This window comes from Xyrauchen texanus, chromosome 29, assembly GCF_025860055.1.
Source record: "Xyrauchen texanus isolate HMW12.3.18 chromosome 29, RBS_HiC_50CHRs, whole genome shotgun sequence".
Classification (NCBI taxonomy): domain Eukaryota; kingdom Metazoa; phylum Chordata; class Actinopteri; order Cypriniformes; family Catostomidae; genus Xyrauchen; species Xyrauchen texanus.
In genome coordinates this window covers 24,133,936-24,206,024 of record NC_068304.1, presented here as the reverse complement: position 1 = coordinate 24,206,024, position 72,089 = coordinate 24,133,936, and the positions used below count along the sequence as shown (strand labels likewise).

Here is a 72,089-nt window from a genome sequence, read left to right as displayed (position 1 = left end):
ATTTTACACTACAGAAAAACAAAGGAGTACACTAATGCAAACAACAAATTTCACATTTCACTATGTTCTCACAGTTTAAAAAGGTAAGTTGCTCTGACTTAAATGGCATAAGTTGACTTAGTTGATTGTTTTAAGTAAACTCACTTTTTTCTAAATTATATTGTTAAATCAACTTTTAAAATGTTTGGATTTATAGGCAGAATATTCCTTTAAGAGTCAGTATACTTTTGCAAGTATACAAGAGAAATGGGTTTAACCAATTAGTTCAAGTGTGTCTCATATAATATACACGGTTGTCAGAGAAATTAGTGGTATCTTTAGCTTTCAGAGACCTCTAAGCATCACCGACATTAATGGAGTGAGTTTTTATTTTAAAGTTAGCATGAAGACTGATTATGTAGACTAAGAGCCAGCACAGTTTTCTTTGGCAGATCTTTCTTGCAGCCTCCAAGGCGGGCAGTGCTGAGTGCTTGTAGAGCAAATATTTAAGGGGCACTGCCACGGTTGAGAAGTTTAGATTTTCCTCATATTCTATAAAGCCGGAGCCAGGGGAGTTGACTGAGGAGACGTGGAATGGCAGAAGTGTGTGTGTGCGTGAAAGAAAGACAGTGGGAAAGGGTGATTTAAAAAAAGCAGGACACACTGTGCTGGGTTCAACACGTGTCTGCAAAAGCCTAGAGGTTCTACAACAATCTGTTCCGCTTGGTTCACTGCAATGCTGTGACCTCGATTTCTGGACTGCTGTTGAGAGGCTCCTTGCACTCAGTCTTGACACAAGCACAAGACTGCCCTTCTCACTGCCACACCACCTTTGAAAGGTTGTGTGTGTGTATGGACAGGGAGCTGCCTGTAAAGCACTGCAGTTGGTGCAGGATAGGGGTGCTCTCTCTGCCCCCCTGTCTAGTGCGGGATGAACATCTCTAATGTTTGCCTGTGCTGAAAAATGACACTTTGAATTGGGGTCAATTGGACCCCTGGCTTTGGATTTGCGATGGCAGCCATGATGAGAGGTAATCTCAGAATGAGGAAATAATTGGCTTTTTGGAGGAACAGTCAGACTAGGCAGTGGAGGTAGGAGAAAGTGCTGTGAAACACTAGGGGTCAGTGGAAGTCCACAAAACCAATCCAAGTATCAACCAAAAAAAACAACTCATACAGTAGAACTGCAAGCTGATACAATGGTCTACTGATGCATTATGGATGACAGTAGACAGATTTGTGTGAGAATTGTAAGAACATTATGAAATATGTTAAAGGGATAGTTCACCCAAAAATGAAAATTCTCTCATAATTTACTCACCTTAGTGCCATCCAAGATGTGTATGTCTTTCATTATTCTGCAGAACACAAATTATAATTTTTAGAAAGATATCTCAGCTGTAGGTCCAAACAATGCAAGTGAATGGTGCCAAAATGTTTCTGCTCCAAAAAGCACATAAATGCATCATAAAAGTAATCCATATGACTCCATTGTTTTAATCCATGTTTTCAAAAGTGTTATGCGTGGGTGAGAAACAGATCAATGTTTAAGTCCCCTTTTGCTTGAAATACTTCTCCCTGCCCAGTAGAGGGTGATATGCATGAAGAATGTGAATCACCAAAAAAAAAAACAGAAGAACAATGTAAAAGTGATCTGTTTCTCTCCCACACCTATCATATCATTTCTGAAGATACTGGTTTAACCACTGGAGTCTTATGGATTACTTATTGCTGACTTATGTGATTTATGGAGCTTCAAAAAGTTCACTAACATTGTATGGACCATGATCTGAGAAATTTTCTAAAAATCTTAATTTGAGTTCAGCAGATAAAAGAAAGTCATACACATCTGGTATAGTATGTTAATAATAAGATAATTTTTATTTTGGGGTGAACTATCCCTTTAAATAAGGTTTAACTTCTGCACCATGTCCATTCCTGCAACATCATATTTAGTCAATATTACAATAAGTGTGACAAGATTTACATCCTATAGACTGGAAAGAGGGACCAAAGCCATATCTATGGACCTGAATATCATAAAGATTTGCGTAATCAACAAGCGAGCAACCACCCAAAACACACTAGCAACTGCATACAGTAGCAACGGTAGTCAGAAACTTTAGCATTTGCAAGCATCGCTATACTTCATACCACTATATTTGCAAGCATACTTCAGAACCACATTACTATTATTATCATTATTATCAGTCATCCTTGTCATAGTTTTTACTTCAATCACCATAATCTTTAACATTATTATTGTAGACATTCTTCTGTTTCATTATGTCTGAAGACATTACTGTCTATAATACAGTACTATTGTTCTAAATGTCAATGTAAAGCACTAAGCAACATCATTTCTTTCGCATGCCTGTTGCAAAGCAATAGGCATTTCCCTTGTTACTCTTCTCTCACCTCCCTTTATCCTTGCCTCTCTCTCCAATTTCCTCCAGACTAATTACGGTGGAGTTTATGGAGCATTTTTACTGCCCGCAATCCTGTACCTCCAAAGTGGTTCACTAAAACAGTAGTGACATGGGGCAGTGGTAATTATCTAATTGTTTGAGCCATGTCTGTCTTTGATTTATGGTGTTGCATCAGAGCCTGACCTGATTTATAATGAGACCCCCCACTTGTGAAAATCTGAACCAGAATTATGTGGCACAAGTCCAATTATTTCTCTGTGAGGTTTTGGTGGATGTTGACATTGATGGCATGCATTCTCAAATAGCTGCCTACCAGCTTTTGCCTAACCACAATAAAAAGATCAATCATTTTAGAATAGAACCACCTCTCCTCTCTCACATACAACAGTGCAGAGCACACAGACTCCTTCATTGCTCACTCCAAACAGGACAGTATTTCTTCATCACTGCTGTTTTAAAGATGTTTTGTGCATTCACTCTCATCTCTGGCATGGGGTGCACAGGTTCGCCCTCCTCATTGGTTCCACCTGCCAGACGGAGACTGCTCGTCTTACTAATCTGTCTTCGGGGAGAATGGCAACAGGAGCCGGCAAAGGACGCGACACCCCCGGGCCCCATAAATCCCGCCAGCTCGCGATTACCCAGTTCAGGCCACAAAGTCAAAGAACTGGGCATTAAGTGGAGCAAGTTGCTTGGCACCAAGGACAAAACTGACAGGAAACATAAGGCCCCCACATGCAGCCCAGAGAGCGGGAGGGAACGGGCAGCTCCGCGTGAAGAATAGGCCTGCTCATGAGGACATACACTACACAGATGAGACGGCCCCTCTCAAATTAGCACTGAGCAGAGTGACTGCCGCAACACTGGCTGATGAAGAGACACGCGGCTGCCACTATTTGCGCCGCTAAGGCATTCATCAAATTAATTACTGCTGCGCCCAACAACCTCTCTGATACCTCTTTATTTTGAGTCCTGTAAATGGGGCCTCAGACGAGTCCTGACAGGGAACCCTAATACACACACTGCCTCTACCCCAGCAACATAATTAATTGAAAACTTCGCCAGCTTGACAAATTGGAATGATGAATCTATCTTCTATGAATAGCTTAAGGAGAGAGAGAGAGAGAGAGAAAGGGGAAGAAAAAAAATGCATAATCAGTCAAAAATGTAGACGCAACATCTCTCTCTCTCTGGCTTTGCAGTGTATTGAGAGCCATTAGGGCCGAGAGAAGCCATGGTGCTCTGATAAGACTGACTTTCCTTCCATCCACATCTCGATTGATAACTTTGGCTCTTCAATTTAATAGAGCGGTCAAGGTGGAGCTGTTACTATGTATGGTTCAAGAGAAATAAAGAGAGGTAAGATCATTAATCATGCACTTGTTCTCTCTCTTTCTCTCTTTCTATTGTGGAATACAGATGGGTTGGATTCTCTGGTGTCTTTCCAATTCTAACAATGTTTATGGTTTGTGTTGAAATTATTTCTTTGTAAAACTTTTTCCATATGACCAGTCAAGATTATAAAGTTTACACAAACATGCACTCAACATACATGGATTTTGGTCATGCGGTGTGGTCATCTGGTGTGGCTTTTTATTTAAAGTACAAATATTCTATTAAGTCTCTCAATTAATATAAAGTTATGAAAATGGCATATAATATATGGTAACAAGGCATGATGGATCCATGTTCTCATTCTGTTTACGCCAAATTCTGACTCTACCATCTGAATGTCTCAACAGAAATCGAGACTCATCAGACCAGGCAACATTTTTCCAGTCTTCAGCTGTCCAATTTTGGTGAGCTCTTGCTAATTGTAGCCTCTTTTTCCTATTTGTAGTGGAGATGAGTGGTACCCGGTGGGGTCTTCTGCTGTTGTAGCCCATCCGCCTCAAGGTTGTGCGTGTTGTGGCTTCACAAATGCTTTGCTGCATACCTCGGTTGTAACGAGTGGTTATTTCAGGCAAAGTTGCTCTTCTATCAGCTTGAATCAGTCGGCCCATTCTCCTCTGACCTCTTGCATCAACAAGGCATTTTTGCCCACAGGACTGCCGCATACTGGATGTTTTTCCCTTTTCACACCATTCTTTGTAAACCCTAGAAATGGTTGTGCGTGAAAATCCCAGTAACTGAGCAGATTGTGAAATACTCAGACCAGCCCGTCTGGCACTCTCAAAATTGCTTAAATCACCTTTCTTTCCCATTCTGACATTCAGTTTGGAGTTCAGGAGATTGTCTTGACCAGGACCACACCCCTAAATGCATTGAAGCAACTGCCATGTGATTGGTTGATTAGATAATTGCATTAATGAGAAATTGAACAGGTGTTCCTAATAATCCTTTAGGTGAGTGTATATATATATATATATATATATATATATATATATATATATATATATATATATATATATATAGCCATGTTATAGCTTTAAATCTAACAATTAGCATTTGACCTTTAAATCTCTTCTGTAATTTGTATTATCTACATACATTTAAAGCACTAATGAAAACAACTGTTAGAATCCATAAATTAAGAGTCTCACCACAGGACATAAAAAATGACCCCCTCAAATTTAAATTTGACAAGTCAGATTTGGTAGTTGTGCTCCAAAAAGGAAACTTTGGAGACATATTTTAATGAGCTACCATTTTTTTTTATTTATGTTGAATTATATTTAGACACGCCTTCTTTTATGACAATAAATCTCTATAATGTCAAAATTGCAACACACAGATAAAGCTGATAATTGATCATTACACCAACACATGCTTATTAATCATGAAATTCCTGATTTTTAAAAATTTTAATATTTTTTATGAAGTGATAGTAAAAAAATTATCACATCAACTGCTCACATATATATGATATATGAAAAGCTTTTGTGTAGTATCATGTTAAATTTTAAGTCTTTAAAGCTTAAGTGTGTAACTTTTACTCTCTCCGCTTCCAGCTTAATATGCAGAGATTTACTGTATAAGAAAGCCATTTTAGGTTAATTTTCTCAAAAATTGTAAACACTGTCTCTGTGGTGCTTTAAAATGTTATTTTGAGTGACCTGTCCAGGCTGACTCAACAACATTGACACAACCAATGGCATGAGTTGGGGGTGGGACTATCTGTTTGTTTGCTCAATGGCAGATGGGGGTGTATTCATAAGGCTGTTTGAAATTCTTTTTATTTTTGTAATTCCATTCAAAGCCGCTAGTGGTACAAATATTACACATTTCAGCTTTAAAACATATGTTTTAAATTCATGAAAGTGTACCCTTAAAAGGGAAATGAGGGTGGCATGCCACCTGAAAAAACAATTAAGAAATAACATTACACATTGATTATTTGATCATTTTTTTAGTCTTTACATACTGTATAAAAGCAATGGTGTTTCTCAGAGTTACATCCAGCCTAGTCTCATGACATTTATGTGAGTGTTGCAAAGTTTTGGCAAAATTGAAATTTGCACTTCATTACATTTTTGTCTACAGTTTTCAAGTGAAATGTCCAGCGGTGGATGCCAAAACCGAGCAAAATGAGGTGTAATGTAAAGTTTTTAAGGTGATTTTAAGGTTTTGTTGGTTTTAGTAAATTAAATGTACCTCCCAAATCCAAAAAAAAAACTTTACCCTAAACCTAACCAAGAGTGTCCGAAAAGATAAATGAGAGTTTAACAACAGAAAACCTTATTCTTAACCAACACCTAAATCCTAACCTATAGTGTTTTAAAATGCAAATTTGAAATAATTAAAAAAAAAAGAACTCGGACCTCTCTGGAATTGAACTGTGGCTGTCTCAATGGAATAAGTGAGTATATGTAGGTGTATAAAAATTTTTTGTTTTTTCAAATAATTTAATTATGGAAGTAAAAGTGTTTTAATATCAAAATATCATGGGGGATCAGTAATGAATAAGTGAAAATATGTTTTATATGATCAATATCAGCTATTGTACTTGTGATTTGTGTAGGGTGGCCAGATGTCCCGTTTTCTCAGGACAGTCCCGTATTTAAGCACTTTTTCAAAGTTTTGTCCCTGTAACAAGTTTGAGCAAGAAGGGAGTGGGACAACCGTCCAGGTACTACAGCTTTTATTCAAGCGTTCAGCTTCACAAATAAGGCATGGGCTGTCCAGCCACACAAATAAAGACCAAGCTTTTCAGCTTCACTAGAGGCTTCACCAATGTAGGTGTTGTTCAGCTTCACAAATAAAACATTTACCAAGACACGGCAGTCACGGGTTTCTCGTGTCGCTCTCTCTCTGCCTCACTGGCATTCTCGGCGGCCTTTTCAAGCCCATCTCCTTCATCACTGTAACGAGACACAGGGGTTATGTATTATTAAATGACCAGGTGATGACCCTTACCACTTCCTCTCTCCCCAGCGACAGACACATGACAACGTCCCGCTTCACAGTCCCATATTTCCCCTCTCCAAAAATGTCTCTATCGCCTATATTTCTCAGTCACATGAGTATTCTAATCAACGGTAGCCAAGGATACAGCTTGTTTAACCAATACAATCACACCATGTTATTTGAAGTATATGATTAGATTAAACTATCCAATCACAATCCCCTTTCAATAGACATCCAGTTAGTGAACTGATTGAAGAGTCAGTTTGAAAGAGCGGCTGGAAAAATGTCAAGGAAGCAGGCATGTACATTTAATGAGGATCTTCAAAAAGATTTTACGGTGGTGGCGTAGTGGCTAAAGCACAGGGCTGTTAATCAGAAGGTCACAGGTTCTAACCCCATGGCCACCACCATTGTGTCCTTGAGCAAGGCACTTAACTCCAGGTTGCTCCGGGGGGATTGTCCCTGTAATAAGTGCACTGTAAGTCGCTTTGGATAAAAGCGTCTGCCAAATGCATAAATGTAAATGTAAATGTAAAGTGAGGTGTGAAATTTGTGGAGCTTGCTTATCCATTGCTATGGAAGCCGCATCAACATTGTGCAGCATGTTCATACAAATAATCATGTGGATGCTGCTAAAAGTGTTAGTGTTTTTTTTTTTAAGCAAAGTTCGGAATCGGACAAGGTGCATGCAAGTGAAGGGCTTTTTGCTTATCGTTTTGTTGTGCACAACCATAGCTTTGCACTTTCATGACCTGAGAAAATTCTTGCAGGCCAGGATGGAGGAATCATTCATACCCTCTGACATTAAAAAGCAGTTGGATGACCTGGTTGAAGCTGGTGACATGCGAGCAGATTATTTCTTTTGTGCAGTGGGAAACTTTTATTCAGCATCGATGGATTACCTACAAAATTGGAGCCGCTCATTGGAGAACACAGAAAAACTTGAGTGGGCCCTACTGACAAACTGACCAGTTTGGAAAGATTTTCAGAGCAGCCTGGAACACTTCTACTCCAGAATCACAGCTCTCAGTTTGATTGACGAAACCACACTCTTTGATGAGTGGGCTTGCGTGAAAAATATTGTCACTCGTCACATCACTGAGTGGAACATGAACAAGATGGCCTTGTCTGAGAGATGGATAGATGAACACAGCATGGACACCAAATAAATCTCGACTCAGTGTAACAGTTATGAAATCAATGCTTTTCATACGTCTTCATTTTGGACTGGACTGCTTTACATTTTACGATAAACTCTTGAAAGACAAGTGCACGCTGAGAAAAATAGCTGCCAGCGAAAAGTACAAGGTGAAAACAGTTTCAGTTGCGGATGCGTCCTCTACTTCACATTGATCTGCCCCTAGGTTAGGATACGTCAATTTATTTTTTGCTGGGAGGGGGCTGTTTCGTTTTCCACAAGCAGGAATCTGGTCACGCTAGATTTGTGTGACAATGATTAAACCACACAGTTGTTGTAGCGCCTCTAGTGTTCATTTTACCAGGAAACTGCAGCAAAACACATTTATTCTATGAGACCAGGTTGGTTACATCAGATCCTCCAATTATCTTCACATACGAAAGTGCTGCAGATTCATAGCAGAAAATGCAAAAATAAATGGTCCATTCATCCATCAAATCAGATTCCACAAACTTGTTTCAGAAACAAACAAACAAGAACATATGAATATTGCATATTTAGAGAAAATCGTACATTTTGGCTGGTGAGAGAGTTCAGAGAGAGTAATAGGATGCATGACCAGAGTGGACATAATTTGAAGGATGAGCAGGTCGGTGGAGGTGAATTATTAAAGTGGCAGGGAGGCAGATAAACTCCTGTGCTGGAAAGTCAAAATCACTGCTGTCCCTAGGTATGGGTTTATTATCAAGAGATTTATTTTGCTTTTAAATATTTTTTTAATTGCTGCTCTCAATATAAATACATCTTGCAAAATAGAAGATTGACATTGTATACTACAGCATAAACATGAGTACCGCAATTGCAGGCCTCAATGTCACAACTGGACAATACTGTATACAGTCTTGGAAGATATAACGTATATAAAGTGCAAATAACTAAGTACATCACCACTGTATCATTTTCTGTATCATGTTTATGCACAAAGGGTATGGGTATTTCTTCCAGGTGTGTGTGTGTGTGTGTGTGTGTGTTGTGTGTGTGTGTGTGTGTGTGTGTGTGTGTGTGTACGGGTTTGAGTGCTTCAGGTACTTTTTTAGGTTACAAACTGGTAATTACAAAGCAGAGGTAGGTAGTAATGCGTTACATTTACTCCCTTACATTTACTTGAGTAACTTTTTGTGGAAAAATTTACTTTTAGAGTAGGTTTAAAAGTGGGTACTATTTACTCTCACTCAAGTAATTTTATTTTTTTTTTTTTTTCAATTTTTTTTTTACTTTTACTAATTTGCAATGTGTGGCATTACATTACTGGGTTTAATTTTAATTAATGTGTAATTTATTGAGAGATTATTGAATGGGACTTTTATGAGAGTGGAAGTTCACAGCTGCGTGAGATGAGACGCTCCCACTTGAGTGATGAGACTGTCACTCAAGTCATCAGTGCAGCAGCATCAAACTCTTCAAAGTGAAACACTATCTTTGCTCCACACTATCACTTTATATATATATATATATATATATATATATATATATATATATATATATATATAGTAAACATTCACTGAAAGTAAATAGTGATTCAGTCAAACATTCTGTCTAATATCTCCTTATTGTGTTGCATGGTAGAAAGAAAGTCATACGGGTTTGGAACAACATGATGGTGAATGATGACAGAATTTACATTAATAATAATAATTCTGTAATACATGTTCATTGTGAATTATGTAATGGAATATTGGGGAGTAAACGTCTATTATGACATTTGTGAAAGTAACAAGTTACTCACTACTTGAGTACTTTTTTAATTGGATACTTTCTTACTCTTACTCAAGTAATTATTTATGTTAGTACTTTTACTTCTACTTGAGTAATTATTTTTTTGAAGTAATTGTACTTTTACTTGAGTACAGTTTTTGGCTACTCTACCCACCTCTGTTACAAGGGTATTATGATATAAATGTGGTCTATGAGGACATTTCTAGTGTCCCCATAATTAAAATCACTTAAAAAAATATTCTAAATTATGTTTTGTTTTTGAAAACATAAAAATGCAGAAAGTTTTTTTATGAGGGTTAGGTTTAAGGGTAGGGGATATAATCTATAGTTTGTACAGTATAAAAATCATTATGTCTTTGGTGAGTCCTCATAAGGATAGCTGCACCATCATGTGTGTGTGTGTGTGTGTGATTGTAATCATAAATGTCTATGCAGGAAAATATGAGAAGGTTGCAGGTGTGAAGGACACATATTTTCCATGGTAAGTAGTCATCCTTAATAGGTAGAAGCCTGTTTGTGAAATATGAGAGGCAAACTGGTATGTGACATTACTGTCATCCCCAGGGAGGGAGGCAGACTGATTTCAGTTCAGAGAGAATCTAGACAGGACAAGAGGACTAAATAACATTTCAGATAGATGGAACTGAACTCCCAATAGAAAACCTGCAAGACAATGAGATTCCCAGTGCCATCTGAGAAATCTTGACACGTGTAAACTACACTACCCATTTGTGACTGCGCAATATTAGATATACAGTATAAATATATGAATTGAAATTATTTTAATGATATTCACAACGTACTTCAATATTTCAATATTGTTTGCAGAGGCTTTGTTGTTGTAGGGTCATTTCTTCTGTAGTGATTCTATTAATGCACCATAATCACATTGCCATTGCATACATAAGTAAAATGTAAAAATTAAGTTGTTGACATACTCAGCAAGATGGAAAATGTATTTTATGGAATATAATTTGAATAGGTTATAATATGAGTATGATCAATTAATGATTATACTAAGTTTTTTTAATGTGACATTGTGATATTTAGTTCTTTTTGGGACAAAATCTTTTCATGGACTAAATCTTCTGGTTAAATCTCTGCATTATTTTTAAACAATTCAATGGACTGGAGTCAATTATTCCACTTATACCATGGTTACCACACCTTAAGACATTGTTTATCTCTGGTTTTTGTCCCTATAACGCTCTTGTAAGTGGAACCGCTTACGCCACAGATTCAGCATGTAAGGAATAACTGACAACTGACCGTTGAATTGTTGAAAAATAATGCACACCAGAGGTGGTAATGTGGTCACGACATACAGTGGAGCGTGAACGAGTGAGTGAATAGCTATGTGAAGCTGATTAGGCCGAAATACATTGAAACATTGTTATTTCAGATAATAGTTATTTCAGATAATAGAAATCGATGTATTATTGATGGGGTGTGGCTCTATTTGTTGGTCATGTCTAGGGTTGCCACTAGTGCCACTATATGTAAAGAATCCATCATTTATATGTTAAAATTATTATTTGTCTTCTTTATCTTATTTATGTGTACATTTTGGATGGTTTATACTTTTTTTTTCCTTTGCTACTTGTCTTTATGATTGTATTCATACATTGTTTGATCTTATTGAACATTTATATAGAAAAACTACACAGATTTACTACCATTTGTGGACTATTTAGACGTTCTCTTACACACACTCTCCACAGTATTAGCACGTTTTAGCACAATATGTGGACATTTCAGACAGTCCCTTACCCACGATAGGCACGTTTTTCAATTTATATCAATGTTTTTTTGGTGATCTGGAACGATTTCACCGTGATGCCACCGACTCGAGTCTCAGGGTGTGTGTGAATGTGTTAATGTGTGTTAGCGTGTGTGTGTGTGTGTGCCTGTGTGTGCGTGTGTAAGTGCAGGGGAGACAAGGGAGCACGAGGGTTCTATATAACCAAAATTGAAATAAATGTAGTATATTTTAGACATAGTGTGATGTTCTTAACCAATTTATTTTAACCAATGTCTTTGTTTTAACTGGTAATTTTGATATGGTAGCCTATAGGGCTCTTTGATAAAACTGAAACAATTTGGTGAAGTGATATGGAACGTTATGCAGTTAAGACCTGGAACTACTTCATAGTTCACATTAATATTATGGAATTACTTATTTTTAAACACGATAAGCAATCATATTTTATCTAATTACACAATGATGATTCATCGACATTATAGACATTACAGGTTTATTGTCTGTTAATGCCTGATCTTCTGTAAAGCTGCTTTGAAACGATGTGTGTTGTGAAAGGCATTATACAAATAAAATTGACTTGACTTGACTTCATAACCGTGCATTTACTTGAAAAATAATTGCACATCTTAGAACGTCTGTGAACCAATCAGAATCAAGCATTTTTGTTTCAAAAATATATCCACAAGGGTCCTGGGTAGCTCAGTGAGTATTGACGCTGACTACCACCCCTGAAGTCACCAGTTCGAATCCAGGGCATGCTGATTAACTCCAGCCAGGTCTCCTAAGTGACCAAATTGGCCCAGTTGCTAGGGAGGGTAGAGTCACATGGGGTAACCTCTTTGTGGTTGCTATAATGTATGGTTCTCGTTGTCGGTGGGGTATATGTTGAGTTATGCATGGATGCCATGGAGAATAGCTTGGGCCTCCACACACGCTATGTCTCCTCAGTAAAGCGCTCAACAAGCCACGTGATAAGATGCGCGGATTGACGTCTCAGACGCGGAGTCAACTGAGATTCGTCACTATGCCACCATGAGGACTCCAGTTCGAATCCAGGGCATGGATTCGGGCACATTGGGAATTGGGCATTCCAAATTGGGGAGAAAAAAAATTACACATATATATATATATATATATATCAGTGGCGAATTCTCAGGGCCAGCAAAGCCTTCTCTGCTGGCCTAACATGCCAAATAAATAAATATTTTTCATTCTCAATCACCTTTTAGCCTATGCATTTTAATCGCTTTCCACTCTTAATTAATCTACACACAAATACGAACGTTTATCTAGTCAGAATTTATTCCTTGATGCTTACAAGCAAAGTGTCACAGCTGTTTCACAAATCGCATGCCCAAAGCCAAGCTTGTTTGAAGAAGCAGCGTGTGAGTTTGAGCTTCAGGCCTTCAGAATATCCACAGAATCCCTCAACAGTGCAAATTAATGGGCAACTAAAGTCAGATTGTCAGATTCATCCGCCAATCAGATTGATATTTGTTCTTGGTGGGTTTGATCTTTAGGATATGTCCCAGTCGAGGACTTCTAGCCAGCCTGAAGTGACGCAATCACGCTATAAATGTGCACGTAATTTGAAAGCGAAGAGCGCGAGATCATCACTGCTGCTATCGCCGTTGAGAAAGCGATCCTTATGGATTTTTAAAACGTGAGATGTTCAGGAAAGGAGGGCTGATTTTAATTTCAAGTAAATTGGTAAGTGCTTTTTGCATTTTTATAGCAACATCAGGAGTTTTCGAAGATTAGGCTGCTGGTGTAACGTTGCTGAACGAAGAGACGATAACGTGAAGAACCCAAGTGCAGTTTATTAAACAAAATGTGAATTCCAAAAACCCTAACAATAAATTAGAACTAAACATGAACTTGACTAGAACTTAACTTGACTATGACTAGAACAAAACAACCATGTTACATTACATTACACTCCACAAAGTACAATGGCAAACATGAGGGCTTAAATACATTGACATGGGTAATAAATTAACAAGACCACCAATGAAAATACAAGACTGATAACAATATAACAAGACAATGAAACATGAACCAATAACAAGACAAGACTAATAAACAAGGGAACCAATGAGAACAAAACACATTAAACATGGTGGGAACAGGATAAACACAAAGAAGTGAATAATTTCAAAATGAAGGACCTGAAGACATGAACAGGACTAACTTGTCAAAATAAAAGACACGAAAAACAGGAACCAACAGAATAAACATGACAGCTGGAGTATTCAGTGTTAGATCAAGCTTTGAAAAGTGCAATGGAATGCATCTTGAAGTCAGAATTATAACTTGTAGGCTCATGCAGAAATTCTCAACTCCGATTTCGCCAAGATGCAGCGGCATGATGTCAAACAAATATGTCGACATTCAGTGAGATATACAAAGTAATTGATAAACATTCACTTTATTAATTAATATCGATATATGAGTTTTTTTTCCACATTACATGATATTAAAGCTTGTTTAACATACACCTGCAGAAATAGGTGTAAATTAAAATCTCTTTTGATAATCATACACCTAAGCACAAATGCTAGTGCTGCAGCATTGTTTATCAGATGTGTTGCTAGGAGACATCTCTAATGAGAGTCAAACCCCTGCTAAGCTAACGGGAGTGTTGCAGTTCCGAATATTGGGGAATGGAATGCATTAATGGTCGGCGATATGAAGTAGTAATATCCCTCATCCAACTTGAATGGAACACAGCATAACCGTGTACCCTGACAAAACTAAATTTATTGCAAGCAACATTTAAATCACATATATTACTAGATATATTTTTCCAGGTATTATAAACTTCCTTGGTAGATTCATATGAAGAATTTTCGTTTGGGAGACAAACTCAGCAAAAAAAGAAATGTCCTCTCACTTTCAACTACTTTTATTTTCAGAAAACTTAACATGTGTAAATATATTTGTATGACCATAGATTGAACAACTAAGACATAAACTAAAGTTTTGAAACAAAAAAAGTTTCACAGACATGTGACTAACAGAAATGGAATAATGTGTCCCTGAAAATCAACAGTCAATATCTGGTGTGGCCACCAGCTGCATTAAGTACTGCAGTGCATCTCCTCCTCATGGACTGCACCAGATTTGCCAGTTCTTGCTGTGAGACGTTACCCCACTCTTCCACCAAGGCACTTGCAAGTTCCCAGACATTTCTGGGGGGAATGGCCCTAGCCCTCACCCTCCGATCCAATAGGTCCCAGACGTGCTCAATGGGATTAAGGGCTCTTCGGTGGCCATTGCAGAACACTGACATTCCTGTCTTGCAGGATATCACGCAGAGAACAAGCATTATGGCTGGTGGCATTGTCATGCTGGAGGGTCATGTAAGGATGAGCCTGCAGGTAGGACCACATGAGGGAGGAGGATGTGTTCTGTGTAACGTACAGCGTTGAGATTGCCTGCAATGACAACAAGCTCAGTCCGATGATGCAGTGACACACAACCCCAGACCATGATGGACCCTCCACCTCCAAATCGATCCTGCTCCAGCCTCTGTGTAACACTCATTCTTCCGACGATAAACGCAAGTCTGACCATCACCCCTGGTGAGACAATACCACTACTCCTCAGTGAAGAGCACTTTTTGCCAGTCCTGTCTGGTCCAGCGAAGGTGGGTTTGTGCCCATATGCGACGTTGTTGCCGGTGATGTCTGGTAAGAACCTGCCTTACAACAGGCCTACAAGCTCTCAGTCCAGCCTCTCTCAGAATATTGCGGAAAGTCTGAGCACTAATGGAGGGATTGTGCATTCCTGGTGTAACTCTGGCAGTTGTTGTTGCCATCCTCTACCTGTCCCGCAGGTGTGATATTCGAATGTACCAATCCTGTGCAGTTGTTCTTACTGCAAGGATGATCAGCTGTCCTTCCCATGTCCCTGTAGCGCTGTTTTAGGCATCTCACAGTATGGACATTGCAATTTATTGCCCTGGCCACATCTGTAGTCCTCATGCCTCCAAGCAGCATGCCTAAGGCCCGTTCATGCAGATGAGCAGGGAACCTGGGCATTTTCTTTTGGTGTTTTTCAGATTCAATAGAAAGGTCTCTTTAGTGTCCTAAGTTTTTATAAATGTGACCTTAATTGCCTACCGTCTGTAAGCTGTTGCATGTTCATTATTTCTTTATGGTTCATTGAACAAGCATGGAAAACATTGTTTAAACCCTTTTCAATAAAGATCTGTAAAGTTATTTGTATTTTTAAAAAGTTATCTTTTAAATAGTGTCCTGAAAAAAGGACATTTCTTTTTTTGCTGAGTTTATAAGCAGACATCCTGGATGCTGCAGGGCGACACTGCAGAGCAGGGGGAAGCTCACTTAAGATCTCAAGAGTTTCCTGAAACTTTTATAAGCTGACTTTTCAAGATCCATTGTTGCATTTTATTGATGGTGGCAGGGAGCAATATAAAGGCAGATAAACCTTCAGTGACTTCACTTAAACCCTCGTAAAAGAACAGTGGAAATTCAGGCATCGCAGCATGTAGCATCACCCGCTTTCCTACTGTTGGATACACAACTCTTCGACCTTACGTCCTTGATTCCATCACATTACTTGTTTTCTCTAAGCCCCTGGAAACAAACAAAGCTTTGGAGGTGGAGGTGTTTTTGAGACCTCATATTGGACAGTTGACAGTCAACTAATTTTCTTATCTGTCATGAACTGGGGCTTGCAGCATTTATCAGCATTGTAATGCTTCAACATAATATTTACTCTGTCTTTTGTCAGCTGGGATGCTTTGTTGTTTTCTGCTAAGCCCATCAATGGTGCCAACAGACTTTTCATATCACACTTGAGAGTGGACAAAACAACTGACAGGAATGTAAATAAAAGGAGATTAAAGCCCTAGTGTAGGATAAGCTTTAGCCACTCCATACACATCCTCTTGTAGCTTTCATTTGCATGTTTAAGTGTAGGTAAAAAGATGCTCACAAGCAATATGCTCTTTCATATGTATGTGATCTTACTTAGTTAAAGACTTGAAAACATCGCCTGGTCTGATAAATATCGATTTCTGCTGAGGTACACAAATGGTAGGCCCATTGCAGCCTCAGCTTTCTGTTCTTGTCTGACAGAAGTGGAACCCGACATGGACTTCTGCTGTTGTAGCCCATCCGCCTAAAGGTTTGACATGTTGTGCATTCTGAGATGCTATTCTCCATTAACCTCTCTCATCAACAAGGCATTTCCATCCGCAGAACTGCCGCTTACTGGATGTTTTATTTTATTTTTGGCACCATTTTGAGTAATCTGTAGAGAATGTTGTGTGTGAAAATCCCAGGAGATCAGCAGTTGCAGAAATTCTCAAACCAGCCTGTTTGACACCAAAAATGATGCCACGAAATCACTGAGATAAATTTTATCCTCACTCTGATGGTTGATGTGAACGTTAACTGAAGTTCCTGACCCATATCAGCACGTCTGCCAAAATATTGGCTGAGCCCCTACACACGCTAGGTCTCCACGCTAAAGCGCTCAGCAAGCCACGTGACAAGAAGTGCAGGCTGACTGTCTCAGAAGTGGAGGCAACTGTGATTCGTCCTCCGCCACCTGGATTGAGGCGAGTCACAGTGCAACCAGAAAGAATCAGAGTGCAGTGGGAATTGGGCATGCCAAATTGGGGAGTAAAGGGTAAAAATAAATAAATAAATAAAAGTTGTCCATACAACTTGTGCACGTTGTTTTGCTCAATTTGTAAACACTATATTCACAAAATGGACATTGCTACTTCTCTCATGAACTCTTATTAATATGTCACGGGTTTGGGTTTTCAGTGAATAACAAGTCACATTTTATTATGTTCAGAACCATACCTTTAATATTTTTACATTCACTCAAGAGTTCACTTCCCTCATCTGGACTCTTTTAGGAATATATATATATATATATATATATATATATATATATATATATATACACACACACAGCATACTGTATATTTATGATTTTAAAAAATGGCTTAATCACTTCTCCCTTTATTCTCCTGTTTGTTCTATTAATGGCATACCGTGATGGTTACCATATGCACTCAACCAGGCTAAGTTATGGTATTCAATGAAGGAATATGCAGAAATCCCAAGGAAAGCTAAACCCCTAACATCATTAATCTTTATGAGTGAATAACGAGTTGTGTATTAAATCTATGACTACTGATCTTCAGGCTTTTTACCCTTAGCGGTAGGTGTGATATCAATATGAAGAAGAAGCTGGTGGATGAGAGACAGGAAATTACAGTGTAAAAAAGAGGAAGCAGAAAAAGGTGGCATTGGGCTTTAAGTGAGGTTATCGATTAAAGCGAGAAGAAAGTCACAGGTTAAGCTACTGCAAAAAGCTTTCTTTACAGTTTGAGTTATTTTATTTTAATTTGTGTCATGAAGATAATCTCATATGAATGAGTCCCCTTGTCAACCTCGTAATATAATTTAGACAAAATAATAACCTGACACAAAAATAACTAAACGTTTATGCCTCAGGAGTTGATTTTTATTGAAACAAACTGATTTAAAAAAAAAAGAAATTGTAGACCTTTTATGTATAGATTTTATTTTTATCCTTGTCCCAGACACACACTTTCAATATTAAACTATGAAAATTCATGTAAAATTGTTTGTTTGTTAAATGATTTATTGTGTGAAAAAAAAATCTATCAATGTTTACCATTTGCGACATTTAAGTCATTTCCAACACACCCCTATTTTTTTATTTTTTTTAAGTTAGTGTACGTGTTTACCAAAATCTACAAACATGTGAATGAAGAGCGTGCTTGAGATGAAATATGAGTAATGTTTGAAAAAACTAAGATAATTCAAGATATATATCAGCATAGCATTTTATTGGGCATCATTTCCAATCAAGATGAAATTTCAGCACATTATGCAAAAATTATATGAAAAATAATTCGCCCAATGTTAGCTGGGATAGGCTCCAGCCCCCCGCGACCCTGTACAAAGGATAAGCGGTTGACGATGGATGGATGGATGGATGGATATATGAAAAATATGTGTGAAAATATTATTTAATTGTGTATATAGGATACACAAAGTAGCTGTCCATTTTTATCTCAAAAACCTTAAAAAAAAGCCTCCACCACACATATATTCCATCACAAAATTCTATTAAACTCAATACAGAATTTAAAATGTGGTGAAAATGGCACAGCCATTTGAATTCAAGACAAACATTTTGCATGCTTCAAAAAGCTCAAAACAGCCTATAGCAAACTGCTTCTGTTTTTAGTTTAAAATTTGCATTGTTTTGTGACATTCAGATTAATCGCCCTGTAACTGATGGACCAGGCATGAAATATTTGATCTTATAATAACCTGCCACATTCTTAAACATCCCATAAAAATGTAAACTGTTGTAATACTTTGATCTTCAAAAACAAAGTCACTATGAACATTATTTGTTTTTGCCTTAAATATTAAAAACAACCACAACAAGTCTATATCCACCCCAGAGGTGTCAATAAGAGACTGTGCTGAACGAATAATGATAAGAAAGATTTGGAACATTGAGCAAATAATAAGGAACACAATGGATGATCTGTTTACGATGGGCCTTGAGATGTGCTGTAACTGGGACTTGTCTCACTGTGTACCAATGTGTCCGGTCTGAATAAGAGGTGATAGATGTAAGAACTGTCTGATTTATTCAGTGAATTGCACAATGTGAGTTCATATTATTAACACGATTACCCACTGAAAAAGGCATATTCTTTATCTGATAATCTTCTATGAATATAATAAAGGTTTAATGTTTTTAATATATAGCGAGGGAGGTTGCTTTCTATGTTTAACATGCTTTGCATACAGCACAGTGAGAATTGAATGTTGCTGTATCACAGAGAGGTTTACACTACAGCATCTTTCATTTTATCATCTTTTTTTCGATGATGCATTTTGGAGAGAACAGCTGGCTGTGTGATGGCTGCATCCTAAATAATTCAAACTTCTTATAAATATTGCACATTCACACTCGAATAAAATCTCACCCGAGATATCTCTTTGGATTCAGGGTGCTCGGAGTTCAGGTGACTCCACTGGTCAGATAATATACTTTATGGTACTACAGAGACACAGTAAGTTAAATACACATATATTGAATACTGTAAGGTAGTGTCACGATCAGCCACCGGAGATCGGGTTCACCTGAATTCTAATCTCCTCCTTACCCACATACCGGGGCTTGATTAAGGTACAGCTGTTCCTCATTCAACTCCCTCTACATAAGCCACGCACAGTGACAGTCACATTGCGAAGTCTTGTTTGTTCCGGCTACACTACTGAGCGTTCTAACTACTAAACCTGATTGATTATCTACCTACTGACCTTGCTTACACCTTGACTACGATTGACTGTTACCTGCCTGCCTGATACTCTTGCCTGCCTCTTCGTATTGCCACTTGCCGCCTGCCCTGACGTTCTGCCTGCCTCACTACGCGCTCAGCCTGTCTACGTTTGCCCAGCTTCCCCACTGCTTGACCATTGCCTGTTTATCTCTGTGAGTTCAATAAAGAAACTGCTGATGGATCCCAACTTACCTGAGTCTGTGTTACAGAAGACTTCGCCAAACATCGATCCAGCGGTAATATCACGCATGGCCGAAGAACTCACCGCCCAAGCGAGTCAGCTGTCAGTACAACACCAACAACTCGGGTGCCTCACGTCTGCTATGGAAGAGATGATGCGGTCAGTACAAGCGCGACACCAGCCCGCACCGGCGCCTGCCGTGCCCACGCCAGTCAAGCGGCCGCCGCCGTTCCTCACTATCAGCCGATCGCCAGCTCACGACTCGCACACCCCGAGAAGTTTGACGGTACGCCCTCGAAATGCAAAGGCTTCTACATGCAGTGCTCGGTCTTCCTCTCTCAACAACCGGCACTTTACCCCACCGACGAAAGCAAGATCCTCTTCGTGTGTTCAGTACTCACAGGCAGGGCTCTCGACTGGGCAAACGCGATCTGGACCAACCACGGTTTCGCTCAAACGACCTTCGAATCTTTTATGAGTAACTTGAACACCGTCTTTGACCACCCCGAGAGCGGTAAGAGCCCAGGCGAACAGCTGATAGCCCTGCGTCAGGGAAATCGCACGGCAGCGGACTACGCGCTTTCCTTCCGCACCCTCGCCACACAGACCGGCTGGCCGGAAAGCCCCCTCAAGCTTCACTTCCGTCAGGGTCTGAATGCCGAACTGCAGTCTGAACTGGCTTGCCGCGACGAAGGAATTTCCCTTGACCAATTCGTCACCCTGGCGTTCCGGCTCGACAATCTCATTCGCTCCAGACGCCCAAACCGGTGGTCAGCACCAGCACCTCAAGCTCGCCAGCTCCAAGAGGAGCCCGAACCCATGCAGGTCGGACGGACACACCTCAGGAAGAAAGAGAACGCCGCTTTTCACGTAACCTCTGCCTCTACTGCGGTCAACCAGGGCACCAACGCGCTAACTGTCCAACACGCCCATCGCAATCCGGGGTGAGTCAACCACTTAACTCTATCCTCACTGTCTGTTGTCTGGAAGTACCTATCAAGCTCACTCACGCCTCCATGAATTTCATCACTCGCGCTATGATTGATTCGGGAGCGGCAGGCAATTTTATTGATGAGTCACTATGCAGACGTGTCAACATTCCCTTGATCTCTTGTGCTTCTCCCTTGGCAGTGGCGGCGCTAGACGTACGCCCCCTGGGGACCGGTCACGTGTACTACACCACCACCGACGTGATCCTACAGGTGGGGGCACTACACACTGAGACCAATCGCTTCTTTGTTATCTCCTCACCCCATCACCCAGTTATCCTCGGCCATCCCTGGCTACAAGAACATAATCCACGAATCTCCTGGCGGGAACACCAAATCACACAGTGGGGCGCTGACTGTCCAACGAGGTGCCTAAAAGCCATCACACCTACCGTGGTAGGATCGACACGAATCTCGTCAGCTCCACACAGCTCTCCCTTGATACCTTCTGAATACGCTGATTTAAGCGTAGCATTCAGCAAGTCCAAGGCAACACAGCTCCCGCCACACCGTGCGCACGACTGCGCGATTGAACTCGTTCCGGGCACCTCACCACCTAAGGGCCGAATCTTCCCTCTGTCAGATCCCGAATCTCAAGCCATGAAGTCGTACATAGAGGAGGAGCTCGCCAAGGGGTTCATTCGCCCATCCACCTCCCCAGCTGCAGCCAGGTTCTTCTTCGTGGGAAAGAAGGACGGAACCCTACGCCCCTGCATCGATTACCGTGGCCTCAATGATGTCACTGTGAAGTTCCGCTTCGGTGTATACCAAACTGGACTTACGCTGCACCTACAACCTCATCCGCATACGAGAGGGGGACGAGTGGAAGACGGCCTTCTCCACCACGAACGGCCACTATGAATATTTGGTGATGCCTTTCGGCCTGTCCAACAGCCCCTCCGTGTTCCAGGCATACATCAGCGACATCTTCCGGGACATGCTTAACTGGTGCGTCATCGTCTACATCGATGACATCCTTATTTACTCCAGCTCCCTAGAAGAACACATTACGCAGGTCAGAGCAGTACTTAAGTGCCTAGCGGAACATCAACTCTATGCCAAGGCCGAGAAGTGCGAATTCCACTTGACCACGGTCGCCTTCCTTGGTTATATCATCAGCCCTGAGGGGGTAGCTATGGACGAAAGCAAGGTGCGAGCTGTCCTAAACTGGCCACAACCTAACTCCGTGAAAGAGCTCCAAAGATTCCTGGGATTCTCGAACTTCTATCAACGGTTCATCAGGAACTTCAGTACCGTCGCCTCGCCACTCACCGCCATGGTAAAGGGGGCAAACCAAACTGCACTGGTCTTCCGACGCACTCCGGGCGTTCCACCAGCTCAAGGAACGATTCACCTCTGCTCCCATCCTGCATCACCCTAACCCAGACCTCCCCTTCATTGTGGAAGTGGATGCATCCGGCTCAGGTATCGGTGCCATACTCTCCCAACACCAAGGCGACCCCCTCAAGTTATTTCCCTGTGCGTTCTACTCCCGGAAACTCTTGCCGGCAGAGCAGAATTATGATGTGGGCAACCGCGAGCTCCTGGCTGTGAAGGCAGCCCTGGAGGAGTGGCGACATTGGTTGGAGGGAGCTCGACATCCGTTCCAGGTGTTCACCGACCACCGTAACCTGGAGTACTTGCGCTCTGCCAAGAGGCTCAATCCCCGACAGGCCCGCTGGGCGCTGTTTTTTACCCGCTTCCACTTCACCATCTCCTACCTCCCGGGAACCAAAAACGTCAAGGCAGACTCACTTTCCCGTCAACATGATGCCAGTCCTTTGAGCCCCATCGCCGAGCCCATCATACCTCCCACATTGATCCTGGCCCCCATTCAATGGGACATTATGGCAGAGATCGCACAAGCCCACACGACCGATCCTCCTCCGCCCGACTGTCCGCCCAATCGGACGTTCGTTCCACCTGGCCTCCGAGAGAGGGTGCTTCACTGGGTCCACGACGCTACAAACTCCGGGCACCCTGGCATCTTCACCACCATACGCCTCCTGCAGAATCGTTTCTGGTGGGGAACCCTGCAGGAGGATGCCACCGACTTCGTGAACAGCTGCCCCACCTGCAACGCAACCAAGACCCCGAGGCAACCTCCAGCTGGGCTCCTTCAACCTCTCCCGATACCCCAACGCCCCTGGTCTCATATTGCCGTCGACTTCATCACCGACCTACCGGTCTCCCGAGGTCATACCACCATACTGACCGTTGTGGATCGCTTCTCCAAGGCATGTCGCCTAATTCCCCTGTCCAAGCTCCCCACAGCCCTCGAGACCGCTGAGCAGCTCCTCCACAGTGTGTTCCACTACTATGGCCTGCCCAAAGACATCGTATCGGACCGTGGTCCCCAATTTACCTCCAGGGTGTGGCGACCCTTCTTCCGATTGCTGGACATCAACGTCAGCCTCACCTCAGGGTACCACCCTCAGTCCAACAGCCAGACGGAGCGGCTAAACCAGAAGATTGCCAAGTTCCTCCGCACCTACTGCCACCACAATCAATCCGATTGGAGCCGCTTCCTCCCTTGGGCCGAGTATGCCCAGAACTCCATCCTGAAACCCTCAACTAACCTAACCCCCTTTCAATGCATCCTAGGGTACCAACCTCCTCTGTTCCCCTGGTCCGGCGAGCCATCAGAGGTCCCCGCGGTCAACGACTGGCTCCAACGCAGTGAGGCGGTATGGGACCAGGCTCACGTCCACCTCCAGCGGGCCGTGAACCGAACCAAGAGGCAGGCGGATCGTCGCCACCGCCCAGGCCCTACCTACTCACCGGGTCAGTGGGTTTGGCTCTCAACCAGGGACCTACGTCTACGTCTCCCCTGCAAGAAACTCAACCCCAGGTATGTGGGCCCCTTTAAATTATCAAGCAAATCAACGCTGTGTCCAACCGTCTTCAACTCCCCACTAATTACCGCATATCTCCCACCTTCCATGTCTCACTACTCAAACCCGCCGGTGGCCCGAGGTCAGAGGAGAGGGAAGCGAACCCCGGCCCCCCCTCCCATCACCGTGGGCGGCGAAGAAGCTTTCCTGGTGCGAACCCTGCTAGACTCCAGACGTCTACGGGGTCGTATTCAATACCTGGTGGATTGGGAGGGGTACGGCTCTGAGGAGAGGTCCTGGGTCGGAGCAGAGGACATACTCGACCCCAACCTCATCTCTGAATTCCACCGGACCAATCCAGGGAGGCCGGCACCCCGACCTCGAGGCCGACCCCGACGCCGATCAGGTTCTCGCTTTGGGAGCCGCTCACAGGAGGGGGGCTCTGTCACGATCAGCCACCGGAATTCTAATCTCCTCCTTACCCACATACCGGGGCTTGATTAAGGTACAGCTGTTCCTCATTCAACTCCCTCTACATAAGCCACGCACAGTGACAGTCACATTGCGAAGTCTTGTTTGTTCCGGCTACACTACTGAGCATTCTAACTACTAAACCTGATTGATTATCTACCTACCGACCTTGCTTACCCCTTGACTACGATTGACTGTTACCTGCCTGCCTGATACTCTTGCCTGCCTCTTCGTATTGCCACTTGCCGCCTGCCCTGACGTTCTGCCTGCCTCACTACGCGCTCAGCCTGTCTACGTTTGCCCAGCTTCCCCACTGCTTGACTGTTGCCTGTTTATCTCTGTGAGTTCAATAAAGAAACTGCTGATGGATCCCAACTTACCTGAGTCTGTGTTACAGGTAGGTCTCCATCATGTCTTTTTTTATGTTCATTTGGTTTCAGTATGAGCAAAATAAGTCAGTGTATGTCTAATCTACTTATTCCAGTTTTATTTCAGTGATACATGTTTTTTAATCTAACTAATCTGTTTATTTATATACAGAGTAACATGGCATTTTGTAAATGACTTAAAGCACAGACTGAAAACAATATTAGTAGTTTTGCTATGACTTACCATGACTGTAATATTCCTGGTGTAATCTTTGGCTCTGTTAAAGCCAAACACATTTTTTTCTTTTTTAGAGAAACGTTACATTTCTAGCATTTTTGAATTTTTATATCAGTATCATAGTACATTCAGCATGTGCAGCTGACACTGAATGAAATTAGATGCAATAACTGAGTTATAAAGAGTTATTAATGTTTGTCCTAATGTAGTTCTTTAGATAAAGGTTGATTTGCATGCTCTCATGGGAGCCTCATTGTACAACTTACAATATACATTTGTATGGAATAATGCCATTTTCAGAAAAGGCATTTTCAGAAAAGCCAAAAGCTCTTCAGTTGTGCATAAAATCATATTTTATTGAGTGTTTTGTTTTTACATGCTTTTTTCTGTGCAGCCAGATGCAGATTGAAACTGTTGTGCAATTATTTGACAGTATAATTCTTTGCACTTATACTAAGTTGGTGTATCTTTGTCAGAATAAGTTTGCCAAGTGGACCAGACTTTATGCTGATACTAAGCAGGACTACCATTTTGAAAACTTTGAGTGGTGCTCTTCATGAAAACAGCTGAAATTAACTTTTGTCTATTACTACAAAACCAATCCATAATCCATAAACAATACACACGAGAACTAATGTAATCATTTAATAAAAAGGATGAGAAAGAAAAAAATGCTACAGTGTAATTAAGGCACCAAAATCCTCTTTCACTTATTCAGCAAGTCTGCAAACAGCTCATTGTTCGATTGGATGTGGGTTAACCTGCAGTGTGAAAAAAGCACTATAAAATGACAGCTATGAAAAAATAATGGTGTAACAGGACAAATGTGTATGAAGTAATGACTGACCTCTGAGTAAATGGGAGGAGGCTGGAAGTGGAAATGCTGAATGCAAGCGTATGCTGGACCATTCAGCAGCCAGTCTGGTTGCAATAGTTGGATTGAAGTCCTGTGCTCTTCAAACTCTTCCTCTGTCACAACATTTGTATAGCTGGGAGGAGCTATTATGGCAAATATTTTTATAAACAGGGTCAAGTGTCTGAAAATCAGTGTTGAGAAATATTTCAACTTTTTAAAAAGTACTGTTACATGTTACATTATTGTAGCACTCCTAATCACAATAATTAATTATGTTGCATTGTTACTTTTTATGGAAGGTAATATGCTGATTGCTTTCGTGTTCCTTTTTCACAGTCAGAGGTTCTCTCTCTTAATGGCTATTCTTGGTTTGTCTACCCAACATGTTTGCATGCAACAACTATATCTCTATACTTGCTAGATATCTGTTACAACTTTTCAGCTGAACATCACCTAGGCCACATGGCTTTATGACATTGTTAACTACTTGCCAAATATTTATTTAGCCATTGATCTGTCATTTCTGTAGCTCAACTGGTAGAGCAATTTGTTACCAACCCCAAGGGCATTAGTATGTTTCCAAGAGAGGACAGGAACTAATAAAAAATGATATACCTTGAAGTCACTGAGTGGTTTTGGATTAAGTCTGCTAAATGCATAAAAGTAAATTGTTTTAGCAAACTAAGATTCAGGTCTGCATTGTGGTAGGAAATGCTCTCTTTTCATACTCCAATCAACTCCCTATGGAAAATAAATAAAGAATAATTAAAAGCCTATCCTGCTTAGTTCTTATATAATAAACTATTTTGCTCAGAAATGTCACAATAAGCAAGCAAAATAGGTCATGAATGTAATTTTGACTTTGACTCTTAAGTCACAACACTGCTGCCTGGTAATACCAGAGATGGGCCAATTCTTTTAAAATGAATGGGAGAAATTGGAATGTCCAGCGGCCAACAGATGTAAAAAAGGACGTCCTGCCTTACAGGTACCTTTCAACTCGAGATTGTGCATGCTCGTGCTAGACAGGTAGGGAAAATAGTGTTTTTGTATGATTATTTTACTGCTTTAGTAAGATTTTACTGCTGATTTGAAATATGTTCTTTGATCTTAATCTTGACAAACCATTTGAGAGATATCAGTTATTCCCCATTCAAGTAGCAAAGAGCTGTACTTGTACGCCACTCATTTACATGTAAAATAGCTGCCCAGCCTGCCCGAGACAGTTCCATTGATGGCCGCCAAATTGTGATTAACAGCCCTGTGCTTTAGCCACTACGCCACTACCACTCATAATTTATCATTAATTAACTAACCCACATTAAATTAGAATTTTACTTTTAATTTGAATCAGTTCAATTGTAAATTACAATGTTTGAAGATTTCTAGCATGGTCCATGCTCCATTCTGATTAAAGTGTGGATTTAAACACTTTTATATAGTTTTTATAGATCAATAAAGATCAACTGTCATCTACTAAAAAACTCATTTTTGGGCCTCTGCAAATTATAACCAAGTCTTCCTGAGCTAATGTATCTGACCAAACAAAGATGTGTCATAAAAACCTAAGATTCCCTCATCATTCAGTTTGTACTATACCTTCAGGTACACCAGGGAGGGTAAGCGTTAATGATCTCATGTCTGCACTTGAATGGCTGCTCATGCTAAAGGTGTGTCTGCCAAAAACTTCGCTTTTAGATTTTTAGCACCAGGTATCTGAACAATTACCTTGACAAGAGCAATAGTAGCAGAAAAACAAAGATAGCTCAACCATTTATATACACAATTAAATATTTTACATATTTTACATCGATATTTTAAACGTACAAAAACAATTTAATAATTGTTTTGTGTTTGCAAGCAAAGCTTTTATGAACTTAATATTGATTAGCCTTTAAAACTGGTTTCCTTAGACAACCACAGTTGCTGTGTAAATTTGCATATTTTCCAGTCTTTGCAACTATACTATGCTTAACAAAAAATAAAGAATATTCCTAAAAAGACTGGTAGAATTATTAGTGGTAATTAAATAAATCCTTACACCTGACTGTTTTAACAACATTTAATAATCACTCACTTCAAGGATGTATTCTACTCTCAGGATGTCCGAATTGAGAATAGAGGGAGAAACTGGAGGAATCTTCAGTGTTTTTCCATTCCATCTGTCAGAGCTGTCAGACGGGACAACATTTCCTCTAACATTAGCAACCACCTGTTTGACGATTTTCATTTTCCCATTAGCCATACAGGTCTGAATCTGGTATATAACTGCTTTCGGCACAACAAGACGAGAAGAGCGGTTCTCAATACGAGCATAGATTGGGATTAATTCTCCTGGAGAAAAAATGAAAACAGACACCGTTATATCACAAGATTAAAATCAAACTGTTTCTAAAAAGCCACTACAATTACAGCAGGATGACACAAACTATAAACAGTCATATCTACCTTAATATAAACTCAATCAGAAGCAGTGGTGGACAGTAACAAAGTAAATGTAATTCGTTGCTGTACTTAAGTAGCTTTTTTGCGTATCTGTACTTTACTGAAGTATTTAAATTTGGGGAGACTTTTACTTTAACTCCACTACATTTCAAAGTCAAATATCTTACTTTTTACTCTACTACATTTTCAAAATCAGTCGTTCCTTTTTATTTATGAGTGGATAAAAACGTAACTGGTCAAACGAGCCACCAATCACAGCAGCCTACAGCGCGCGCGCTTTGTTTTGAACTTGCCTTGGTGGCATCTACTAAGCGCGAACCAGGGGTGCGTTTCCCAAAAGCATCGTTAGCCAACTATGGTCGCAAGTTCCGTCATTATCATCCTAGTTCAACGAGTCGGTGTTTCCCGAAACCATCGTTCCAACGAACATTCGCAAACAGCATTGCAGAGATGTGTGGTTGGAACGACAGCTCTCGACCTGTGGTTAGAAGCAGAGTTTCTTGTTATTATAACATGTGGGCTTAATAAATTATTATCTTGAGCCAAATAAGCAAGATGACATTCAGTACAATCAGTATCTTTTATTTAGAAGACATACAAATGTCCTTTATGTCTTTTAGTTTGTCAATAGATTTAAAGCACCGTTTTTGAAGAGTGCACATGTGTGAACGTGCTCTAGTGCGTAAGAACGAGCCTATGATTGAATCTGGAAATAAAGCAAATAACTGAGAAAAATATGAGATAGTCCTCAGATGACATGTCTGTAATTTATAGCAAAACATCTAGCATTATTTCGATCGCAAACAGATTCATTAAAAGTAGATTTTACTCCACCACATGTGTGACATCATTAACCAACGTGGTTGAACAACCAATTTGCGACAATACGGTTTCGGGATACAGTCGTGACTAGCAAGTTGATTTCTTCAACAGTGCATCGTACTACGGTAGTGGAGCAGCAAGTTACGTCGTTGTACGGGAAACGCACCCCAGAGCCGTTAAATATGAGAGTTGCGAACATAGACGGTTGCGACAGTGATCTCGCTGCCGCGCGGTCACGTGATTCGTGTAGCTCTCAATAGTTCCAAACAAATTGCGATGCCAATGATTTTAAGCGGGGCAGAGAGCAGCAGCTATTATTGCAGCAATTATCGGTAAATATTGACGCATAATGTACATTGCTTATTATGTTGACACTAAAATGACTTGCATATAATAGCATTTTTTTCTGGGGAGTAGCAGAAACACTGCATTAATACGTTTTTGTGTTTAATTTTGGAGGGAAATTGGCTGCTCCCATATATATATATTCTATGTATGTGTGCTGCGTGTGTGTGTGTATATATATATGTGTGTGCGTGTGTGTGTATATATATATATATATATATATATATATATATATATATATATATATATATATATATATATATATATATGTTCTATGTGTGCTGCGTGTGTGTGTGTATATATGTGTGTGCGTGTGTGTATATATATATAGATATATATTTAATGGTGTTGTGCAGGTTTATGTGAATGTATCATAACATTAGGATGTTAATAATTATGACCATAGACACTCGAGAAAAATATATACAGTAAATACTGTAAATGTATTATACCTTATGGGAACAGTCCCCTTCCCTCCAAAATTAAACACACAAAAAATGTATTCAATTCAATTACATATATATATATACACATCTGACTAATTAATGTCATTTTATTAATAGATTGGTGTGCCAAGAGTGACATTAGTCTTCATGTAGACTGAGTTAAGCAAGAGTCTTGTGACAAATTATAATAGGACATTATGGCCATAAAAAATCATAGTACTTGGATACTTAAGTACATTTGAAGGCAAATACTTTTGTACTTTTACTCAAGTGAATGTTGAAAGGCAGCACTTCTACTTTTACTTGAGTAATATTTTACCTTAAGTATCTTTACTTTAACTCAAGTACATGGTATGTGTACTTCGTCCACCACTGATCAGAAGCTTACCTAGCCGTGATGGTGATCCGCCCAGATATAGGTTAGCAAAAATCTCAAAGGCCAAAGTTTGTCATACTGACACAACCAGAAAACTTTAAAAATCATAAAGATATACAGTGCCAATCAAAAGTAACAGTTCACATTTAACATCAGAGATGTTAAATGTGAAATGTGTGTAAGATGTCACATTTAACATCAGAGAAGCTAGTTTAATCTTGAAAAGAAACAGGAAGTTTAAAGATTTTAATCATGTGCAAGAATTGTTATGATGGGAAATGGAATAAGAAATATTGTTCCTGCACTATTTCTAGGTCACTAAAACATACAGTGAGGGAAAAAGTATTTGATCCCCTGCTGATATTGTACTTTTTGCCCACTGACAAACAAATGATCAGTCTATAATTTTAATGGTAGGTTCATTTGAACAGTGAGAGACAGAATAACAACAAAACTATCCAGAAAAACGCATGTCAAAGATTTTATAAATTCAATTGAATTTTAATGAGGGAAATAAGTATTCGACCCCTCTGCAAATCATGTCTTAGTACTTGGTGGCAAAACCCTTGTTGGCAATCACAGAGGTCAGACGTTTCTTGTAGTTGGCCACCAGGTTTGCACACATCTCAGGAGGGATTTTGTCCCACTCCTCTTTGCAGATCTTCTCCAAGTCATTAAGGTTTCGAGGCTGACATTTGGCAACTCGAACCTTCAGCTCCCTCCACAGATTTTCTATGGGATTAAGGTCTGGAGACTGGCTAGGCCACTCCAGGACCTTAATGTGCTTCTTCTTGAGCCACTCCTTTGTTGCCTTGGCCGTGTGTTTTGGGTCATTGTCATGCTGGAATACCCATCCACGACCCATTTAACACCCTGGCTGAGAGAAGGAGGTTCTCTCCCAAGATTTGACGGTACATGGCCCCGTCCATCGTCCCTTTGATATGGTGACGTTATCCTGTCCCCTTAACAGAAAAACACCCCAAAGCACAATGTTTCAACCTATATGTTTGACGGTGGGGATGGTGTTCTTGGGGTCATAGGCAGCATTCCTCCTCCAAACACGGCGAGTCGAGTTGATGCCAAATAGCTTGATTTTGGTCTCATCTGACCACAACACTTTCACCCAGTTCTCCTCTGAATCATTCAGGTGTTCATTGGCAAACTTCAGACGGGCCTGTACATGTGCTTTCTTGAGCAGGGGGACCTTGCTGGCACTGCAGGATTTCAGTCCTTCACGGCATAGTGTGTTACCAGTTGTTTTCTTGAGATCATTGACAACATCCTACCATGTAGTTCTGGGCTGATTCCTCACCGTTCTCATGATCATTGCAACTCCACGTGGTGAGATCTTGCATGGAGCCCCAGACCGAGGGAGATTGACAGTTCTTTTGTGTTTCTTCCATTTGCGAATAATCGCACCAACTGTAGTCACCTTCTCACCAAGCTGCTTGGCGATGGTCTTGTAGCCCATTCCAGCCTTGTGTAGATCTACAATCTTGTCCCTGACATCCTTGGACAGCTCTTTGGTCTTGGCCATAGTGGAGAGTTTGGAATCTGATTGATTGATTGCTTCTGTGAACAGGTGTCTTTTATACAGGTAACGAGCTGAGATTAGGCGCACACTACCATTAAAATGATAGACTGATAATTTCTTTGTCAGTGGGCAAACGTACAAAATCAGCTGGGGATCAAATACTTTTTTCCCTCACTGTAATTAAATGTGTGACAATAGACACTTTCACGCATACAATCTTAGCTATAAAATTAACAATATTTTTCTTTTAAAGGCTGTGTGTGAACAGGACCCTTTGTTGAAAAATCAGCTCAGGCTATTTGTTAATATAAGAAGTTTTTAACATTTCTGAAAAAGTTCTGTAATGATGCTATGTGATAACAAAGCCATATGAGCAGTGATGCTAAAAATAGCAAAGGTATTAGCTTAACTACATTTATGAGTAGCAAGGTTGGTAGCTTCGCTAGTTTTTAAATCAAGTAGCTTTTCAGTAACAAAGCTATATTTTGGATTAGGTAGCGCATAGCTTTGACAAATGCTACACTGCTACATTATACATCATACCGGTATTTACTATTGCCAGTTTTGAATCAGAACTAAATGAAATGCTCGTCTGAGTCAGTTCTTTACAATAAATTGGTCACACACAGTACCGCCGCTCCCAATAAGCAGACTATGCAGTCTGCATAGGGCACCTACTCCATAGGGGGGCACCCTCTTTCCCTAGGAGGCCACCAGAAAGTCCACCGGCTGCCCTTAATCAGTGTTTATATGTTATTCAAGGACCCGAAAGCAGTCGCGGAACACAGATGATCGCTTTGCGCTCATATCACGCAAATTTATCCATGTGCTCAGTAAACTATACTAATTTATATACACCAGTTTAAATGATGGAATGTCCCTTACCTCAGCTAGCATAGTCTTTCTCTGATGCCATGTTTGTTGTTTACAGAAGCATCATAGGGATTACATTGCAATGGGGACGCTGCTTTCTGACGAGCTGCACATATTCGAGAGTAAAGTGTGCACCGCTTACCATCTGAACATACTGATGACAACAAATGTGATCAACCTGTGTCCACACTCAACAGCGCCACCCAGTGCATTCTGTTATAACTGCCAGTTTTAGTTTGTGTGTTCAGGTTTTAACATGATTCTCACTGTATATATGTCCAGCAAAGCAAAATTTTGTGAAATTCGAATAGCATTTTTACTATTCGAATAATTATTGCAGAACGAATATTCAACTACTCGTGCACATCCCTAATATGAATGACTCAAAAAGCTCATGTGCACACTGCTAAAGAATTTGTACATGCCCTTACTTGCCAACACCATGGGATCAAAATCCCCTCAAAAGTATTGCGGTCACGGATCCAAAAAATAATAAGCGTGAATCAAAATAATAAGCGTGAATACTTTAAAGCACCATGTTAACACAAAATAGTACATACTGTAAATATGGTAATTGTACCTCAAAGTACCATGGTATTACCATCTGATACCACCAGATATCACATTGTTATTGCCCAGATGTGCTCACACAAGCATAAGAAAAAGACACAGAATTACGGTAAGATGAATAGTATGTTTACACAGAGTTGCAAGGATGTGCAAAGGAAATTATGTTCAAATGGGTATTTGTAGAGGTAGTGGAATAAATATGAAAAATAAAATGAACATATGGGTTGCATAGATAGCATGCATAAATATGAATTTTTATGGTTTTTTTACATATTATATTGCACCATACTGCATATGTATATAGTGTATTGCACTATACTGTACTATGCTGTACCATGGCTTTGATAAACATCATTTAAATAAGTATTTAAGATGCTTTGTCTATGACAGTATGCTCTGTGCATCTGGTTGAAAAAAAAATGAAGAAGCTTAAATGTAGCAAGCTACTTTTGCTTAAATGTAGCAAGCTACTTTTGGTGTGTAGCTTGTAGTGTAACTTGCTACTTTCTCTAAAGTGTAGTTTTTAGCTTAGCTTAACACATTTTTCTGTTGAGTAGTTGGTAGCTTAGCTTGCAAAATTTTTGGAGTAACTTGCCAAACACTGCATATGAGTTGAGGACTCGCTGAAGTAAAAAGTCTCCTGTCAAAAAGTCTGGAAAGAAATGTTGTTAAACATTGACAGAGGCTGAAACAATAGAGCTTCTCTCCATTGAAGTGGAGTATTCCGGCAAATGCTTTTAGAGTTTTAACTGAATTTTGGTGTATATGTGTAGTAGAAATAAGGATAAAAATGTAAAAACTTTTCACTCAAATTGTTATGCTGATAATATCATTTGTTTATTTATATATATATATATATATATATATATATATATATATATATATATATATATATATATATATATATATATATATACATATTAATTTAGAAAAAAAAGCAAACTATAAGCATTTTCACAACTGGCATGTATGCTTTTTTTTTCTTACCACTGCAATAACCTATTCGGTCCACATTGACAGTCAGAGAGATGAGACCTGAAGTAAAGATCCAGCATCCAATCATCTTCTCACAGGTTTGTGACTTTGAAGACTGTAACAACAACTTTGAGTCAAGGGTCTGCCACAGAGGATTCTCTAATGACAATGAACATCATATTCTTATGAAGAACAAATAAGATACAAACATAAATACAAGTTGTAATGAACCCATGCTCTAAGTAACTATATTTGGTGTCAGTGATGTTATTAAAATTCAAGTACAAATGAAATAGCATATTCCAAATATTTTCCACTTTTTTAGTACAATCACAGAGATTAAGACTGATTTGCATGTCTCTATCCATCCAATATCTATGTTCCATTGAGAATGAGTCAACTAGTTCTGAATAGCAGCCTGTGTAACATTTTCATCAAGTGCTAAATCAATTCGCACTGACTCCATTAGCAAAATATTGTACAGTATCTGTCCAAGCCATCCCTCTGAGCCTGAGAGTGCACTTCAATACTGGCTGGGCAACTAGATTCAATTGTCCTCCCAGGAATTTTCTACATGAGAATATCTGTTTAAAGCATATGCTGGGGTGGGAAGTGTGCTGATTTTTAACAGCTTCCTGTCTGATACGGACAGAAGAAGTTGACTAACATGCAATACATCTAAAATGATTTTTATGATAATTATTTTGTTATCTGTTTATATGTGTAGAATTTGTGGTTAAAATGTTTATAAGATAGCAAACTAAAAGGTCTGCATACTCTATAGGGGGGGGGGGGCGGCGTTGTTCTGTAGTATTACATGGACAGGCCTATGACTAAACGGCATAAGATCTGTCTGCATTGCATCCTATTCTGGTCAATAACCACCCACTAAGGCACAGTGTTTTGTTTGTATGTGCTGTTTAGGGGTGGCGTTATCAGAAACAAATTATGGCACAATAATAAACAGGTGTTAATTTTCAAAGGCAGTTGAAACATTTCACAGACATGACTCAGAAAACAAAGCAGAATATAAAGTGCTTGTAGATATCTAATTTACATGCTGTTAGTGCCTAAAAAGGTGTAGACAACCAGTTTGGATTTGTGTTTGTTAATGGCTAAACGCAGTCTTGGTAAAATGTGTGGTAAGGGGTATGAATAGAAAAACAAGGCAGTTTTGACATACTCACTATCAGCGATGGCATATTGACATCAATATGACTGATAATAGAAAGTTCTCTGCACGCATGTTGTTTCTCATGGAATGGCCTTTTTAGAACAGCCTGCACCATATAGTAAACTCTCCCATATTTTCCAGTGAAAGAGGAAACCAAGGGACTAGAAGACAAAGGGAAATTTGTCTGATGGATGGGTTTTCTTTGCTGCACAATCCCATTCTCAATCCGAAATCTGTGTTGCAATTTATGTTGTAATAGAATTGATTTCTAGATTTCTGTCATTTTTTTGACACAACAAAAATGAAACACTTTGCACTTACCTTTGAGGTAGCTCCAGTTGAAAAGGGATCACATGGATACCACAATCAAGGATGAGGTCTTGAGTACCTAATCAGATATTATTACATTTAACTATACCACATTAATGATATAATAGACAATGCAACACTTTTATCGTCAGAATCTTCATGATTAATGTCTCAAACTGTAGAGGTATAGTTCACCCAGAAAGTAAAATTCTCATAATTTACTCTCCCTCATGTCATCCCAGATGTGTATGTCTTTCTTTCTTCCGAAGAACACAATTTTTCTTTTTAGAAGAATATCTCAGCCCTGCAGGTCTATTCAAAGCTATTGAATGGTGGCCAAAAGCTTGATGGTCTTGAGCTTCAATGTTCTGGCCACCATTCAATTGCATTGAATGAACCTAACTCTATTGGAGTCAGAGATATTCTTATAAAAAAATCTTAATTTGTGTTCAGCGGTAGAAATAAAGTCATACACATCTGGGCATGAGGGTGAGTAAATGATGAGAGAATTGTCATTATTGGGTGAAATATATACCCATATGTTTAAAAATATGTCTCGTTGGCCTACCTGTTGCCGCTAAAATTGTCTTTGATAAGGACAGATGTTTCCTCTCTTCTGAGCAGTTAGACAGTCTATCAGTCCAACACACCTGAGCATATCCTTTGACTAATACGTGTATATCATTGACTTTGGTGGCTGCTGAGAGCTTAAGTAAAACTTGTCCAGACACAACTTCACCAGAGCAGTAACCATTCCTCTGTTCGTTGTCATAAATCACAGCCATTTCTTTCAGATCACCATGTGCCATCTTGGTTCCTGTAAAGTAAATTTAGAGCAAATTCCATATATATATATATATATATATATATATATAAAAAAAAAAAAAAAAAAAATCAGCTATCGTGGATATTGCTCTGTCAGGTATTCCTTACGTGTTGGCTAATATTTTAACACTGACCCAATATTTTGACACCAATAATTTCCAATAATTTGTTACCTCTAACCTGTTGTTGTTTATCAGAACAGATAGAGTTCTTTATTTTTGTATTATCTCTGTCTTGTTGTATTGATTGTGCACTGGAAGTTTCTGTCACCAAGAAAAAAAATCCTTGTATGTGGAAGCATACTTGGCAGTAAAGCTCAATCTGATTCTGATAGTTGATACGTCGGTTCAAACACATGTGACACTAAATATCTACGCATGTTTGTCGAGATACATGAACAATTCTAGCAATGTTTAAAAGGCACTAAATAAGCAAATAGATGAAACATTGCAATAACTTTTGAAGAACTACTCGTTTTGCAGTTGAATTGAACGCTCATCATGCACATCATCTCTGGCTTTAAAACCAAGCCCAGTGTTAATTTTCAGGCGCTGATTGGCTGATGTACATGTCTGTCAGGTACTGCACCCTGGTATTTCTAGCTCGAGCATATATATGAAATGAACTAACTAATGTTCCTGCTCCGCGGTCGCCGCTGTTAACCAATAGATCTTTTTCACTGACTGTGATGACGCGTTTCCGCCTTATTTATCAGCGTAAATCTCGCACCTTTTATATTATATGTTTTTATTATTGATTGTAAATTTATACCATTATGATTTGTGTTATATTACCCTGGGAATTAATAATAATAAAAAAAACAGTTACCACAGCTGCGAGGGGGTTTCTATTACAGGTGCTCAGAGGGTGACAGTCAAACAGTCTTAATTCACTGTTCTCTATTTTTTTTTCCCTATTCTGGAAAGTCATTCAAACGTAATATTTAATTATTTATTTTTTTGGTCTTGAAGCAAATGGATAAGTGAAAATAATATTGATGTGCTCTCCCATTCACTCCCATTCACTCCCATTCAACGCTGTCGAAGTTTACCCTGCAAAATTGTACTAACGCGTTCCAAAACTCAGAGTGTGAAAAGGGACTGTAGAGGCCAGCAACAAGTGTTTCCACTTGTCCCATATTAAAAAACGAGAGTCAGGAAGGTATTAATTTTGTTACAGTGTCTAGATGAACACTAAACCCTATAACGTTTTACTGATATGCGCTACTTGCTAAATAGGCTTTCATCACATATGAACAGATATCTTGTTGTGTACTTGCCATTTGTAGTTATAAGTGCACTGGTTTATTTTTTCCTAGTTGCCATTGTTGCCAGCTACTGTTTAACATTGATGCACACAAGTGAACAATTGGACAAAGTTAGTCTTTAGTGACTCTGGCTATTAATTAAATGGGACATTTCTGTTATTTTGTATTTTTGTATTTTTTTTTATAAATGTGCTTGTAATATGCATGCTGTATTTTTAAGTATTAAGGGGATGCTTAATACCAGACTACAGTATTAAATACGCTCTGGTCAAGCTCAGGCACTTAGACTTGGTTACTTATAACTTATTTTTTTACCACAGTAAGAACATATTTCTAATCAGCGTTTTCAATTAGACTTGGAGAAAAGAAAAAAATACGTGGAATATTTTTTAAATTTACTTTGTGCTGTCTTCAGAACTTTATGAACCTTTCCTGGGACTGGGCGTGGACCAAAAGCAATTTATGTTTTTATTGATCTCATTTCATGGGTGTTTTTCTATTCACCATCAATGTTTCCTCCCACTGATGGTCACAAATATGGCAGCTGTGGGGAAAAGGGATGCTACTGAAATGGGTAAATATTTAAGGTGGATTCAGTAATTGTTTCCTCATCAAAAAAGTTTAACATCTAAAGACATGAATTGTAATTTTGCAATATATGTAGGAAATCATGACCAATCACAATAAAATGAAGACTCTAGTCATATCCGTAACCTTATAAAAGCTGTTTTATTCTACATGGAGAGTGTCCGCACATTGTGGCTGCCAGGTTAGAAAAACATGACCAGCCAAATACTACTCATTTAATCTCAGGAACCATCCTGTTATTTGACACATTCACTCATTGATTAAATTAGTCATGGCTGACTGAATGCTAAATTTCTACAATGGCATCTGAAACTGAAAACTATTGATTTAAAATGATGCTATATTCAAGCATATAGGTGTCAGTGTATGTCCAATACGACACAAAGAAAAAAGTTACTGAGTACACCTTTAAGACATAAGATATGGAGCTATTAAAATGTACTGCAAAGCAAAATGCATAATGGCTAAAAAGCTTGCACATAATGCATGCTTAACTGCATAACTGTTGCATAACTGTTAAATAACACTAATTTATGTATTGATAGGATAAGGTGTTTGTTTTGGAATGTCTGAAGACCATCTCACTTATCATATGTACTGTATAATGGATCAGTGAACATCCCACTCTGACAATGTGACCTCTCTTTGTCACCACCCAATGGTGAGTATGCAAACCAACAGGACACTATGTTTGGTGCATTTTAGATTCAATAACGTATAACTTAAAGCAATATACTCTCTAAAAATAAAATGTTTAACCAGTGATGGTCAATACACACAAACCTCTTAGAATTTCTTATCTTAGAAATACATCCAAGCATAATGAAAAGATCCTTTAATAAATCATCTAATGCAGACTGGAAAACATTGTTCTTATGTGTATTTGAGATTGTATCAATTAAAGGCAACAATTGCAAAGAAAGCAAAACTGTCAACACCATTACTGGTGAGTGCACGGGAGTACTACAGAATGTGGTAGAAAGCAGTTACGGTAAGATGTACTGCATTGTTTGATAGGATTATTCGGCATGAGCAAAAAAAGCAAGGTGAGAATGTGGTCATTGCATGCAATAATCTCAGTTACAGGCGCCATCAGAAAAGAAAAGTTGAGGGTTTGCAGCTTACCTAGTGTATGCGAGTTGTGTGTGTGTGGTGCATGGACTGCTAGAGTCTCCCCTGTGGGCTAATAGATTCGAGATGACATGTTCTCCGCTTCCATGCTGAATGTTCAGTGAACTTTCTGGCACAGAGGCTGCCTCTAAAGTGGGTTCAACCAGAGGTTAATATAAACAAACAGCAGAAAATGGTGATCCAGGGATTATTAAATGTTAGGATGACTGACAAATCCCTCATTGCCATTAGCCCATGGCCTTCACCTATGGTCCCCCTTTCCAAAAAAATAAAAATAAAAATATTGTACCTTGGTTCAACAATGTTTTTGTTTGTTTTTTTTAAAAGTGGCTTGTTTAGTGCCAGCCATTGGGGGCTATGAATTTGTAATGTGTGTTCAGAAGATATGAATCACTTGACCACAGAAAGCTTTCCCCAAAATGTTCTTTCACTACAGATAAAAGATTGTGTGCCCACATTTGCATGAGTTAATAATATGAGGTGTTGGGAGGTTGTTTATAACAACTATTGTTATCATTATGTATTATTATATTTAATAGGCTAACTGTCCTTGTACTTGACAATTTTGTCTCCTACTATGTTTAACTTTACAATATGTTCAGGGTGATTAACAGTTATAAAAGTGAAAATGTAAACCCCTAACATTGTCGAAATTATTGTAGTTGTTAGAAATATTGTTATGACTCAATCAAAAATATTTTGCTTTGCGAACAGGATGCGCAGAAGATATATATTTTTTATATTATTTTCAAAATAATTTTTTCCCAAAAAATATTTATTAAAAGAAAATATTTTGAGAAGAAAAAAGGTTAGTTTATACATAAACAAGCATAAAACAGTGGCACCCCCCCCCCCCCGCCCCAAAAGACATTATTAGCCATTCTGGGAAATAAAGATAAAAAGTTCTTTATAATTTTTCCTCATGTAATCCCAGACGTGTGACTCTCTTTCTTCTGCTGAACACAAAGATTTTTAGAAGAATATTTCAGCTTTGTAAATCCATACAGTGCAAGTGAATGATGGCAAAAACTTTGAAGGTCCAAAAAGCAAACAAATGCAGCATAAAAATTATCCATACAACTCCAGTTGTTAAATCCACCTGGGCTGCACTTCCCAAAAGCATTGCAAGCTTAAATTGTTCGTAGAGACCATTGGCACTAATGGTTTCTACAGTCTAATTCGGTTTACAATGCTTTTGGCAACACAGCTCTGGTCTCATAGAATGAACATTACTCTATATCCATTTTTGCAAACTGACATGTATGTGCTGCTTTCAATGTTTCGCAGCAGTTTCCTGGTGAAATGAACACTAGAGGTACCACTACAACTGTGTTGTATTCAGTGTCACAGAAATCACGAGTAAAATTGCTGATTTTGATTTTATAAAAATGTTTTTTACTTTATTACTCCCCAATTTTAAAACACTATTGGTTAGGTATTGGTTAAGGGTAAGGAAATCTGTTTTGTTAAATTCTCGTTTATCTTTTCGTACACTATTGGTTGGCGATCTGGAACATGCACAAATGAAGTACACCTGGGTCTTTAATGTGCTTTTTGGAGCTTCAAAGTTCTGATCACCATTCACTTGAATCGAATGGACCTAAGGAGCTGAGATATTCTTCTAAAAATCTTCGTTTGAGTTAACCAGAAGAAAGAAAGTCATACATATCTGGGATGGCATGAAGATGAATACATATTCATTTAACTTTCATTTTTAGTTGAACAATTTCTTTAAAGACAGAGAGATAGTTAAAACATCAGTGTAGTGTTTGCTGACAGAAATACAAGATGTACATACAGTATCTGAATATACATATTTATATATTGTTTATAAATGTATTTTTTCAGATATCTTTGTTAGAGAAAATCATGTGAACTGCCCTCTTGTGGATGTGTTCTCAAATTGCAGAAAATATAAATATATTGCCCCTTTGTACTTTGTATATGTGCAGCACACATTAATACAGTAAACAGGGTCTAGCCTGCCATTGACAGCTGTGTAAACTTTAATGACAGCTTCCGCAATGCTTTGACAGATTGTGTACGGAACACAATTGTGTATTCCTTTTGTTGTTCGTAATTTCTGCAGTGCTTTTTGAAATTCCTGTTCATATGAAAAGAGTTAATTCAAGGATGTGATTTGTCCCTGTCTAAGCAGCTGAAATTTATCACTGCCAGCGCCAATGTGCAAATTTCTTGATGTTGGCAGTGCATTGTTAACAGTGATTGTCATCTAATTAAATTGTGGCTCATCACAAGAGATGCTTTTTATGCTGAGATAAGCATTGGGAGTCTACTCAAGCATTCCCAAGATCAATAAAGATGCTCCCTTCTGGATTACGAATAGTCTGAGGGTTACATGGGGCAAAGGAATTAATTAGGAAATTCTTATATCCCCCCATAGACAGACTGACACACACACACACACACACACACACACACACACACACACACACACACACACACACACACACACTAAATCTTAAAAAAAAAGTACTTGGGTGGTTGAGGGGGGGTGTTTAAATGGTTTGGTATCAGCTTTCTCTCCACTTTAAAGTGAATGTTTAAGAGAATGTGTCAGGAAAGCTTTTATCTTAATCTATCACAGAATAAATTAAAACGTAAAAGTGAACTAAATTAAAGTAACAATTATGTGTCTTAGCATGTGTTTTGTTTTGTCCAGTCTTTCAATCCACAATCTGATCAAAAACTCTACAAGTAGAGTACATCTTAATTTACAAAAACAAGCAAGACATAACTAACACGCAGTACTGATTCTCAAACTTAGAACGCTTATGTAGTCAAGATATTCACAATAAACCCCACTGTTTTTCTTTGGATTATACCTTATGATTTTGGATTTGGATTGTTTATTTCAAATTCATAGATTCTTACACTGGATAATTTCAGTGACATAAATCAACAAGTTAAATTTTCCAGCTGTCTTTTTCAGGAAATATTATTATCCCATAGATTAATATATGGGTGTTTCTTCAACTTCTGTGAATTTCATGTCCCATGAAAGTTAATTTCAACTATTATTCTTTTCGTTAGATGAAGGTCACAATTAATTGAATACTGTTAAGGTTAAAAAGGCGCTATATAAGTGCAGACCATTTTACCATTTACAATAAAACAGCCTTAGAGAATTTTTGGTACTTTTCAAATGCCTTTTGTCTTTAGATTTGATTGTTTTAGTCTTGTCCCAGACTTTCCTAATAAAAATCCATTATAAAAATACAAATGAATAAATGTTTAAAATTATGATAATCTAAACAAAAAGTGAAATAAACATAAACTACTTCAATACTATTTGTGTGAAAGTGATTTCTATCAAATGACGACTGTAGCACAATTGTGGTGTCATTTCCACTACACCAAATAATTTAGCCCCTAATGAAGTTCTTTTAAAAGTTAATGTAGGCTACTTGTTATTCATGTTGACAACAGTGTCAGCGAATATCATGCTTGAGATGAAATATGAGACAAGTGAAGTTTGAAGAAAACAAGTAAAGGACCAGTAAAGATGAGTTTCAGGATTGTTTGTTTTTGTAAATTTGTGCAGCTGTATTGATTGTTTAAGTGCATCCAGGCAGGAAATACTTGGTGAGCCCCAACCTGTCTAAGTACGCTCACATCAGTTTTAATGTGTTCGGTCTCATTGACTTGACACAAGCCATTCCCCCTTGAAAGAGCACAGCTTGAGACCCTTAGCTAAACCAACAGTGCTTTTTAGTGCTGAAATGCAATCAATACATCGAAACTAAATGTATAAATAGGAGTACATTTTTAAGAATGAGTGTTTTAGCTAGATTTTAGCTAGATGCAGGTCATTTTATTGTTGTTTTCCATGACTGATCACTATTGTTGTTGCCTTGAGCAGAGGAAAATTCTAGATATCACTGTCTTTGTTCAGGCTCTTTTGTACTGTAGACACTGGCATGTACGCACACTGTATTTTTTACAGCGTGCTCAGGTGCACGGCGGTGTCATCCCCCATTGCTTAGACATGCATGTGTGGAGTGAGAGGTGAACTTGCTAAAGACAGATATAAAATAGAGTGATTTCAGAATAGAGGTAGACATGCCTGTTTAATGCATTCACACCCTAACCCTGCCACTCTTTCATCAGCCCCCACACAACCCACCCCAAACACAAATATTTCCATTGGCCTTGTGCAACCAGAACAAAAGGAACCTGTAAAAAGAAGAAAAAGAAAAGAAACATCAAGAATACCTTTATGTTCTTCTCCAAATAAGCAGAGGGAGCTCAGAAGTGGCTTGGGGTTAAACCTTCCTTCACGCCTTGTTCCTATTTCACACTTTAATAACATTTTAATGTGACTGCCACTGTGAGGTAGGGTTCACAGCATTCCGGTGCGGTCTTTAAAAGGGCTGGTGGAGGGTAGACCCACTGCAAAGGCCTGCATACTGCTCAACAAATAAGCATGCTGGCAAAAGCACTTCACAGCTGGGTCATTCCTTCTATACAGTTTTAAAGATGGACATTTTTAAAGATGGAAACATGCAATTAAGTGAACTTATGAGTGAATTTTAATTCAAGTGTCACTATTTGGGTTGGAGTGGATATTGTCATTTTTGCAGTGTCCCCTGGTATTATGCCCAAACAAACAAACGAATAGCAATATATTTATACATTTTCCATGTGTTTTTTCTTTTCTTTTCTCTAATTATAATGTTTAAAACAAAATATAAGTTAAATATAACATTTGTTTTTTTTTTTTTTTTTTTATTGATAATGAGCGAATTGGTCTTTAATGGAATATTCCAGATTCAAAACAAGTTGAGCTCATTTGAATGCATTTATGGCAATATGTTAATTACCACAATAAATCATTTGTTGTCACTCATTGTTTATTAAAAAAATCTATTAAATACACTAAGGCACTTAAAATAGAAGTGAAAATGGTCAGTCAATAAATGTTAAACTACACTATAACTAAAGCCACAAACTTAGAAAGTATGTGTTAACATGATTTTAGAGTGACTTATATGATATTATATGTGTTGATGAGATTTTAGTCTGACAAAATCACAAACGGGAATTATAGGGTTTGCCGGTGTTATGTCGTCAGGCAACAAAGCTGCAATATTGGATGTATTTTAAACAGATAATGTAAGCAAATGATTTGATTACACTAAAATCTTGTTAAAGTCTAGTGACTGTACTTTTTTAATATTTTAAAGATTATGGACTGGTCCCTGTGGCAGCGGGGGCATGGTCGAGTGTCCATCCGGAGAGAGGGAAAGCGGTCAGGGTGTTTACACCTGAGCTAGATTATGTCAAACACCAGTCTCTAATTCCAGTGAGCGTGAGGAGAGCGGCATATAAACGGCCACACCATCAGCAGAGAGGGAGAGAGAGTCTGGCACTAGGAAGCTAATGAATATGTTGTGAAGCTAATGAGTTTACGTTGTGAAGCTAATGAGTTTACGTTGTGAAGCTAAATGAGTTTGATTGTCTACAAGCCTCTGAATTGTTGAGTCTGTGAAAGTTGTAAAGCATTGAAGTGGAAAGTGGAGTCTGGAAAACCCGCTTCCCTGTGTCCTCCTTCCATAGTGTTGTGGAGTCTTTCACAGTCTCATTTACTTCTATTGTAAGTGGCTTACAGTAACCATGCTCAGTTTTTTCTTTTTTTTAAATAAATGAGCGAGGGGTCAAAATTATTTTTTGGGTAATCAATATCATGCCACAAATGCTGCCGATTGAGCTTACCTTGTATTGAACCCAGAACATTCCTTTGTAGGATTATCCACGAAACAAGGCCATCAAACAAACACAACAACACATTCCACAGATCAGAGAGATCACCCACTGAGCAATTAGAGAGTCATAGAAAACTCATCCATGGCACCTAAATTGCTGAAGGGACCGTCCCTCCCATGCCTGCTTAATATCAAACTAGGGATTGTAATGCCAGAGCTGACCAATAAAACTAACAAAAGAGACTTGTCCAGATAGCACGTGACTTCAGAACTTCATGCTTCTGAGGAAAAATACCCACATTTAATGGTACTGGCCTGACACCGCTATTAAGACCATCTCTGCAAAGAGGCCCTTGGGTGCAGGGGTCACAAGCAATAAATGACAGAGCTCACACTCCCTGGAATTCCCAAGAAAGACTCAGAACACACTCTGTTTTGTCCTCTGATAAACCAATTTGCTCCACTTAGACTCATCAGGTCACAAGACATTGTGATTATTATCCTGCAAACAGCAGCTAAAAAGGAATCCATGAACGTTGTACTTTGCTGAGTCAACCCTCTAAAATGTACAGAATATTTTTAAAACCACAATGTACACAATACCTAGTCTTGCTAGATAATCCTGAAAATGACTCTATGACCTGTGATCACTGTTATAACTGACAAATGAATGATTAGAGCCTGATGTACCTTTTTAAAATATGTGTAATGATTTGTAATCAGGGATTTTCATGTTTTGTTACTTGCACATATAATATTCATGAAAGAATATCATATTTAGCATGTAAATGCTTGCTTGTTTACATAGAGAATGTTGAGGACAATGAATGTTAGGTCTCTTGCACCGTTTTCAAGGTATAAATGTTCACGATTAAACATGCACTATTTTTGAGCGGGAAGTCCCAAGATTCTTCACACAAAGGATCATAAATCAACTTTGAAAAGGGACATAGCAGCCGACCATGTGACTCTGAAAAGTCACTTCTGATTGCCTCAGGACACCTTTGGGGTGTGGCCAATTTCAGTTCAAATGTCTCAAACAGGAAGAACTCTCATGATCTCGTCTCTTCTGCTGAATTTCTCTCTCTTGCAATGCTCTGTTTGAACCATCGCATGGTCTCTCTTCTTCGGCTATCTTGCTGCCAGATCCTCCATGCCATGTAGAGTCCAAAGATAACTCGGGACACACAAAGGCCTGAGGAAGCCTCTTACTCTCTGCTCTATGGTTCACACACCCAACAGGAGTTGCAAGTCCTCCTTGCAGAAGATCTTGCTTCATGCAGACAATAACAATCCATGATCATAACGGTGTCCAAAACATCGATGGAACGAACTTTCGCCAAAGAACCAAGCAACACAAAGAACACAATGCAAGGAAATGCAACGACACGCAAGTACATCTCCAGACTTTTGATCAAAGTGCTGGTGTATTAGTTAATTACTTTGGGTAATCCGATTGCAAATCAATTTAGACTCAAAGAAGGATAAATGGTTCTTAAGGCATTGTCAACAGACTCCATAAAGTTCATTTTCTATGTATTGATCTTTTACTTAATTCTGTAAATACTCACCAACCTGTTTCATGTTGTGTGTGATAGATTAGATTTATGTTTAGAATAACAGTATTGTTTGTCTGTATTCAAAGGTAATTTGACTCTGGTATATTTTGATAAATTATCTCATCCCTGTTTTTAAAAGATTTCGCTTCAAAGCTATACCTAAATATGTGTGATATTATTTTCAATGAGCCATGAGAATAATATTACTCCAATAAGTGAATTAATCATAATTCCCTTATTAAAGCTAATTCCTTACAATAGAAATTGTGAGTGGATACAACAAGATGTTTTATTACGATTTTAATGGTGGAGAATTTTATTCAGACAAATAATCTAGTTATTTGTCATTTATCTTGCTTATAATGGTTGTTGAATGTGACTAATTCCATTAAAAATGTCCTTTTATAAAGATGTAGAATAAGGACAGTTTAAATTAATTCCTAGCTCACACATACGTATGTTCCTACATATAATGGGACAGCAGTGTGCACGTATATCTCCTACACCTGGTTCACTACTTGTGGGTGAAGTCTCAATTCTCTGTACATTAACTCCGCTCCCAGGTTTATTATGCCCGGTACATGCATCACGGTTAATGAATAAGCGAGCACTGCTCCATACAATTAGTTTCTATGCTAGGATGTGCAGTTAAGTTGAGTGTGTACCTCCTGGAAATGTATTTTTTAATTATTACACAAAGTGAAGTTTTAGAGTAAAATAAAAATATACTGTTTTAATTGCAATCTACAACATGTTTTACACTAAACAATCCTATTGAAGTGAACTATATCTGGAGTTTACTACAATAAAATTGCTGTTTTTGATGAGAAGACATGGGATATTTTGCAACAGGTTGTGTCAGTTTACGGCTTAACCCTTTCATTTGTATGTGTTAGGGTTTAGAGAGAGAGAGATCCAAATGCATCCCTTTTAATGATCAACAAAGAGAAGGAGATAACTCAACGAAGAAGGTAAACATAAACTCAACAGCAGTATGCTAGCTTACAATACTCTACATACAAACAAGGACCAAATAAGGTACAAGAGGGCATATACAGGTGAAACTCGAAAAATTAGAATATCGTGCAAAAGTTCATTAATTTCAGTAATTCAACTTAAAAGGTGAAACTAATATATTATATAGACTCATTACAAGCAAAGTAAGATATTTCAAGCCTTTATTTGATATAATTTTGATGATTATGGCTTACAGCTTATGAAAACCCCAAATTCAGAATCTCAGAAAATTTGAATATTGTGAAAAGGTTCAGTATTGTAGGCTCAAAGTGTCACACTCTAATCAGCTAAACACCTGCAAAGGGTTCCTGAGCCTTTAAATGGTCTCTCAGTCTGGTTCAGTTGAATTCACAATCATGGGGAAGACTGCTGACCTGACAGTTGTGCAGAAAACCATCATTGACACCCTCCACAAGGAGGGAAAGCCTCAAAAGGTAATTGCAAAAGAAGTTGGATGTTCTCAAAGTGCTGTATCAAAGCACATTAATAGAAAGTTAAGTGGAAGGGAAAAGTGTGGAAGAAAAAGGTGCACAAGCAGCAGGGATGACCATAGCCTGGAGAGGATTGTCAGGAAAAGGCAATTCAAATGTGTGGGGGAGCTTCACAAGGAGTGGACTGAGGCTGGAGTTACTGCATCAAGAGCCACCACACACAGACGGGTCCTGGACATGGGCTTCAAATGTCAAACGTCTTACCTGGGCTAAAGAAAAAAAGAACTGGTCTGTTGCTCAGTTGTCCAAAGTCCTCTTTTCTGATGACAGCAGATTTTGCATCTCATTTGGAAACCAAGGTCCCAGAGTCTGGAGGAAGAATGGAGAGGCACACAATCCAAGATGCTTGAAGTCCAGTGTGAAGTTTCCACAGTCTGTGTTGGTTTGGGGAGCCATGTCATCGGCTGGTGTTGGTCCACTGTGCTTTATTAAGTCCAGAGTCAACGCAGCCGTCTACCGGGACATTTTAGAGCACTTCATGCTTCCTTCAGCAGACAAGCTTTATGGAGATGCTGACTTCATTTTCCAGCAGGACTTGGCACCTGCCCACACTGCCAAAAGTACCAAAACCTGGTTCAATGACCATGGTATTACTGTGCTTGATTGGCCAGCAAACTCGCCTGACCTGAACCCCATAGAGAATCTATGGGGCATTGCCAAGAGAAAGATGAGAGACATGAGACCAAACAATGCAGAAGAGCTGAAGGCCGCTATTGAAGCATCTTGGTCTTCCATAACACCTCAGCAGTGCCACAGGCTGATAGCATCCATGCCACGCCGCATTGAGGCAGTAAATAATGCAAAAGGGGCCCAAACCAAGTACTGAGTACATATGCATGATTATACTTTTCAGAGGGCCGACATTTCTGTATTTAAAATCCTTTTTTTATTGATTTCATGTAATATTCTTATTTTCTGAGATTCTGAATTTGGGGTTTTCATAAGCTGTAAGCCATAATCATCAAAATTATATCAAATAAAGGCTTGAAATATCTTACTTTGCTTGTAATGAGTCTATATAATATATTAGTTTCACCTTTTAAGTTGAATTACTGAAATTAATGAACTTTTGCACGATATTCTAATTTTTCGAGTTTCACCTGTATAAACACAAGGGCTAACAAGATGATGAGGAACACCAGTGATACAATTGGGGCAATAGACAGGAAGACCTTCAAACTAAGAGTCTCTTTGGGAAAACAGGAATGATGTGACAGTACAGTATCCTCAAACGGTGATTTACTGTTGAAACACTCTGAATGCGTTTCATTGACGTCAGGACCATTTAATGATTGACTTCCAAGTTTATCTTTTTTCTCACTCCTATGGTAAAGCTGTGAAGGCTGATATATCAGTATAAAAGAATCTCTGGTACAGCTGTGCATTGCCTACTGTATACCAGTGGTTCACAAACCTGTCCTGGAGGCCCCTCAACACTACACATTTTGGATGTCTCCTCTATCAAACACACCTGATTCAACTCATCAGCTCATTAGTGGTGACTCCAAGACTTAAATTGGGTGTGTTATAACTCCAGGACCGGTTTGAAAATCACTGTTCTATACAACTGAAGTTTCACCTTCTGCCCCCTGCTGAAAACAGATGTTACTTCAAGCTTAAATGACTTGGATGGAAGGAATATTCCATATTTCTGTCCCTGGACATGATTAATTGTGTTATTGTTTTTAACACATTAAAAATAACACGTTAAATCGACAGCACTTGTAAATATTCAAGTTAATTTATGAAGTTTAAGTGCCTGAGCTTAACCAGCATATTTGTAAAAGTTTGCTTTACCCTTAAAATATTAACAAAACACTCATATTAATTTACCAAAATAAAGCTCAAAAGGTTTTTTAAAACATAAATGACACTCCTCACCCCAAAAATCGTCATTTAGATACAATTTTGGAGGGTTGGATGGTTGTTACGTGGTGGGTTTACTTTACAGAGGGAGTGTGAAGTACACATTAGATTTGATGGGATCAGTTGGGAGCAATTGGGCATGCTGTATTTTCTACTTAACATAAAATAATAGCAGGCTGTTTATAACTTTGGAATAATTTTAGAGCAAAGGGAGTGCATTTTAACTGAAGAAAAGTATAATAGACCCTTGATTTGGCACCTGTGAGAGTATATTGTCCTCAGAGGCAGATCAGATACACATGCCATCGCATGAAGCGGATTCATTCAAAATTTTCACATTAGTTTGGCGGACAGTGTTATTACAGTACATCTACATCTGTTATGAAATGTATCTCCCTCTTCCCTAATAGTTTCTTTTTAACTATGTTGTCCGTATCCATGGAAATGGAAAAACACAGGAATCTAGACTTCAAAATGTTGTACCCTACTAAAGGATAGTACTAAAAGGATAAAAACTGAAGGTTGAATCTTTGTAATCCTTGTGCATTTAAACTTGAGATGGGTCACAGACAAGTTATCTTGCTGTAACAAGAAAAAATAAATACGGGATAATGTACACTCAGTTGGCTGTTATCGCAAAATAAACCAGACAGGATGATCAGGACCCCTATGCAAATTGGAGGAAGCAATATGGCCATGTGTGATTAATAAAATGCAAAAAGCTGTATTTTATAAAACACACTGCATTCAGCGCTTCAGTCAGCAATGCTTGAAATTGCTGGTGCATTCCTATATATCTCCAGGTCAGACTCATTTGGCTGATGAACACTGTTGTCTTTTCTGTTTTTTTTTTTTTTTTTGGTTTATTTGTTTTCCCCTGTAGTGCTTTTCAGTTTATAGACATGACTTGATGGTGTAGTCTTTTGTGATGTGATGGTTAATGCCACCACTGAGACTCATCAGACTTGCTACACTATATTCGCACAAGGGGGTAGTTTGTTATGAGGCATAAAACTCTCACGATGTCTATTTACAGAGGACAGCAAAGCAGTCACATTTATCGTGATTAAAACTGAATACCTGTGCATTAAACAATATTATCATATGCACTGCAGCCAATCAGAATAAAGTATTTGAATAGACCATGAAACAAATGTACAAAAAAACTTATACAACAGTTTGTTCCTCTCTAAATTCATTGGACAATCAGCATGTTAGTCGAATAAAATGTTGAATATTCGTCCAATTTTAGAAAGAAATCATTGACAACGACTTAAGAACGATCACATTTGTGTGCAAAAAACTCTAGAGGCAGCATCACAAATACAGTTTTACGGAAGAGGATTAGGGCCAAGCAATAATAAAAAAATAAAACCATCTCGAGATTAAAGTCATTATAATGCGAGATTAAACTCATTAAATTTCAAGAAAAAAGTCGAAATACAATCTTGAGAATAAACTCAATGTCGAAATACAATCTTGAGAATAAACTCATTAAATATCGAGAATAAAGTCATTAATGACTTTATTCTCGATATTTAATGAGTTTATTCTCAAGATTGTATTTCGACTTTTTTTCTCGAAATTTAACGAGTTTAATTTCGCATTATAATGACTTTATTCTCGATATTTAATGAGTTTATTCTCAAGATTGTATTTCGACTTTTTTCTCGAAATTTAACAAGTTTAATCTCGCATTATAATGACTTTAATCTCGAGATGGCTTTATTTTTTTTATTATTGCTTGGCCCTAATCCTCTTCCGTACAGTTTAACAGGTGTCTTGAGACACATTTTAAAGGTTTAAGAAGTTCTTTTGAACTTGACACCGCATCTAAAAAACAGCGCTCCTGCACGAGTCGCTGAATAAACAACAAAATGCGGTGAAACATTTAGTAGAGGTCTTTTGCCATAGAGTTTTGCTCTCATATCAGATGAAGCAATGGGTTTTTAAAAGTCTTTGTCAGGAAAGGAGTTCGATTTGAAAATGTGTGTCTCAAGATCCTTGTGTTCTGTTCTGTTCTGTTCTTTTGTGTTCCATTATTTTAACAGCCCCTGGGCTCATAGTCTGAGCTGCTTCACCAATGAGTTCTGAATAGCACTGCTGGCTAGGAATATTATTACACACAACTGTAACAAATGAAAAACACTGTGAGATCACTGTTATTATTAAGCTTGAGTCTGGGGTAGTACTTTGGCACCATTACAACACCATGCTAACATAGAACTGTCTATTGATTCAGGGTTTTCCCCCCTTGTTTTACCTACTATTTGAGAAAATTAACCAATTAAAATGTTTTTATTTTTCATGCTATGCTCATTAGTTTAATATGGAATGCCCTTTTTTTAACAGTCAGGAATGTTCTTTGCAATAATTTAACACAGCGTATGGTTTGTGTTCACTGCGGCCTCTTATGGACTAAGGAAGTGTGATTTTAAAAATAAAGACTTTTAAAGACTTAAAAAAAATTAAAAATATTAGAATTTTGGTAATATTTAAGGGAAATGTTTTCCCAAAAATGAAATAATATCCCAGCTCTGTAGGTCCATACAATTCAAGTGGATGGTGATCAGCACTTGAAAGCTCCAAAAAGCACAGACAATCATAGTAAAAGTAATCCATACGACTCCAGTGGTTAAATTAATGTCTTCCAAAGCAATACAATCACTTCAGGTGAGAAAAAGATCAATATTTAAGATCAATATTTCACTATAATTGTTTACTTCCGGTCACTCTCCAATGCACATCCATGAGGGAATAAAGTTCATGCTGCCTCTCATGTTACGTAAGCTCTGATCACCATCCACTTGCATTGCATGGACCTACAGAGCTGAGAAATTCTTCTAAAATGTTTGTTTGTGTTCTGCTGAAGAGAGAAAATCATACACATCTGGGATGGCATGAGGGTGATTAAATTGTGAGATTATTATCATTTTTGCATGAACTAACCCTTTAAGATAAAATTTTAAATTTAGTTTCTCAGCCCAGTTGACAGACATATGGCATGGTATTCTGTAATTGAACTGGAACGTTTCACTGTTTGTATTGTGACCGCTATATTGTGTCCAAAATTGAAGTTAATTGAGATGAACTTCTTGTGTAACTGCTTGTTTTGCCAGCTGAATGCTGCAGGTAATTATAACTGATGTTCAGCACAAGGCATGTGTGATATGCCTTTAATCTATTCTTTGCTATGTTCTAAGTACAATATACTGTACATAGTCTTTTTGGATGAAATGAGCATATGTGTAAGCATTAGAATGCAACTGCTGGCTTTGAGGGAAAAAAGAAGGTAGAAACAGAATAGTGGAGAAATTGTGTTTATCCCTGGGGGTTCATTGGAAGTCTGCTCAGGTGTTGCCATTTTTAATGAATTTCTATAAATTCCAAATGACTGATAGTTGTTATCAGTACTGGCTCTGGGAGTGATCTCCATTGCATAGTTAATTGAACAGCGAGCACAGTAATTAACAAGCTTATTTTCAATGCCATTGGGCATTTGGACTGAGCCAGTATGGATCAGAACAGCGCACACGGCAATCTGCAGGAAAATACTTATTTCAGGAGAGCATACTTATCAGTTGTCTCATGACATCCCATGACCAGATTTGTATGTAAACTACAATTAATTTTACCAAACCAGAAATATATTAGACCAGGGGTGTTCAAGAGAGGTTCTGTACCAGTACTCCAGGGGGTCCACCAATTATTGTTTTATATTTTTTGATAAAGACAAAAAAAGAAAAGTTAACTTAAAACTAAAGTTAAGTTGCTAAATATTTCATTGTCCCTCCTACGTTATAATGTTTTAAAGGGGTTGTTTGCATGTAAAATGAAAATTCTATAATAATTTACTCATGTAATTTCAAACCCATTTAACTGTCTTTCTTCCATATAACACATTGGAGGTCATACATGATGGAGCAGCATGAGGGTGAATAACTGACATTTTTCATTTTTGGGTGAACTAGGCCATCCCTTTATATAAAATTAAAGTGTAATATACAAGTATATGATTATATGAATTATGTTTTTATGAATGGATTTGCAACATAATCATCATAACAAAGAATGTAAATACAATAATATGGCTCTATACTCAAGTTATTAGGCAATATCTCACAGAGTCTCTGCTCCTCTCTATCCACCAAAGGGTTCTTGGCCTGCAAAATGTTGCAGACGTCTGTATTAGTACAGAGTACAGTATAAATGACAGCTATGCATGACTTGTACATTTTAGATAGAAAACATGAAAAAGTGCATTATTTAACACCTTTATTCCATTATTACACTGTATAGTGAAGAGTCATTCTCACCATTTGCATCTGTATCCTTCTAAGATGTGTAAAACTGGCTCTTTAGGTCCCTCTACAAATCCTGTTTTCTCTTCAATGGATTGGCAGAATGGTGATGCTTGGCATGCCTGACTGGCCTCTGACCCTGGGGGTGACTCGCATGTCTAGGTCATGTAAGCTCCTGTAACCCCTTTCTATGCTGACAAGGGCCTGACAGCTGCCTTGATCGTGCCTCTAACACACACTAAAACACACACACTGTTTTTGCAATTACAGTTGTTTGTGTGCTTACCATTTACACGTTTTATACATACAATTAATCGGTGTAGAACTGAAAATAATGCATACAGTCCAAGGATGGGCAAGGAGGAGGAATGAAACTGCTGAACAGTAAACATAAAGTTTAATGTCAAAACTTAAACTTAAAACAACATAAAGAAACACAGACACACATGCAACGCAGCCGCATGTGCCCCCCTCTCTCGAACCTGCATCTCTGGCCACACCTTTATCTCGCTCTCCCGCTGATTCAGCGCCGGCCGTGCTCCATCACGGCCCGACCACGCCCTCCTCCTTGTCATACTCCTCCCTGGTCTGACTAAGCCCCACCCCCCCCCCATTCGTTCAGCCAGTGGCCCACCTCGCCTCCTGTGAATCTGGGGGAAAGACGAGGGGATGTGTGGGGAGAGAGAAAGGGTGAGCGGAGACATAGAGAGAGAGAGTGGAGAGAGTGAAAAACTTGCTCGCCAGATTGCGGACGCGCTGTCACCCAGTTCTCAACCGCTCCTCTGCACTCTGGTGGATGCCAACTTGAGCCTCCCCCAGCGGACGGCAGCAAGTCTCCAGGCCTCTGGCAGACGAAATTGCTCTTCCCCTTCTTGGCAGATGGCTGCGGTTCCTCCGGCTCTCGGTTGCCGGCAGCGACCCCTCCGTCCTCAGGCAGACTGGGGCTGCTCCCCTGGCGGATGGTAGTGGTGACAGTGCATCCCTCCTCCCTCCCGGGTTTCAGCACCACTGAAACAGTTCAAGGATGGACAAGGAGGAGGCAGGAACCGGCTGAACAGTAAACATAAAGTTTACTTTACACACATGCAACATATGTCTTTCTCTCTCAAACCAGCATTTCCGGCCAACCCCTTTATCTCGCTCTCCCGCTGATCAGCTGATTCAGCACCGGCCGTGCTCCATCACGGTCCGGCCACACCCTCCTCCTCGTCACAGCATGTTACTTCCATTTCTACTGATGTATGAAGCTTCTGGGTGTCCTTATCCTGCTGCCTCAACATTTGCGTGACAACACCAACCCCATGTGCCCTTGCTTCTGTTTACACTGTGCTACAAAATAAGTAAAATATTTTTTTTTCACTCGTCTTGGAGAAGCCAGAATGTTTCCCCAGCACAGCTTGCCCCACATTGCTTAATGAGTCTTTGACTGGAGCTGTCTGACCTCGTTCATACTATTTTTGCCCCCTCTGCTCTCATTCGTGCATCAGAAGACACAGCTTGGTTTTCTAACATTAAAATGAATTACCCCATTTCACTCTTGATGTAATTGTAGCAACACTCAGGGATATGTTTTGTAACCTTTCTTGTTTAAAATTATTTGAGTTTGTATTATTGTGGATGGAGAATTTGGAATTATCCATCCACATTTGGGAGTAAATGTACCTTGTTGTTTTATAGGCTGTTAAATTACAGCATGGACATTATGACAATGTGTGCATATGCTTGTCTTAGTTTGTGTATTACAAGCACAGCATGCATTAATAAACCAAAAAACTAAACCTTAAATTGGAAGAACTAGGTCATTGAGTATTAAGGTTATCCGCAATGATAAAAATTAGATCTCTTCATAAAACCTACTTTATTCAAGTTCATAGAAATATATTATTTATGTCCATGTAACTTTTTCTTAATAGTAGAGTTCAAGTAATTGTATTGTGCAAATTGCATTTTCAAGTTTTTTTTTAAATTATTTAATACTTTGTATCTGGACCAAAAAATATCATCACGTCATTGACCCACATATTTAACTGTTGCTGGGTATTAGTCGTGACTTTTGGATTTATCAACAATCAGCACTGACAACATGAAAAAAAATTAGGAAGTTCTGTCTGGGTCTAGCTAGTATTCCATATCAGTAAAACATGGTGTTCATGACATATGGTTTTAGAACTATTGGAGTTCTGGTATCAAGTGAGATGTGTAGGGTGTGGAGATGCCTGCCAGCTGGGATCTCAGGGCAGTGATGAAGTGCTGAAGCGCTGCTGGCAATGGCCAACACCTGCTCCTTTCTAGCTATTCTCCTTCTAGGGTGCAGAAAGACACCACAATACCTCCATTACCCCCACCCTCCTCTTCTCTCTTTTAACCAGACAGTCTTGCTCACTGGCCCCATCCACTTTGCCTGCTCTTTGGACTGACCTAGAACACTGACTAACACAACTACCAACACCTAAAGAACCATCTTTGTTTCTCTATCTTCCCCTTGTTTCACTGCCTACTGTTCAATGCCCCTCATTTTTTGTAAAATATACTTCAAAATAAACCAAATACCATGTTCTAAATTTGACCAAGATCACTGAGTTAGAAATACAGCCGTGGCCAAAAGTATTGGGAGAGACATCCATTTTGTGTTTTGTAAATTTGTCTGCTTCAGTTGTTGCGGTGTTGATTCACATTGTTTCTAGATTATTGTGCAGAGTGACCAGATGCATTTTAAATAATTGCAAAAAGCTTAATTGGCCAAAAATGTTTACTTTATCACAAAAACCCAAATTTCACTGTTTTTTGGTCTTGACACAAAATGACCAGCTAACATCATTTCCCTAATCATATCAGCAGCACCTGGGAAAGTGTGAATGAGTACTAGTCAGATGAAATAACTCTATCATTCTGATTGGATTATAAGAGCAGACTGATTGCTATAAAAGGAGGGAAGAAGTGCTTCCAATCATTGTGTTCTTGTTAGCAATAGTTACCTCTAAAGAAACACGTGCAGCCATGATCACTTTGCATCAAAATGGCCTTACATGCAAGGAAATTGCTGCAAATAATATTGCACCTGAAATAACCATTCACTCGACCATCAAGAACTTCAAAGAGAGAGGTTCAACTGCAGTGAAGAAGTCTTCAGGACATCCCAGATTGTCCAACAAGCGCCAGGACCGTCTCCTCTTGAGGCGTCAGCTACGGAATTGTGTCATCACCAGTGCAGAGCTTGCTCAATATTGGCAGCAGGTGGGTGTGAGTGATTCTGCACGCACAGTGAGGCGAAGACTTTTGGACAATGGCCTGGTGTCAAGAAGGGAAGCAAAGAAGCCACTTCTCTCCAAGAAAAACATCAAGGACAGACTGCAATTCTACAGGAAGTACAAGGATTGGAGAGCAGAAGACTGGTGCAAAGATATTTTCTCTGATGAAGCCCCCTTCCAACTGTTTGTGACATCTGGAAATTCGATAGTCCGGAGAAGAAAAGGTGAATGCTACCATGAGTCCTGTGTTGTGCCAACAGTGAAGCATCCTGAGACCATCCATGTGTGGGGTTGCTTTTTATCCAATAGAGTGGGCTTTCTCACAATTCTGTCCAAAAATACTGCCATGAATAAAGAATGGGATCAAAACATCCTGCAAGAGTAACTTCTCCCAATGATCCGGGCATTTCCAGCATGATGGAATACCATGTCACAAGGCAAGAGTGATAATGAAGAGTCTCGGAGATCATTACATTGAAATTCTGGATATGTGGCCAGGCAAATCCCCGAATCTTAATCCCATAGAGAACCTGTGGTCAATCCTCAAAAGGCGAGTGGACAAACAGCAGCCCACAAATTGTGATCAAATCAGAGCACTAATAAGGCAAGAATGGATTGGCATCAGTCAGGATTTGGCCCAGAAGCTGATATCCAGCATGCCAGAGTGAATTGCAGAGGTTATGAAGAACAAGGGTCAATTAAATTAAATATTTTCAAATTTTATTTGTATAGCGCCTTTCACAACACACATCATTTCAAAGCAGCTTTACAGAAGATCAGGCATTAACAGAAGATAAACCTGTAATGTATATAATGTCGATGAGTCATCATTGTGTAATTAGATTAAATACGATTTGTGAATTGTGTTTAAAAACAGGTAATTAAATAATAATTGTATTAACCCCAGTGAGCATGCCGAAGGCGACTGTGGCAAGGAACACAAAACTCCATAAGATGTTGGTTAATGGGAGAAAAATAACCTTGGGAGAAACCAGACTCACTGTGGGGGCCAGTTCCTCTCTGGCTAACATCATGAATATTATGTCAGTATTACTTTTTTTATGTATAGTGCAAGGTTTAAAATTATTAAACTAAGTTAAGGTACAGTGTTTAAACATAGGTTTTGTAAGAACTGTAAGATTAATGACCAATCTCTTGAAGTCCATCCTGGATTAACTGCAGAATTTCACATAGATCAATTGTCCTTGTTAATTGGCTGATGAAGGCTTCTGTTGGCAATTGATAGTCTATGTATCACAGAGATCAGTGAGATGCATCGCAGTTCAATTTGGCCGGTAATTTCGGTGAGGTTTGTTGTGGTCCATCCTAAGTCCAAGGTTCAGACAATGGCATTTGAAGTATCCAATGTCTTATGGTTGGAGTTGGCATCAGTTCATCCTCTGAAGTCCATCATAATAGACTGAAATTTAACTGAGGGCCAATGTAACAATGATAAAATGGGGCTAATATGATCACATTTCTTGGTTCTCGTTAGCACTCTGGCTGCTGCATTTGAACCAATTTAAGTTTATTAATTGATCTTGCTGGACATCCTCCCAGTAATGTATTACTAATCTAGTCTTGAGGTCATGAACGCATGTACTAGTTTTTCGGCAACAGAGTGCATGTGCCGTAATTTAGCAATATTTCTTAGGTGGAAGAATGCTGTTCTACAGGGTCAACACTGTAAATATTGACTCTTTGTCAATAAAAGCCTTTAAAAGTTATGAAACGCTTATTATTGTTTTCCAGAATACCATAGAAACGTGAAAAAATACTGAAGCAGCAATCTTTGCAAAACACAAAATTGATGTCACTGCCAATACATTTGGCCATGGCTATACATGGCTAAAACAAATTTTCTTTAGTTAACAATGTGTTGTTTTCCACTTAAAACAAGATACAAATATGTGAAAGGCAAATCTAACACAATATAGTGAGTTTTATGATAAAAAATACAATTACAAATTTCAATGCATTTGGAAAAATATGCTTTTTCCTTTTAATTAAGTTTTTTGTTTTTTTCTGAAAGGGGCGGCTGTGGCTCAGGTAGTAGAGTGGGTCGGCTGCGAATCGCAGGGTTGGCTGTTTGATTCCCAGCCCACATGACTCCACATGCCGAAGTGTCCTTGGGCAAGACACTGAACCCCAAGTTGCTCCCAGTGGCAGGCTAGCACCTTGCATGGCAGCTCTACCGCCATTGGTGTAAGAGTGTGTGTGTGAATGTGTGTGTGTGTGAATGGGACACAGTGTAAAGCGCTTTGGTAACCTCTAAGGTTAAAAAATAAGCTATATAAGTGCAGACCATTTACCCCATTGGCAATTAGTTTTGTTTTCTTTTTTTTTTTTTTAAGCATAAACCTTTCTAAAGTTGCTTAATATCTCACATTTTATTTTATAAGAAAAAAGTATAAAAATTGTGTAAACATTTACTGTTGCCAACATATTTAAATTCAAAATAGACAGACGAATAAAATTATTATGAAAAAAATCTCTCTTGTAGAGACTCTATTAGCTCATTGCTGCACTGCACACTATGTCATTTGAGTCTGTTACACTAGTAAACTGCCTCGTTACCCCTGTGTCTTGTTGTGCAGTCTGACCAATTACTTTTGATCTTAAGAGGACATGACATTTGTAGGCTTTGCACTCTGAAGTGACTGCACATGTTAAAAGATGCATCATGCCTTTTCCCTGGCAAATAATTCATGGTGCCAAGTTTCTAAGGGCATTGCTCTTTGAACCTAAAATTCCGAGGTTTAAATATAGGTCCTTGGAGTAAGCTGTGCTAGAAGGGTCTTTTAGGAGGACCACCTTGAACTGAACAGAAGGGATATGTGACTTTAAGTACCCTAATTGCACTGTGAGAGTCTGTTACGTCAAAGTGTTTTCATATTTAATTTGCATAATGTTATCATCGTTCTGCATACGTTTTGTGAATTTGTGGTTTTATGAATCTTTAACAGCATGCGTACAGCTGCCTGAACACAGAGCTCTTTCTGACAGTCACCGATGCGACTGCCTTGAACCTTTGAACCAGGTCATGTTCTATGCAAAAGGATGTTCTATTCAGTATGGGATATTTTGACAATTCCCACAGCTTTTAGAGGGAGGTATGGACTGGATTGATCTAATAAAACAACTAGATGATGTTTGAAAGGCTCGAAACTAATGTATTTGAGGAATGCATGTACTATGGCTTATTTCCATTGGAGACGGGATACAGGTGTTTCGAAATTTCAGCTCTGCTCCAATATATTTCTTTGAATTCCCAGTGACAGATGCCCTTGTTTTTTTGTTTTGTTGTTCTGTTACCTCATGAGTCATTTGTACAAGTCCATGTCTAGTAACTTCTCTCGTACTACCATAACTCATTTGATTGATGCAACAGACCATCTTTGGGCTGTAGACTTTAATTCTGTGCACATACTCAGTGGTGCATACCATAGATTCTTTATAAATGTAGTTAACAAAATGTTTTTGATACATGGCTGAGAAAAATGGTTCATGATCTGTTGTAAAAGAAAACCAGAAAATGTCAAGGTGTTTCTTAAGTCTAAACTAAGACATGGAAATAAAAACATCTTAAAAGTAATGGAAATGTCATACATTTCTGTAGTGAATAAACATGTTATTGCTCTACATACACCGATCAGCCACAACATTACAACCACCTACCTTATATTGTGTAGGTCCCCCTCATGCCTCCAAAACAGTACCAACCCCCATCTGGCACCAAAAATCATGCCATGGTCCAAATCAATGAGGTCTAATTTTGTTCCCCATTCTGATGGTTGATGTGAACATTAACTGAAGCTACTGACCCGTATCTGCATGATTTTATACACTGCGCTGCTGCCACACGATTGGCTGATTAGATAATCATATGGATGATTTTTGGTGCCAGATGGGCTGATCTCCTTGGATTTTCACACACAACAGTCCCTAGAATTTTTCTCTGAATGGTGCCAAAAACAAAAAACATCCATTGAGCTGCAGTTATTTGGACGGAAATGCCTTGATGATGAGAGAGGTCAACAGAGAAGGGCCAGACTGGTTCAAACTGACTTAGTCTATGGTATATAACTGCTCTGTAAAAATTGTGGTAAGAAGAATAGCATCTCAGAATGCCATGTTTTGGTGGCACGAGGGGGACCTAAACAATATTAGGCAGGTGGTTTTAATGTTTTGACTGATTGGTGTATAATGTGAGAATAAAACTTGCTTCCATGCCATAGTGATGTCCGATTTGTGAGTAAATAGTTTTTTCGAGTTGGTTCTTTTCAATTAATTGGTTGAAATACACAAACTTCTTAAAGTGAAGGCAGAAACAGTAGGTTGACTTTTCTGTAGCAAAATTGGTCTGTGCTTTCTAAAGTTCTAAACACTTCCCCTAGTGGCCAAAGCATTACGTTTTGTTGGGCATGCGTCAGCTCAATTTTATGGGTGGAATGTCCACGAAAGGAGCACGAATAGCAAGTTGTTTTGTGCTGTACAGGCTGTAAATTCATTGAAGAGTAATGCATATTTTATTAACTGTAACCCCCCCCCCCCCCCCAAGCCAAACTCCAAACCTAAAACTAACCATCAGTGGAGTTAAAATGTAATGTTACAGGAAAAACTCTGAACCACACTCATCATTGTTTATGTAAATGCGATTACTTCCTAGTTTTAATGCAAGATCCGAACCCAGGTCTCCCTCACTGCTGATGCAACATGCTTCTGGTCGTGTCTCAGCGGAAGATAAATTCACCTGAGCCGATGCAATAATGTTAAATTGGAGATGGTGCTTGTCAGTGCGTCAGCATAATGTGGCAGATCCTAGGGTACTGGAACACTTGGAAATAATATGCTAACTTCCTGTGTGATGATGTTTAAAATCTTTATACAGTAATCACAAACACCGTTTTAACTGTCTTTCTCCATCCTTTTCAATTTTAGATATCTACTGCATTTTAATATTGTTAAAATCAATTCAGCCAATTTGCTTTGCAGCTACCTTAACCAATAGGCTACAGGTGGAAATCTAAGCTTGCACTGTGTGATTGTATTTTCTTTTTTTCGTGAACAGCATTATGAATTCTTTGTTGTTCTGATGGCTGATCCTGGTAAAATTGAATGGAAAAGACCATGAGGCGATGCAAATGGATCTTTTGATCTGTCAACAGCCTGCAGATTTTTGTTTCCTCTTTTTCCTGGTAACTGCTAATGGGTAATATGATGTATTGCATGTCAGCTTGGCATTATTAGATACGCATTTGAAGACTCTTGTTCATAAGGATTTTCCCCCCTTTTTTGCCTATTAAGCCATTTGAATTCTCGCCTTTCATATACAAAATTACTCTGATGGATTGATAGGAGAATGTTCTAACAGTGAAAGAAAGAGAGAGGCGGGCGTGGTTGCTTGTGCTGGTAGCGCAGTTTGTGGCATTTGTTGATCAAGAAAAGGATTTACTACTGAAACTCAGGTATCTCACGTAACCCCAAGCACAGTAGTTTTTTATGTGCAAACAGAACAATAATGATATTTTTTTGTCTACTGTTTGTTACAGTATGTCACTGGTGGACTGGAGCTGTGATACAAAAATCACAATAGGAAAAATGGAAAGCGTTGAATGCCAGTGTAACGAGTTTCCACTGAGGAAGGGACGGAAACAGCAACAGGATTCAGGTAAGGTTGTTTTTAATTCTCACACACTAATTCACACACTAATACAACACACTAGCTTCTTGGCCTTCATGTCGGGCTCTCCTCTGGGCTCTGTTGCTGCTGCTTTTTATGCCGCTCTCCTCAAGCTACTGCAATTAGAGACAGGTGTTAGACATAATTTAGCTCAGGTGTGAGCGCCCTTACCGCTTTTCTCTCCCGGACGGGCGCTTGACCACGCCCCCGCTGCCACAGCCAGTCTTTTATTTTTCTCCCAAGCCAGTGAACAGTGAAAGTGCCAACGTGTGGCACAAACATTTTTTTTTTACAAAAACTATTTACAAACAAATACACACACACACACACACACACACACACATATATATATATATATATATATATATATATATATATATATATATATGTTTATACAAACTTTAATTATTTACAAAAAACTAACCCCCCCCAATTTTAATCAACTTAAAATTAAAATAAATATTTTAAAATCCAAGTATGTGTCTGTGTCTTTAGTTAAAAGGTAAGGGTGTTTAATTGAAGGGAAATCCGGGGAACCGAGAGCAGCTCAGTGAATCATAATAATAACATTTTACATAGAAACTGGCCCAAAAGTTGTCCCTATCCTTTTTTGCATATCGTTGCCCCCTTCGGCATATTGTGGTACCGTTTTGTGGCCTGTTATGCATAACGCGTTGGCTCAATTCTGCTTATCTCGGATCATTTGGCCGGTTTCGCGGCCGGCCCGGTTCTCCCAATGGCCGTGTCCGCCCTTGATCGGCCCCAAAGTGCGTCGGCCCACCAGGAAAATGCCCGGTATGCCAGATTACCAATCCAGCCCTGCATGCAAGCCTAAGTGATAAGATAACTATCATGGTGGTTGATGTTAACTGTTAATAGTTTGATATGATCCTCACTGAACAAGGAGATGTACATGTAAAGGGAAATATGATACTGGGTGCATGCTCGTAAGGAGGCCAGATTTGCCTAAAATTAAACAGTGTACTCTACTTCATGTCATTACTATTCCATTTGATTTTCTTATGCTTAACACAAAAGGAGCTGTGGGAACTGTACGAGCATCTGTCATGCACTCACGAACATGTAATGGACATAAAAAAAGACTTTAAGGATTGTTTCTCACCAAAACCTTTGAATACTTTGTAGATTTACATGTAGATTTTGCATGGACTACTTTTATGGTACTTTTGGGTGCTTGTTTTTTCTATCCACTGCAATTGTATGAATGAATGAATGAATGGAACAATAATAATGATGAGCATTATGTACTTCAATATCTAAATAATTTACGGACAATCTCTAACTATACATCATAATGCAATGTAAAGAGGTTATTGTTGATGCTATTAATTGTACAGAACTTTAAAGAGTCAATGTGCTTTTGGACAAAAACAGTGTCTTTTTAAGTAAAATCTAGACTCCTGTCTGAGTCAACAAGTGCCCCCTGGTGGCAATGAAATAAACCAGAAAATAGAGTTTGACTTCAAGCAGAAGTCAATGCTAGTCTGTTTCATGCTATTTATCACTAATTGGTCATACAATTATGATACAGTTTGTTTATATTTAACATGCGTTACTGTGGTGCTAAAACTATATTTAAAAGAAAAAGGGACTGCTGACATTTTCCGGAAGAAAGTGGGATGTTATATATATATGGTATACAATAGATGCAGAGGAAAATGTATAACATAATTAACATATAATATGTGAACTGTTGGGGAATGGTGTCAAAGTTAAGATCATGGGCAAAAGTCAATGGAAATCATTTAAAGCAAAAACGTTGTAGATAGGACATGCACAAACAAACAAATTGGGGATGTGAGTACTTGCTCAGCCAGATGGTTTGAGCATGCATGTTTGCATGTGGAGGTCATCGGACTGGAGAAAATAAGATAGAGAGAGAGAGAGCTCGCCTCTTTTAATTCCATCAGCAGAGCCACATTCCCATTATGGGAAATTAATAACATGTTCATGAGTTCAGTTTAAACAGAGCAGTTAGGACCATTAGATCACTTTCATCGCTGGCATTAGGGCAGTGAATCAGGGATTTTCTCCCAGCATAAATCCTGCAAAGTAGGTCAGTGTCTATTGAGTATTAGCACCATGGCTGTGATCCTGTTGTTTTAGCTCTAGGACAAGGAATTAACCCTTGGGACGGCTGAACAGGATAGGGCATGGGTTGTTTGAAGGGTAAGTTGGGGTTAGGACAAGAGTGCATGATTGGATCAGCCCCTGGCCAAGAGGATGGATGTAGTCAAATGTAACCAGACCTAAACCCTAACTTCTTATATTACTAGATGTGTATAACTTTCTTGTCTTTATTTGGCAGAACACAAAAAAAAGATTCTTAGAAGAATATCTGTAGGTCCATACAAAGCAAGTGGATGGTGATCAGCACTTTAAAGCTTCAAAAAGATGTAGTATCATAGCAATATTTTCACAACTTTGGGTGAGAAACAGATCAATATTTAAGATCTTTTCACTATAGTAATTGTTTACTTCCGGTCGCTCTCCATTGTGCGTCCATGAGGGGAATCAGTTTACGCTGCCTCTTGTGTAATGTAAGCGTGCTGGCATTTTCAAATGAAAGCAAAACCAATGAAGCTTGTGAACAGCGTTCTGTTGTAAATAAGCTGAGCTGCACTTCTGGTTGTTTCGCGTCAGCTCTTGCGTGAACATGCCAATGCTCTTATGTGACGCGAGAGGCTGCGTGAACTGATTTCCCTCATGGATGCTTTGGAGTGCAACTAGAAGTAAAAAATTATAGTAAAAAAAACTTTAAAAAAGTAATCGTATTGCTTTAGAAGATGATTGGCTGTGCTTTTTGGAGCTTTAAATTGCTAATCACATCCACTTGCATTGTATGGACTTACTGATGACAAAATATTGTGTTATTATGCTTAGCCGTTATCATGTTTTTTCTAATGCCTGATAGAAAAGTATCAACCTTTGTAGAGCAATACTTCAGCAGAACATTCTACCAGTCAAAAACTGAATGAGAACACAACTATTGATGGGTTTAAAAGATACAAGAACTAAATCATTGTGGCATATTGTATCTCAAAAGGAGTACAATGTGGCCACCCCATGTGCTATTTAAAGAAATAGTTCTCTCAAAAATGAAAATTCTCTCATCATTTACTCACCCTCATGCCATCTGTCTATGACTTTCTTTCTTCAGAACACAAATTAAGATTTTCGGAAGAATATTTCAGCTCTGTAGGTCCATACATACAAGTGAATGGATGTCAAAACTGTGATGCAGCACAAAAGTAATCCATATGACTCCAGTGGTTAAATCAATGACTTCAGGAGTGATAGGATAGGTATGGGAGAGAAAAAGATCAATATTTAAGTATTTTTTATTTTTGCTAGAAATTCTTCTCCCTGCCCAGTAGATGGTGATGTATTTGAAGAATGTGAATCACCAAAAACAAAAGAAGAAAAAAGTAAAAGTTAAATTGGTTATTGACTGAGCATGAGAAGAATTTATAGTAAAAATCGACTTAAATATTGATCTGTTTCTCACCCAACCTATCATATCTCTTCTGAACACATGGATTTACCCACTGGAGTCACATGGATTAGGCTACATGGATTTTTGGAGCTTCAATGTTTTGGCACCCATTCACTTACATTGTATGAACCAAAAGAGCTGAGATATTCTTCTAAAAATCTGAAGAAAAAAAGTTATACACATCCGGGATGGCTTAAGTGTGACTAAATGATGAAAGAATTTTCATTTTTGTGTGAATTATTCCTTTAAAGCCTGTATCAAGCAATTGCTCTACCGCCTCTATTGTATGGGACATGACGCGCCAAGTGACCCTGCTTTTTTTGTGGGGTTTTTTGCATTCCTTGCATTGTTTTGAACATGTTTTATGTGCAAAAGTTACTCTCTCAGTTGGCATTAAGGGAAATTTAGACCCTACACATAAACTTATTTTAATGTAATAGTTTCATACATTATGATATTGAACATTTCTTTTTCATCTTTTCTGTAATTGTCACCTTTTTATTTATTTATTTTAAAATCAGATTTAAATCAGATAGTGTTTATAGTATCATAGATAAGTGATGTATTTTAAAAGTTGTCAATCACAAACACCTATAAAATACAAAAATGTTTTATTCTAAACTACATTTTTAAGAAGTAACAGTACTTTAACTAGTATTATTTTTCAGTACTCTTTCCACCCCTGAGTATATCTTATAGTAGATTTTTACCAATAAAAAAAAAAAATAAATAAATAAATAAATAAAGTCATAAAAGCTTCATAACATTTGGTTTACAACCTTTGACAATGTATACAATTTAACTATTCTCCCATGGAGCCAAAGTGAGGACCCTGTATCTCTGGGATCTAACCATATAGGGCTTTAAACATGCCAATAGGAAAGTTTGTTCTTGTTAAATTGTTTAGCTGTAATTTAGCAATCTCTCACCTCTCCAGCATTCCTCTTCTGGTGTGATTAATCCAGGACAGGATATTAGATTGCAAACAGTGGTAATTCTCACAGGAAATGAATAAATGCATATCCATTTACAATAATCCTGTAGAATAACATGGGTATTTAGACTGAAAGACACACCAGGTTATTTCCACTTGACTTGGTGGGCTTGTATTTTCCAAGGTGGATCAAAGAGTGAAAGAGAGCGTGTTAGTTTATATATGTGTTTATGCTTGTAGGCATTTCATACACTCAAATGAAATGTGTACACTGTGGTTATACATGTGGTTATCTAATGACTTGATTTAGCTGCATGGCAAAAGAATAATCAGCACACATACCAGATGAACCAATTACAATCAATGTCTTTAATAACCACATCCCAGAGTTGTCAGTGACAAAGATCATGAATGGAGGTCACTGCCCTCTCAGATTAGTGGGCCTATGCTTGTTTTGCTTGGGTAGCTGTGAGCCCTGCAGGGATACAGGGAATTTGGAAGCTCCAGACAGATACCAGTGGAAATGAGTTAAGACTTTGGCTCTGATATATTTCCAATTGGACAATTTGCTGTTCATGGAATTATCTAAGTAAAGGAAAATATTTAGAAGAATATTCAATTGTTTATAGCAGTGGCTTTGTGGTCAGCGTGAGTGCAGTAACATATTGAGCTTTGGTGCTCTTGAGAGACCCGGGTTCGAGTTCCATTCTCATCTCTCTCTTTGTCCCCTTGATTTCCTGTTTCTACACAACTGTCATCCAATTAAAAAATGTGTCTTTAAAGAACTTCTCTGTTGGTTGTAGCCTACATTGTTGCCAGTGAGGAAAATATGGAACAAGCATTTTTTTAAAGGATTAAAAACATATTTATTGGATTTATTTGTTAATTTTTCCTAACAATAATTTTCATTCTTGAATTACAATGTCTAACAGAACTGAATAGGCCTATGCTTCAAGGAGATGTCTCAAAAACAGACATAGTGAATTGAGGCACCTAACAAAGCATTACATCAATATCAGTGTTATCAGGCTGGTTTGAGTAGGAGTAAATGTATGCAAAATTGTGCCTAATGGAGTAGGTATAATAGATGGGGAAATTCCTATTAATGACACATCAGTGACCTCCACTCCAAGCTGATCGCACAGTAATGTCATTAGCCCTGGTATTCAGGCTTCTGGGAAGAGAAAGTGCCAGAGTCTTCCATACGGAAAAAGAGAGCAAAAGCAAAGGATAGTGAAGGCCATTGCACTCAAATACTTTTTTGTTAAAGTCATTTTTAAAGAGTGGTAATTTTATGGGGATCCACAATTCAGGACTCCGTAGTTTAGCCTTTTGTATCTCACCTAGCTTCTAAAGGCAGCATTGGACTAAGCTCTGGGGTAATATATGATGTCATTAAAACTGGCACGCTAATGCTACTTGTGATCTCATGCTACTTGGTGCTTCTCCCTTTACTACCTCTTAAAGTGGCAGATCTCTCCAGATGTGCTGAAAGAGCTTTGAGACAGAGTAAAAGAAGTCTGTCTGTCCATATCCGTCCGTCCATCCATCCATCCATCCATCCATCCATCCATCCATCCATCCATCCATCCATCCATGTTGCACAGCATATATATAAGAAAACAGCTGTCTTCAATTACATAGTAATTACTGCTCACTTTACAAGTCAAGTCAAGTCAAGTGGTTTTTATTGTCGTTTCAACCATATACAGTTAGTACAGTACACAGCAAAACGAGACAACGTTCCTCCAGGACCATGGTGCTACATAAAAACAACAAAGGACCAACACAGGACCTCATGAGACAACACAACGAAATAAAATACCTATATAAAAAAACCTACATATACCTATTTAAAGTGCACGTGCAACATGTGCAAAAAGTACAGGACAGTACAACAAATTACTGACAATGAACAGGACAATAGACAGTGCAGCGCCGACCAGTACACAGTAGTGCAAAAAGATGACAGTTTCTAAAAATGTAAACATAACATACTATGAGATAATGTTCTATGCACATAGCAGTTATTGAGGTAGCAGACAGTTATAAAGTGACAGTAATTAAAGTGCAACTCAGGACACGTGTGTGTCAAACCAGTCTCTGAGTATTGAGGAGTCTGATGGCTTGGGGAAGAAGCTGTTACACAGTCTGGCCGTGAGGGCCCGAATGCTTCGGTACCTCTTGCCAGACGGGAGGAGGGTAAAGAGTTTGTGTGAGGGGTGTGTGGGGTCCTCCACAATGCTGGTTGCTTTGTGGATACAGTGTTTTTGTAAATGTCTTTGATGGAGGGAAGAGAGACCCCAATGATCTTCTCAGCTGTCCTCACTATCCTCTGCAGGGCTTTGCGGTCCGAAACGGTGCAAGTCCCAAACCAGGCAGTGATGCAGCTGCTCAGGATGCTCTCAATAGTCCCTCTATAGAATGTAGTGAGGATGGGGGTTGGGAGATGTGCTTTCCTCAGCCTTCGAAGAAAGTAGAGACGCTGCTGGGCTTTCTTGGTGATAGAGCTGGTGTTGAGGGACCAGGTGAGGTTCTCCGCCAAGTGAACACCAAGGAATTTGGTGCTTTTGACGATCTCCACAGAGGAGCCGTCGATGTTCAGCGGAGTGTGTTCACCTTGTGCTCTCCTAAAGTCAACAACCATCTCTTTTGTTTTGTCGACATTCAGGGACAGGTTGTTGGCTCTACACCAGTTCGATCAGCCGCTGCACCTCCTCTCTGTATGCTGACTCGTTGTTCTTGCTGATGAGACCCACCACGGTCGTGTCATCGGCGAACTTGATGATGTGATTCGAGCTGTGCATTGCTGCACAGTCGTGAGTCAGCAGAGTGAACAGCAGTGGACTGAGCACACAGCCCTGGGGGGCCCCAGTGCTCAGTGTGGTGGTGGTGGAGATGCTGTTCCCGATCCAGACTGACTGAGGTCTCCCAGTCAGGAAGTCCAGGATCCAGTTGCAGAGGGAGGTGTCCAGGCCCAGCAGGTTCAGCTTTCCAATCAGGTGCTGGGGAATGATTGTGTTGAATGCTGAGCTGAAATCTATGAACAGCATTCGAACTTATGAGTCCTTATTGTCTAGGTGGGTTAGGGCCAGATGGAGGTTTGTGGTGATGGCATCGTCCGTTGAACGGTTTGAACGATACGCAAACTGCAGTGGGTCTAGTGAGGGGGGCAGCTGGGTCTTAATCTGCCTCATGACGAGCCTCTCGAAGCACTTCATGATGATGGGTGTAAGTGCTACGGGACAGTAGTCGTTGAGGCCGGACACTGAAGACTTTTTTGGCATGGGGATGATGGTGGTGGCCTTGAAGCACGTTGGAATGACAGCGCTGCTCAGAGAGATGTTGAAGATGTCGGTAAGAACATCTGCTAGCTGGTCTGCACATCCTCTGAGCACTCTGCCAGGAATGTTGTCTGGTGCAGCAGCCTTCCGTGGGTTGACTCTACATAGAGTTTTCCTCACATCTGCCGTGGTAAGACAGAGCACCTGGTCGTTGGGAGGAGGGGTGGACTTCCTCGCCATTACGTCGTTCTGCACTTCAAACCGAGCGTAGAAGTCTTTCAGCGCATCTGGAAGGGAGGCATCTTTGTCACAGGCAACTGATGTTGTCCTGTAGTTGGTGATGGCCTGGATGCCCTGCCACATGCGCCGCTTGTCACCGCTGTCCTGGAAGTGACTGTGGATTCTCTGGGCGTGTGCGCGCTTTGCCTCTCTGATTGCCCGTGACAGTTTGGCCCTAGCTGTTCTTAGGGCTGCCTTATCGCCTGCTGTGAAGGCGGAGTCTCGGGACCTCAGCAGCGTGCGCACCTCCGCAGTCATCCACGGCTTCTGGTTGGAGCGTGTGGTGATGGTCTTGGAGAAAGTGACATCATCAATGCACTTGCTGATGTAGCTGGTCACTGATGATGTCACTTTCTCCAAGTTGGTAGAATCGCCATATGTTGCAGCCTCCCTGAACATGTGCCAGTCAGTACACTCAAAACAGTCCTGAAGAGCAGAGATGGCTCCTGCTGGCCAGGTTTTCACCTGCTTCTGAAGCGGTTTTGTGCATCTGATGAGCGGTCTGTATGCTGGAATTAACATAACAGAGATGTGGTCTGAGTAGCCGAGGTGGGGGCGGGGCTCCGCCCGGTATGCGCCTGGGATGTTTGTGTAAACAAGATCAAGCGCGTTCGCCCCTCTCGTTGCAAAGTCCACATACTGATGGAATTTAGGGAGCACTGTATTGAGATTTGCATGGTTGAAATCTCCGGCGACAATAAACAGTCCGTCGGGGTGAGCGTTCTGCAGTTCGCTCATAGCCCCATACAGTTCACA

At 39.2% G+C, this 72,089-nt stretch overlaps 1 protein-coding gene across 1 annotated transcript; it reads right to left on the bottom strand.

Moving 5' to 3' along the window:
• Positions 1-27,810: 27,810 nt before the first annotated feature.
• On the bottom strand, positions 27,811-36,426 carry LOC127623026 (arrestin domain-containing protein 4-like). Its single transcript, XM_052097239.1, has 5 exons — positions 36,186-36,426; positions 35,630-35,696; positions 35,322-35,469; positions 34,147-34,249; positions 27,811-28,082 (listed from the first exon to the last, which is right to left on the bottom strand). Exons 1-5 carry the CDS (start codon positions 36,424-36,426, stop codon positions 27,811-27,813), a joined length of 831 nt encoding a protein of 276 aa, XP_051953199.1.
• Between the last annotated feature and the right edge of the window lie 35,663 nt (positions 36,427-72,089).

What these genes read in the sequence shown, in the direction of transcription:
- LOC127623026 (XM_052097239.1), bottom strand. Translation starts at nt 36,426, where the DNA reads ATGGCACATGGTGATCTGAAAGAAATGGCTGTGATTTATGACAACGAA. An exon ending in CAACTGGAGCTACCTCAAAG is followed by an intron (nt 35,470 to 35,629) that starts GTAAGTGCAAAG and finishes TTTGTCTTCTAG; the next exon opens with TCCCTTGGTTTCCTCTTTCA. An exon ending in CCGAATAGGTTATTGCAGTG is followed by an intron (nt 28,083 to 34,146) that starts GTAAGAAAAAAA and finishes TTTTTTCTCCAG; the next exon opens with GAGAATTAATCCCAATCTAT.